The sequence below is a fragment of the Megascapheus bottae genome, chromosome 2 (genome assembly GCF_031878675.1).
Source record: "Megascapheus bottae isolate mThoBot1 chromosome 2, mThoBot2.hap1, whole genome shotgun sequence".
In the NCBI taxonomy this organism is placed as follows: Eukaryota; Metazoa; Chordata; class Mammalia; order Rodentia; family Geomyidae; genus Megascapheus; species Megascapheus bottae.
In genome coordinates this window covers 66,061,735-66,133,823 of record NC_143510.1, presented here as the reverse complement: position 1 = coordinate 66,133,823, position 72,089 = coordinate 66,061,735, and the positions used below count along the sequence as shown (strand labels likewise).

Below are 72,089 nucleotides of genomic sequence, written 5' to 3'. Positions count from 1 at the left end.
CAATTGAAACAGCTACAGCAATATTAAACAAAGTGGTAGAGTAGAAAGAAATAACATCTTTTCCCTTCCTCACTCATAGAAAACTCTCAGCTTTAAAGGAACACATAGCTAATCAGAATAATTTCTGGTTCCAATTCCCAGCATTCTTTGCAACAAGATAGTGACCAACGTCAGTAGAATAGATGACAACTTCTTTCAGGAGCAGTGTTTTGGTTTCTTGTTTTTGCTTTTCTTGTGTGAGATTGGTCCATGGGCTTGAATTCAGGGCCCCACACTTGCTTGGCACGCATTCTAGTATGTAGGAACGGTCTTTAAAAATCAGACGCTATCACACTGGCTTTCTGTTTGTCTTTGTGTATCTATGCTGTGTCTTAAGTATGGACATGACCTCTGGGACTTAAATTGTCATCTTGTAAAATGAGAATGAAGACCCAACTCTTTAAAAGTGATAGAATGCACTTCATCTCTAAACCTGAATCCCTGAGAGCTTGGATTAGATTCACTTCACCACCATGAACTAGCCTTTGTACTCTTTTTCTTTCTTTGCTTCTTTTCTTGAGAGAGAAACAAAACAGGTTTTTTTCCCCCTCGAGTGGGAAAAAAAGGTTTTTTTTTAAACAAAATCTAAACTTTATCTTCATGGGAAAAAATGGGATAGTAATGATTACCCTTTTTATTCAATATAATGGAATGTTACTAGGTTTTCACTACTTACTATATTTACTCTTGGTTTGATTGTAATTTTCAAAAATGTTTTCTACTACTTCTAATTGGTTAAAAGATTTTAATCCAGAATGACTATGCTTTTATCAAATGACTTTAGCAGTTATTTAAATCAAGTCTGGCTGTATCATAGTAACAATCTGCATATTTTGGTAGCTTACCATAATAAAGAATTATTTCTCCTTTGGTCTAGAACCTTCACAGAATACAGGTTCTGTCTTATATTGTCCTCACTCAGGGACATAAGCCATCAGTAAGTTATGCCTACAAAATAATTGTGGTATATCTATTAGCCAACAAAAGTGAAATTCAATTTTTTAAAAAAGAAGCCATCAATTTTGGTTTTGTTTGGGGGCTGATATTTGTGCTCCCCATTCTGGCTTATTTTCACTTTGCATGATGATGATCTCCATTTTTCCATCCATTTCCCAGAAAATGACATAATTTTGTGCTCCCTTATGGCTGAATAAAACCCCACTGTGCATATAAATACATATTCTTATACATTAAGCTGCTGATAGCTAGGCTGATTCCATAACTTGGTTATTATTAATAGTGCCAAAATAAACATGGGTGTGCAGATATCTCTAGTACATACTAATTGGAGTCATTCAGGAATATACCTGGTACAGCAGGAACACACAGTGGCTCTGTTTGAATTAGCAGGCATACCGGGTGAAGAGCTCCAAGGGTGCTATTCCCATACATGTACCTTGAACATACTCACCTACTCCATTCTGCTCATTCAGCCGCAATCCAGAACTTCTACCACAGATTATATAGTTACTAGAGAGAACTTGGATGAAGTTTATTGTGATTGCATGACTCCTCATGGATCAATGTATACAGGAATATATGTGAATATAATCAAACCCAAGTTTAATTCCTGTAGGCAGTAGTGCACTGTGAATTTCTGCTATAATAATATCAGATCATTATGGAATGGAAGGATTCTTCCCCAAAAGAAAGAGTTGTAATGATAGGAGAGAGATGAAAAGAGAGAAAGAAAGAGGGAGGCAGGGAGGCAGAGAGAGACAGACAAGGAGGGGGAGAGGAATCATTAGGTGAATAAAGATGATACTCAAAAAGTTGGCATAATTCTGGAAGGAAACAAATCTTTGCAACCTTTTACCATTTCCCCAGTGGCCATTGGTCTATCAAATTTTTCTTTTCTTTTCTTTTCTTTACTTTACTTTTTGTCAGTCATGGGGCTTGAACTCAGGGTCTAGGTGCTGTCCCTGAGCTCTAAAGCTCAAGGCTAGTACTCTACCACTTGAGCCACAGCACCACCTCCCAGACTTTTCTTTACTCCACTTGAGTCAAGTTTGTTCATTTATCCTGTTTTTAGAAAACTGTCTATCTAGATTTTCAGTTTTACTGGCAAAAAGTTGAACAGGCTTTTCCTCACATTCTCCATTAAAATGAAAGCCAATGGCATAATGCTGAGGGAAATTCTGTTAAAGCAATTCCCTGAGAAAGTAAAACAAAAATACTTTAGGCTGCAGTCTTTTCTGAGTTTAGCTTAAACAGGAATAAATGGGTATGTGTAGAGAAAGGATGGACTGGATATCCTGCAGGCTATTCTCCATATATATTACTTTTTACAATTGAGCTTTTGATAGATTCTAGGCAGGAGATTTCCAGGTTATAACCTCTGACAGGAAGTTGCTGCACAAGCTATTTTATAATACTCAACTGCATGTTTCATATGGTCAGTCTAAACATGGGGAGTTAACAGTTTGTTATGAAAGTTGAGACATCTAAATCGGATATAGGTTTGAAGAGAATACCTCAGTACCATACAAAGTCACTTCTTAAGGCAAGTGCTCACACACAAAACCATATCTTTCCGCAAATACTTAACCAACAGAACAAAGCACAAGGCAATGAGAGACAGAGTATGAAGAACAATGCAGAAAGATTTAGTGCATCGGATATACCACAGGTAAAAAAAATACTATAAAGGTATTATAAAGGTGGAAATTGAAATCAATGTTGTAACATGGGAATGGTTTTGATGGTCAGAGGAGGAACAGAGGGTCAAGTGGAAACATGGTGAAAATGCCTTGCCTTGTGAAACATATTTCTTTTTTTTTTGCCAGTCCTGGGGCTTGAACTCAGAGCCTGGGCACTGTCCTTGGGCTTTCTCAAAGCTACTATTCCACCCTTGAGCCATAACACTACTTTCAGCTTTTTCTGTGTATATGGTACCAAGGAATCGAACCCAAGACTTCATGCATGCTAAGTGAGCACTCCACCACTTGGCCATGCTTCTAGCCCTGAAACAAATTTCTTTAGTTTAAGGAATCAGCTGGAGGAGTAAATCATGAGTAGAAAAATGATCCAAATGCCCAGCTACCATGGTATAAGAATTACAGGCCAAATATTGGCTAGTGTGAAGAGTTATCCTGAAAAGTGAAGAGCCTTCTATGTTGCAGCAACTTCTGAGATCCTACTCAAATTCAGACTCAGAAATGATTCCAGATTTTATCTCACAAAGCCCAGAAAAATTATACTCTGACCCAGACTGAATTTAGACCAACACTGAGAAATAAAAGATGGGTGAAGTGAAGGCATAAAGCTTGGATGTGATTTTCTCTTTAGTGTATGCTCATGCCTGGAACTGCTTGCCCTGTGCTATGCTACCTATATTCTAATGGGAGCCATGCAGCAGTCTGTATTCTGTGTATTCTCCATCTTTTGTTAAGGAACCATGATCCTTTTCTTCTACGGGAAAGAAATAGACAAAGACATATGTATCCAAGAACAAAAATCCAAGAGCAGGGCTGGGAGAGTAGCCTAGTGGTAGAGTGCTCTCCTAGCATGCATGAAACGCTGGGTTCAAATTCAGAGTATGACATATGCAGAAAAAGCTAGAAGTTGGCCGGGAGTTTGGCCTAGTGGTTAAAGTGCTTATCTAGCATGCATGAAGACCCAGGTTCGATTCCCTGGTACCACATACATAGAAAAAAGCCGGAAGTAGTGCTGAGGTTCAAGTGGTAGAGCTCTAGCCTTGAGAAAGTCCAAGGATATTGCTCAGGCCCTGAGCTCAAGCCCAGGACTGGCCAAAAAAAAAAAAAAAAAGCTAGAAGTGATACTGTGTCAGGGCACTGGCCTTGAGGATAGTGCCCAGGCCCTGAGTTCAAGCTCCAGGATTGGGAAAAAAAAAGAAATCCAAGAGCAGAGCTGTCTATTAACATTTGCCATGTGAGTGGTTTCTTAATTTCTCCATTTACATGATCTCAATACTGCTTTAAATGCTGTCTGGATATTCTAAACCCACTTTTTCCTAGAAAGATACACACAGGATGAATATTTACATGAGACACACAAACATGGGCTTCTCTCAATGGCTTAAGTCTCACACCCTATCTATAAAATCTTGCCTCCATTCTTCACTGCCATCCATCTGAAATACACAGTGTGAGTATTCGTGAAAAGCTAGAATATAATTGGAAAATGTGGAAAGTTTGGTGATATAGCTGTGGCTGATTTGATATCCCTCAACAACAGAAGCACAAATGTTTTGATTCTTTGATTCATCAGTTGACTTCAGGATAAGAACTTGTCTTTCCTTCTCTTTTAACCTTTAAGTGATTTGAGATTTTTTTAGCCCCTCTTGTTCTCGACAGAAAGCAGAATCCATTGTTTTCTTTTCCAACTGGTTCTCTTCTATGTATTTCTTTGATGAGAACTGCATTTCATGAGATTACTTATGTGTCTCGCTATAAAGACACACAGGGCCATTCATGTAGAAAAGGTCTACTTATTCATTTCTTTACTCACCCAGAACCTGTATCAGTGCATAGAAAATAATAATCCTTTTTAGAGCTGAAATTAGATACAAAAATTTAAAAATATTACCTGCTTTACAAAATGAGAACAAACTTAACTGGAAAAAAATCTCCTGATTAATTTTGTCAAGGTCCTTTAAAAAGGAAATGATTTGTGAAGATTAGAACTAATTATAAATTAATTATGAAAGCAATTGTGGGAATGAAAGAAAAACTGAGATGAATAGTTCAGATAAAGTTAGTCAGAAGTAGGCCAGGAGTTTGGCCTAGTGGTAAAAGTGCTTGCCTAGCATGCATGAAGACCCGAGTTCGATTCCTCGGTACCACATACATAGAAAAAATGCTGGAACTGGTGCTGAGGTTCAAGTGGTAGAGCTTTAGCCTTGAGAAAGTCCAAGGACAGTTCTCAGGCCCTGAGCTCAAGCCCAGGACTGGCCAAAAAAAAGTTAGTCAGAAGTAAAGAAATTAACTGTAGAAAATTGGCATTTTCTTGTCAATATCCCCTATTCTTTCAGGGAACCAAAAATCTGGATTATAACTTGACCCTAATAACAACTGTCTATATTCCAATTCAGTGTATGCTCTAATACTATGTGGGGTCATTCTTATAATTAGTCTCGAGCCAAGGTCTTAAACAATAGGATACTGGAGGAAACAAAAAGAAGGACAAGGAGGAGAGGGGGAAAAGGAAAAAAGAAGAGGGGAAAGAAGGAAGAGGAAAACAGAGGAGAAGACCAGTTAGGGCTTTATTCATTCTATTTATCTTTATATCTACAGAGGAAATGTGAACAAATAAAACTTTTTAAAAATTACAGTGAGAATTTTTCCATTTAGAAGCTACTGTATCCATTGAAACAAAACTGCACCATAACAAACACTGCCATTTTTGTTAGGAAGTTGTTCCAGTAGTAACTTAAAACTCCAGATATTAGTAAATGTATTTTGAGTAGCTATATTTTGGGGAATCCAATATCCATTTATGGTGCAAAATAATAAATGTCTAAGCTGAATCTGACAATGATCTTTTTGTCATGCATGTTTTGTCAACCTTGCTAAAGTATAGCTTTAAGGACAATCCAGAGGAGAAATGAAAGGAAGCTTGGAATCAGGTGGTAAACCATATTTAGGTCCTGGATATGTATATATGGTAGTGACTATGACTTCTTGTCTGAAATTGAAGCATAAGTTATATTTATGTTTCTAGCTAGCTCAAGTCAGAGTCATCATAAGCAGAAATTGGATCCCAGCAGCTCATAAAGTGCTTGGTATGTTCCTATAGTGGACAGGTCTCTGCCAATGCATAATAGCATTATTGTTTCATTGAATTAATAATTAATGATTAAAATAATAAATGAAATGGGGGTTTTATGGATGATGTTGGAGATAACCAGCCTGTGAACTGGCTGCTCATTCAGCTTTAATGCTATCAATATACATTCTTCACCAGTGCCAATGAGATCACCATTGGACTTACCACCATTGCATAAAGCATTATTCTGAAGTCTATTAAACAGCCACATAGGAATATTCCCAAACAAATCAACAAAAAGATGCAACTACCTGCATTAGAGAATTGTCTAGAAAATAGAATCATGTGATATGTATGTAGAAAGACAGTAAGTTCATAGAGTTGGCCCATGATTGTGGGAGGCTTGGCAAGTCCAAAATCTAATGGGGGTAGTTGTCAGACTGAAAACTCAGGCAATAGTTCTCTTCCAGAGAAGCTGGAAGAGTTGCTGTTGAAATCCTTGAGAAAGATCTCCTTTCTGCTCTATTTAGGTCTTCCACTGATTGGACAAGACCCGTCTTCCTTATAGAAGCAATCGTTCTATCAGCCCAGCACTTGAAAGGCAGAGACAGAAGAATACAGGCCATCTCTAAATAGCAAGATCCTCTTTTTTAAAGCATAAAGAAAAGTAAGTAAGTAAATAAATAAATGCAATCTGCTTTACCCAACATCCATTTTAAATGTAAATTACATACACAGCACCTTCAAGGAAACATTTGAAATGTTTGATCAAATCTTTGAGTATGGTGACAGATATGCTGACATGTACAATTAACCAGTAGACCACCACTTTAAATAGGAAGACCTCACACTGCTTATTTTGTAACCATATTATTAATTCAGAGACACTTGATGCTCACTGACCTCCAGATTGCAGAGATTTCTTTTTCTTACTAATTGAATGTTTAACAAAAGTATCATTAGACAATGATGAGAGACCATTTATATTCTTACCATGCTGTTTAATTTATCTCTTGCATTTATTAGTTTAGCCCTAAAGTTACATATGTTATCTCAGGTTCTCAAAATTGCTTACTTTCCTTTCTTTACAATGTAGTTTGCTACTATGCTTGTTATTCCCTTGAAAGAGTCTCTGGGAAAAAGGCAAACTATGTAATCATAATCTCTTTGGTCTAGCAATTTTGCTTGATTAATATTGGCATTAACTAAAGAGAAATGTTTTTGAATTTTTTTTGCCAGTCCTAAGGTTTGAACTCTGGACCTGAGTGCTGTCCTTGAACTTTCTCAAGGCTAGAGAGCTCTATCACTTGGGCCACAGAACCATTTCCAGCTTTTCCTATGTATGTGGTACTAAGGAATCAAACCTGGGTCTTCATGCATCCTAGGCAAGTACTCTACCATTACTCCAAACTCTCAGCCCCTTGAAATCTTAATTATTAAAAGATACCTCAAGATTTTTGAAAAATTGACACAGAGTACAACCAATAATGATACTCCAAAATTACACACTAGGTTATATCACTATAATTTCAAACATCAATAAAATACTTAAGAACCACCAGAAAAGTAAATAAACTAGAAACATGGAAAAATTAAATCTTTGGGAAAATTTAAGGAGGCTCAAGAAAATTGTAGAATGATCACATGGGAACATTACCAAACAATAAGAACTCAGAGAAGCTGGATGCTGACTCCTTGAATCATAAAATTTAACTTCATCTATAGGAAAAAAAAAAGTTGGAAACTGGGTACTGGGGGCTCACACCTATAATTCCAGTTGGCCGAGATCTAAGAATCAAAGTTCAAAGCCAGCAGAAACGTTTATGAAATTTGTATCTCCTATTAGCCACCAAAAAGCTAGGCATGGAACTATGGTCAAGTAGTAAAGCACCAGCTCTGAGAACATACACATACACACACACACACACACACACACACACACACACACACGCACACAAATCCTGAACACACACACACAAAGTTAAAACAAAAACAAAAACAGAGAGTCAGATGGACACACAAAGGAGGATAGTAGGCCAGTTTATTAAACAGGCCTAAACAGAAAGGGATAATACATAAAGTATTAGATATTAGAAAGCGACTGGCCTGATACCACTTTGCTGGGCATAGAGGGAGAAGAAAGGCCAATTCCTGCTTTGTGCTCTCTGTGGAACTCTGAGAACTAGAAGTAGAAGCAGCAGATCCAAATTCACCTTCACCTGATGGCAGCAGCAGTAGCTGGCACTCATTACAGAATCTCCTGGGGCATCCATGACCTCCTGAGTAATGACAGAGCTTTATTGGTAAAGAAGGAATGATAGTATGTGGTAATGGAAAAAGTCCTGAATCACTTGTGGATAGAAAAAAAACACGGAGCCCCAAGTGTCCAAGGAAAACTAAAAAGACATGTTAGAAGTGTGTGAGACTACAGCCTCACCGGATTTATTTAAGTTCCTAACTTATGACAGCATAGTTCCCAATAGATGACACTTTGAGAAGGTTTTAGTACAATGTGCAAGCAATACATATTCAGGAGAAACGATACTTGGAATTCTGATCTTCACTGGGCTAGTACCATGTAGCCTGATGTTGGCATGAGTGGAATGGGAGCTATAGGAAATCACATGCTGAGCAAATGATTATATCCCACCGTGTCACCAGAATTTCAAGGATTCAGGTAATCAATCAATTACATGAGATATCCAAGAATTTTTCCTATATAAAATAAGGAGTGGATTAGGTAATTTTTAGGCTAAGCTACTGTGCTTAGTGAATTAGGTGTGTTAAAGGCATGTTTAGCCTACAGTATTTCCAGCTTATGGTGGGTTTATCTGGTTGTGACTTCATTACAAATTAAGCAGCATCACTATTTAATACAGGCATTACTGAAAAAAATGCCTTGCACTTAAGGTTAACTCCATTTTTTTCCTTCTCCCCAGACTCCGGGTATGGCTTAAGGAAAAACATAATAGACTACAAGAGTGACGTGGGTCCAACATAGACAATAGTTTAAACTTTATACATTATCACTTCCAGATTGCTTGGTGATGCCCATTGTTGTACTGCCATTTGGGTTTAATATCCAATTTCTCTAGTTCTCCTATGGTAGAAAACCCTTACATGTGAAGAGATGGCTTGGGATTAAGGAAAGGTAATATTTCTATTTCATTTTAGTTTTTGAGTTCTTAAGTCCTCAATCCTGAATTCTTCTCTCTATCACATCTCACCTGCCTAACTTCTCCTGAACAGATTTGTTACTTGGTCCGATAATAATTTTATTACAATAATGTTATGGGTAGATATAAAAGTTTCCATTTAATTCTAAAGTGGAAGAAATTGGTCACAAAGATTAATAATTGACTTCATGTTTTTGGAGGAGCAGTTCTGGGGTTTGAACTATACTCCAACATTTTTTGTTTTATTTTTCACAGTGCCTCTTCCATTTTTGCCTGAGGACAGCCTCACCATGATACTCCTACCTATGCCTCCCAAGTATCTGGGATTATATGCATGTAACACCACGCCTGGGCTTGGTTTTATTTGTATTATTAAATTATACATATATGTAGATGATGAATTTTTTTGCCAATCTTGGGGCTTAAACTAAGGGCCTAAGCACTATCTCTGAGCTGTCTCAAGGCTAGTTCTCTACCACTTGAACGATAGCACCATTTCCTGTTTTTCCTGTGTATGTGGTGCCAAGGAATTGAACTCAGGGCTTAGTGCACGCTAGGCAAGCACTCTACCACTAGGCCACCCTCCCATGCCCTCTATGACTAAGTTTTTTGTTTTGTTTTGTTGGTCATGGAGCTGGACCATGTTGGTCTAGGCATTGTCCCCAGGCACTTCAGCTCACAGTTAGTACTCTATCCCTAGAGCCACAGTGCTACTTCCAGTTTTCTAGTATTTAATTGGAGATAAAAGTCTCATGGACTTTAGTGCCCTGGCTGGCTTTGAACAGCAATCTTCAGATCTCTAGGATTACAGGCATGAGTCACCAGTGCCTGACTATATGGTGAAATTTAATGTATAAAGATGCATTCAGTTTCTCTAAATACAGAAATAAAAAGGATTTCAGGGTCAGGAGTTTGGCCTAGTGGTAGAGTGCTTGTCTACCATGCACAAAGACTCAGGTTCGATTCTTCCATACCACATACATACAAAAAGCCAGAAGTGGTGTTGTGGCCGAAGTGGTAGAGCTCTACCATTGAGAAAGCTGAAGGACAGTGTTAAGGCCCTGAGTTCAAACCCCAGGACTGGCAGTAGTATTCTAACATATCACACCCTAAGTAATTAGGAATGAATAGAAAACAGTTTTAAGAATCCAATAAATATTTAGATGAAAAGATTGTGCTTCCTCAGCAGCACATATACTAACACTTGGAATTAAAGAGATGAGCATCTCTCTTGCCCAGAGATGACATGCAAATTCATGAAGTGTTCCCTATTTTCCTGTTTCAAAAATTACAAGTTTACCCGCCAAGAATCTTCTAAATTTTCCCTTCCTTTTTCAGAGAAAATGTCGGTTTATACAGACAATACCTTTTGCTCTGCATTATCCAGCAATTATATAGTCAATTTGAGCCAAGGATCTATGTCCTCCTCAAGGTGAATTCCTTCTCTTCTTAATTAAACCCTAGAGATTCAGGGAAGCTTGTGTTGTCCATTTTCTCCAAATTCTCAGATCCAGAACAGTAGTCCGTTCATTATTACCACAACCATTGTGGTGCTAAAGGTTTGTCCCATGTAATGAAATACTGAACCATGTAATGGAAGTCTCCTATGTACTCTTCTCATACTAATCACTGAAGCACCCAACTCAAATGCACTCAGGCCGGCACCGTGGCTCATGCATGTGATCCTAACTACCCGGGAGGCTGAGATCTGAGGATCCTGGTTCAAAGCCAGACCAGACACTAAAATCTGTGAGACTCTTATCTCCAACTAACCACCAGAAAATGGGAAGTGACACTGTGGCTCAAGAGGTAGGGCAGTAGCCTTGAAGTAAAGAGCTTAGGAACAATGCTCTGGCCAAGAGTTCAAGTCCCATGACCGGCAAAAAAGAATGCATTCAATGTGTTGTTATCTATAATGATTTTTTGGTACTACTTCTTTTCTTCTGGCCCTGAGTTGAGGATGCATGCATCCATGTACACACACGTACACACACACACACACACACACACACACACACACACACACACCAAATAGCGAATCATTTAGTGAGACTGTAAGTCACACGACTGGTAAGAAAACTGACCTTGTTCCATTGGTGCAATGGATCACCAGAGACTTAAAACAAATAACAAATGAATTCCTGTCTCTTCTGTGATAGGTAGTCAAAGATGAAGGATAGTTGGACATCTGGATGTCATTTGACATGACAGACATAACTCTCTTGGTCTCTCTTTTGTTTTGATTGTTGCTAAGTGGCTGAGCAAGATGCCAAACATGGACTCATTCTCCTCACACTGCTGCAGTTAGTGAATGTTTTTTTTATTTTCTAATGTGGTCTCCTCTCTAGCGGTTAGATAAGCATACAAACCAAATTCTCAGATCCATGAATAGTAGAAGAAAAAGGCCACCTGCACACTAGCCTTTCGTTTAAGAACCACTCAAAGAGGCTTTAGAATTGCCAGGATGAACAGCCCAATTACCTGTGTGGTGAGATGGTCTATAATTACCTTAGGTTACTGCCATTTGAACACATATGTCACACCAAGATCACTCCCTTTCCAATGCTTGCTGAAGCAAAAGAAAATATTTGAGGAAGCCAATACACTAAAGTGGACAATCCAGCTTATCCTGCTCTAGAGTTGACTGATATGAATTCCATTTTACTATAGTGCATTGTGGTTTTTTTTTTTAATAAAAAGATCAACCTCTTGTTTCTGTAAATCCTGAGATATGGAGCACCAAGAGACAAAGACTGTTTGCAGGTTTGAAAAGTGGTGGCGCATGTTGGCTGCAAATGAGAATAGCAAGTGTCATGTGTGGATATTCTGCTCACAGCCTTTGTCACTCACTTTTCGGTCCTACCACCTCATTCATCATGGTTTTCATTTACAGCCTAGCTACTTCCAAACAGAATAGAACAAAACAAGACAAAACAAACTAGAGACATCCCAGCAATACCCAGCCTTCAAAACCTCTACACCTACTTCAGGCCTACCAACCTAACTTTTCCTTTGCTCATAGACAGACCCACCACTGAATCACAAACATACAAGACAAAAACTAACATAGTGCTAAGGCGTAAGACTTAAAGCATTTATGAATACCTAATACCCAAATTCCAGATCAAGTACAAAGTTCAAATATTAGAATTAAAAATAAATAATTCCCCTCAGGTAAATGTGAAGTATAGACAATGCTTTTGGCCTCAAGCTGAACATGACAAGCTGAATATAACCCTGGTGTTGACTTCCAAATAAGTAACACAAGGCTATCTTAAATCAATGGCTTTTCAGGCAGAAATCATGGAGGCAGAATTATAAGATATTGTACTTGGCACAAAACCAGGCAATTTCTAAATAGCTCCCCCACCCCAGCTCTTACCTACTTCTCCCATTGTGAGGTAGAATACCTGTCCTCTTATTTTCAATATGAGTATACTTTTAAGTATTTCATCCACAAAAAGTATTACAGAATGGATGCTAGGTCAGATCTTAGGATCTGTCACAAATTTTACTTTGTTAGCTGGGCCATTCATTTTGGCTCACAGGAGCCTAAGCTCCATTACTTAGACTTACCATACTGCAGATAATACAGACAATGCAGATAATACAGACAATACCCATGTAGGGACTGGCTCAGCCTATTTCCCAGCCCACATTAGTCACCAATTAAATATCTAAGAGCTCTTTGAACACTGGATCTTAAATGCATTGATTTTAATGCATATGTTAGAATAATGTATCTAATTTTGTACAGGAAACACTCCTTTTCCAGTCTCTCTTCAAAATAAAGACCATTCTCACTTTAACAATCAGTGTCTGAAGCTACCTATTACCTGAGTTGTTCTTGATTGGAGACTACACTAGAAAATTCTAAGAAAAGGCCTGTAACATACAACTTATCTGAAAGAAACAATCACAAGTATTTTGCAATAGCAGAGAAATCAATGGGATTTAATACTTTGACTGTTGTTCTACAGAACTTCACGGTGTTCCTCATAAAAGGTATATTCCTACCATCAGCTCTGAAACCTGCAAATATTACCTCACTTAGGAAAAGGGTCTTTGCAGGTATAAGTCAAGATTTTTTTAAATTAGGACAAGTTTAAATCTAATGACAAGTGTCCTTTTTATTTTTATTTGGTCCAGGTCCTCGGGTTTGATCTCAGAGACTGGGTGCTGTCTCTGAACCTTTTTGCTTAAGGCTAGCATTCAACTACTTGAGCCACAGTTCTACTTTAGACTTTTTGAGGTGTAATTGGAGGTAAAAGTCTCACAGACTTGCCTGTACTGATTTAGAATGGTACTCTTAGATCCCAGTCCTAAGGATTACAGGTTTGAACTGGGCAGATTCTGGCTAGACAAGTGTTCTCTTAAGATATACACCAGATAAATTTAATGAATTAAAGAGGTAATGTGGCCGTGGAGGCCAAGAAAGGAGTAAAGCCACCACAACCCAAAGACTGCTGACAGGCACTGGAGGCTAGAGGTTAAGGACAGATTTTCCCTTAGATCATTGCTCTGCCAGCATCCCGGTTTCTTTTGGATTTATGGCCTCTAGAACTGTGAGAGAAACTTCTGGTTTTCTAAACCAATCCGTTTATAGTCATTTGTTACAGTAACCACAGGAAATTAATAGTTAAAAACATTTCTTCATCTCAATTGCAATTTTACTCGTTATACTTCTCTATGTTTTTCCCAACGAGATGGATTTCAGCTATTATTTGTATTATAGAAATGTTTTGGGTTTTTTTTGTCAGTGGTGGGATACTTTTGTCTTTTTAATGCATGGCCTAGTGGTGGCTTTTTTTAGGCTGTATTTAGAATAAAAAGGTGAAGGAGTTGATTAAGCTTTCTAAATTCAGCTTACAGTCCTTTCGACATACTTGAGGTGTGTGAGTGAAATGTGGAGAATAACAACTTTAAAATTAGTAGGAAAAATGGTGTGGGCATGCTTTTTAAAGTACCTGTGTACCTGCCCAATACTCCTGAAAATTGTACAGATCATCCAAAATAAGGTAAGTGGGTGAAATTGTCACAGCCAAGAGAATCCTAAAGACACATGAAGGCCCAAAGTAATATATCCCAGGAGATTCCAGGTAGAGGGAGAGTCAGGTAAAAATTCACAAAAATGTGAAATAAATTCTGGAGCTGGAAGTGTGGCCAGCCTAGTGGTAGAGTGCTTACCTAGCATGCATAAAACACTGGGTTTGGTTTCTCAGTACCACACAGAAAAAGCCTGGATGTGGTCCTGTGGCTATAGGTAGAGTGCTAGCCTTGAGAAAGCTGGAAGACAGTGCTCAGGCCTGAATTTAAGCCCCAGTACTGGCAGATAGATAGATAGATAGATAGATAGATAGATAGATAGATAGATAGATAGATCCTGAATTTAAGCCCCAGTATTGGCAGATAGATAGATAGATAGATAGATAGATAGATAGATAGATAGATAGATACATACATACATACATACATAGATACATAGATAGATACATAGATAGATACATAGATAGATAGACAGATAGATCGATCCTGAATTTAAGCCCCAGTACTGGCAGATAGATAGATAGATGATAGATAGATAGATAGATAGATAGATAGATAGATAGATAGATACATAGATAGATAGATACATAGATACATAGATAGATCCTGAATTTAAGCCCCAGTGTTGGCAGATAGATAGATAGATAGATAGACAGACAAACAGACAGACAGATATATATATATATATACCAATTCCAACAAACGCTCAACACTTATGAACAGTGGCTGCAGGAACTTCTTGAAGTGTGTTTGCAGTGCTTCTGCAAATCTGAAACCAAAAACAATATAACATTTAAGCCCCCCCCCCAAAAAAAAAAACCCAAACCAAAAGGCACACCTCACGGCTGTGTCTCTCCACCTTCATATTAGAAATAAAGAACTGGAGGGAAGTGAAAAATTTTATACAAATCAGCAGCCGTTGAGGAAATTTTTCTTGATGGCACCTCAGAAAGTTGGTCCAGGCGGTGAGGAATGATTCACAAACCCCTCCCTGCATCGTTTGACCTGTGCTCTGTAAAGGGAACACCTAGAAACCCCTGGAGAATGGAAAAAGCGGCAGCAGAAGAGCGTGAAGGTGAAGGGAAAACCCTGCCGTCTGGATCTCCAGTCCAGTCCCGCTCCCTGGGCTAACCGGCGGCGCGCCATCTGCTCTGGCAGCCCCAGTGGTAACCGTGGCTCACGCGTCGCCCCCCCCCTTCCCCCCCACATCTCCGTCCCGCCCTCCCAGCGCTTTGGTGGTGGCAGGTTCGACCCCAGCAAGTCTGGGCAGCATCGCTTCGGTGCGGGAGGCCGAGGGGGGGTAGAGGAGGGGCGGCCACACCAGACCAAGTGTACGGATCGTCTTTCCAAACTCCATCTGCTTCCTGACCCCCAGTCCCGGGTCTGCGTGTGGGTGGGGGGGGGCGGGGGACACAGTCCGCAGCCACCGCCAGCCGCGGGGACCAGCGCGGGCCTTTTATGCATAACAAAAGAGTCCACCCCGGCTCCTCCCGCCGCCCCGCCTCGGTTTCCCGCGGTCCCGGGGCTGGCTTTCCCAGGCTGACTAGTTTCCAGGTACCCGGAAGGGGGAAGGGGCCGTGGCGGCAACAATTGGGCGGGTGCGAGGCAAACGCGCGACTCCGAGCGCCAAGACGGCCAGGGGTGGGGCCGGAGAGGGGCGGGGAGCCCGGACCGTACTGACACACGATTGGCCAGAGCCGCCCCGCCGGCTGCCGCTGATTGGCGGATGCTCAAATTCAGTCTCAAGGCGCCAGACGAGGTGTTTTAGCGGCGGGGTGGGGGGGTGGGAACGGAGCTCTGGGGTCCTAGTCGCGCTGGGCGGGTTGGCGGTGGGGGGTGGGGGGGGATAAAAACCGGTGCTAGCTAGACATCGCGGGGCCTCCACCGCCGCCAGGTACTCGGATCGTGGGGCGCCTCTGGGTGCGCCTCGCCTGGCCCTCCTGATGTCCCCGCCCGACTGCTGACACCCACTACCCGGGTCCCCCAACCCCGCTTCGGCGTGGTACTTGCTGCTGCGGAGATTCGAGCCCAGGCCGAGCGGCTGCCTTTGCACCGCGGGTGTAAGCGAGCGCGGGGGGCCCGGACGGGCGCCCGGGGTGGAGTGGGGTGGGGAGGCAGAACCGGGGTAAAGGGGTTCCCGCGTCCCCTCCCCCGACCACTGCCAGCCTGCCACCCCCTTTCTCCTTCCCGGATTGGGGTATCCCACTAGTGGGACCTCTGGGGCTGTGCGGGCTTTGGCCCCCCGCAATTTGGGGACGGGGCTGGTGTGTGTATGTGGGGGGGGGGGTAGGTGAGATTGTTGGAAGAGTTTATCACTGGGTGCCTGGGAAGGGGTCTGCGTCTAGCCCTAGCGGGCTTGATCTAGGGGTCGGGTTTCCTCCTCCCACCCCTTGATTCAATCCACCCCCCCCAGCCCAAATTCCTACCAGTTCTTTGCGCCAAAATTAACTGACCTGGGAGACCCCTGCACTTTCTGACAGATCTGCCCAGCTCCCTCCTGACTTTTAATTATTTTGCCCTATGGCGTTTCATTTAAAAAGAAGGTTGGATGGGGGGGAGGGTGGAGATACTGTTTTTATTCGGCTTCTTCCCAGATTTTCTGAAATTGAGTTATTTTAAATGTCGGTATTTGTTTCTGTGAGTTTTAAAGTGGACTGGAAAGTTGGGACATTCCTGGAAATTCCTAGGCCCATGGTTAGGGAAGGAGAAAGCTCGTGCTCATGAACATATGCTGTGATACAAGGAAATACCTAAGTATGAAATCGTTTTCTTAGTAGCCATACATTACAATATAAAACTTTTCTAATATGATTGCGCTTTACAGATGGAGGTAAATTGTTTAACACTAAAAGACCTGATCAACCCCAGGCCGACTAGACACGATTTTGCCACTGAAGATGGGGAACATGCACAAAAGGTAAGCACAGAAATTCCTTCATAGCTAACATGTCAAACGTGGTGATCTGTGTGTGGTCAGTGTTTCCGGCATGCAGCTTGTATTTGTCTTCAAAGCATCTTAACCTTAATGAAAATGATAGGAAAATGTTTTCTATTTTTCAAAAAAATGGAGCCATTATTGTTTCAATTCTACTCCCAGGCATGTAGTGGAAAGATCAGGTTAGATGTACTATTAGAACCAACTTTATAAAAACAAACATGCTGGACACAACCAGAAATTTGTATTAAATAGACCTGTTAAAGGTAGTATAGCTAATGCTTTGTAGGACTGTGAGCCTCAGTTTCTTGGGAAAATAGACCTGCAGTAATTAAATGCTGCATTATTAAAATGCCAGAAAGGGGTATCCTCATGTCAACCAACCAATCAGAAACAAACTGTCCTGTTCACTCAAGATTGTGTCTTTAACCTAACATATAGGGAGACAGTGCCTGGTTCCCACTATCCTCCCCTCTGAATATTTTACAGTGCCATTTCTGGTTTTTTCCTGAGCCATTCTCCTTTTGCATTGCTTGGGATTTGCAAGGCTGGTATCTTCAAGAAACATTACAAAGTAAACCTGTCATGGCAATATCTAAACTATCATGTTGCTCTCATTAGCACAGCTGGTGTACAAATCAGCAGATGCCCTATCAACAAGGTGTAACAGCTCATTAGCAGTGAACACCTGAGCATTTTCTAGGCAGTGGTAAATAGGTAAAACAAGGTTAGTTTCAGAAACTTTGGATATCAATCCGTGAATAGCAACTTCCTTGGTCATTGAATCTTTCCAGGCTTCTGATCTTTAAGGCTTAGCATCAACAGTGAATTTGCCTGGTTGTACCTGTCATTTAGGCCTTTAAAGGACACCTGGCAGGGGCTGGAGAGTTTGGCCCAGTGGTAAAGTGCTTGCTTAGCATGCCCAAAGACTCAGGTTCCATTCCTTGGTACCACATACATAGAAAAAGGCAGAAGTGGTATTGGGGCTTAGCCTTGAGAAAGTCCAAGTACAGTGCTCAGGCCTTTAGCTCAAGCCTATCTTGACAGTTACTATTTTTGGATAGGTGTAAAACTACATACCTTACCAGTACTTAACATTTATTTATTTATTTATTTAAGAATTTATTAAAATTGATTTTTACATCATATTTCAAATGACATGTTTAACAAACAAGTGTTCAAGAAGGGAATCTATATACAATCACTGGCACTTAGTTTTTAGAACATAATCAAAGTTAGGCTAAGGGTTTGTATATCATAGATTTTTTTTTTTTTTTTGCTAATTTAGTAGATTAGCAAATCTTTAAGAATAAGTCTATATTTCTGTCCTGGGTTAGTGACAGTTCCAAGTTACCTTCAGCAAAGGCCTCCTGTCCTACCCAAGCTTGCCTCAGTGAGTATTGTGTCCCGTCCAGGTTTTACATTTTCATGGTGTGCAAAAATGTTCGGAAGTTATTGGAAAAGTGGTTAGAATATTTGAGTAGCTTACATGAGCAGAGAGCCTTTCACCCTGGAGAGAGACAAGAGAGGGAAACAGTTCCTCTGCTGAAATACTAAGAGGGGCTTTGGTCTCTTTATTATAAAATTAAACAGATTTTTAGGGGTGGTAAGAGTTTGAATCCTGGGTTTGATTTACTGCCTTGCTGTTTCTTTTCTACTTGACCTCAAACAAATACATTTATAAGATCACTCAACAAATGTATATGTTTGAAATGTAGGTGATTCGGACATTTTTCCTCCTATAAATTGGAGCTAATACATTAGCACTTCTTCCATTGGATTTTTATAAACCATCAGCAGCACATACTTCTTCTCACTAAACTAGATTAGATTATCAACCCCAAGATGAGATGTAGGCCTTTCCCCTCAGTTATCTGAGATACTTTCAAGGATCCAGATGTAAAACTAGCCAACTGTACTATAATTTGATAATTGCTGTCACAGGAGAGGCAACAAAGTGCCTGGATAGAGTATACGTATTGAAATTCAGTATACAAGAAGAATGAGCAAGGTAAACATTTCAGGTGGAATAAATGTCATTCAAAAAAATGTTTTTTAAAAAAAAATCTAGAATGTCCAGAAGCCAATGACTTCTAAAAGAACCTAGAAATCTCTGGAGGTACCTGGAATGATCACTTATCATTTAGAGGAATTATTTTTTGGCTTTCAGAAGTACTATTCATGCAGGCATCTTCTCATTACTCATGGAGAAACATTTCTTGAAAATTGTGAGTTTTTAGCTTTATTATTCAAACGTACTACTCCCAGTATAGAGTTATAAAAAAGTTGTCTCATACATTAGGGATGTAAGATTTCTTAGTGTATTTCGAGATGACAAAAGTAGAAAATGGATAGTTGGGGAGAGAGAAGTAAATGCAAAGGTTGAGCTGTTGGGCAGGCTCTGTGAAGTTGCTAATAAGGCCTTGACATGAAATGAGGACAGGAACTAGAGAGCAAGTAAGTGTGAATCAAAAATGGTGCTCTGGGGGCCGGGAGTTTGGCCTAGTGGTAGAGTGCTTGCCTAGCATTCACGAAGACCCGGGTTCGATTCCTTGGTACCCCACGTACATAGCAAAAAGCTGGAAGTGGTGCTGAGATTCAAGTGGTAGAGTGCTAGCCTTGAGAAAGTCCAAGGACAGTGCTCAGGCCCTGAGCCCAAGCCCAGGACTGGCAAAAAAAAAAAAAAAAAAAAAAAATGATGCTCTGGGTTTCAGGCCTTTGGGAAATCAGGATTATAAGTTTGAAGCCCTCCTGGCATATACAACAAGTCTTTTTTGGGGGGGTTGTGGGGCTTGGTCTCTGGGCCTGGGCACTGCCCCTGAGCCACAGCGCCACTACTGGTTTTCTGATGGTTAATTAGAGATAAGAGTCTCACGGACATTAGTGCCCAGGCTGGCTTTGAACCAAGATCTTCAGATCTCAGCCTCCTGAGTAGCTAGGATTACAGGTGTGAGCCACTGTGCCCAGCCCTTCTTTTTTTTTTTTTTTTTTTTGGCCAGTCCTGGGGACTGAACTCAGGGCCTGGGCACTGTCCTTGGGCTTTCCTCAAGTTCAGTGCTCTACCACTTGAGCCGAAGCACCAGTTCTGGCTTTTCTATATATATGGTACCAAGAAATCGAACCCAGGTCTTTGGGCATGCTGGGCAAACACTCTACCACTAGGCCAAACTCCCGGCCCCGTTTTTTTTTTAAATAAAGTTTAAGAGAAGTAAAAGACAAAACCTGTAGAAAGAGCATGGAATATTGGGAGTCTTTGGGAAACAATGCACTTTTAGCAGGCATGAGTCTTCTTTAAAGGCCATTCATATCTTTTGGGAGTGATTGAGAGAGAAGGTGAATTCAGTTGACGATATAAATAAATGTGAATTTAGATTTTGGAATTCATGGAAGGTCCTAGCCTTAGAACTCAGTTTGGGAATTGACTTTAAATCCACAACTATGAGGTTAAGTAAACCATTCCAGTGACTGAAAAGAACTTGAAGACTGAGTATAGACTCATGCAGTTTATAAGAATCCAGGTATAGAATCACTTCAGGAACCTGAGAAGCACAGAAATATGAGGAAAAATAGGAGAGAAAGAGTGGTAACCTAAGGGTAAACCTGAGAGTTTTACGGAACAAAGATCTTCCAACAGTATTAACTGCAGTGAGGTCAAGTTGTGTTTGGTACCAATTTGATTTGGTAATAACTAAGGGATGACCTAAGTGAAAACCATAGGTCAAAACAGAGAGCAAAGGAGAAAGGTTGAAGGAACCCTCACTTCTAGAAAGTGTGCTCTAACAGGAAGGAGATTTGTTTTTCAGTAGCCAGGAGACACTGTTTAGCATGTAGGCTTTATTATGAACCTTTAACCACAGTAAGACTTCAATAGGCAAAGCTCCACAAATGGTGAGAAAAATATCATGAAGTATAAGGCAGGTTCAAAGGAAATTAAGTGGATTATTGGGGCAAAAGTGAGTTTCATATGAGAGAACTAGAAAAGAGGTTGTTCAGGTATTTTGCGGAGAATCCTGACAAGGCTAATGGCTAGATATATTATTTGAAGCTATAGTTCATCAAAGATGGAGGCATGGCTTAAGTGGTAAAGCCTTTGTCTACCAAGTACAAGGCCCTGAGTTCAAACCCCAATACCACACATAAAAGTAGTAGCTGTCTCAGGAGGGAACCCTGTGCTAGAACCAAGGTCTTTAGCTCCCAAACCTTTTCTATAGAAATGTATAGCCGCTTACCTATAGCCATAGCACAGATATTATATTATGAATAAAAATGAGCATTTGCATAGCACTTCACAGATTTCAGAGTTTTTCCCTGCATTATTTGACCTGATTCTCACAGCAACTCTGTGGCCAGCGAACCTTGGTTCGTTACCTTGTGTAGGTGTGAGAACTGGAGAACCACTCCTGTCGCTTCATTTCTCTAGGCATTCTAATCCAGGAAGTGATTTCTAGGTTGTGGCAGGTTAGACATGCTCTTTGGCCTGGAGAAAGGAAGAAAGAGGAAGGGATCAGAAGTGGACAGAGGGAGAAGTGCAGCAGCAATTCCATCATAATGCAAGTCTTGAGGTTATACTACGCTACAGGGGATTATGAAATGACCTCTGAGAGTAGGTTTGAGCTTGGGCCAAGAGGCCAGACCTTTCCATGCTGATGTTACTCTTACCAGACATCAGGTTCAGTCCAGACCTCCCAGGAAGTGGGTGTGGTCCTGCTCTCTTGGCCCCGGTAATCCAGCTAAGGAAGAATTTCTGGCAAGACTTCCCACAGCTAGCTGGGGAAATGAGTCATTCATCCCTGAAGAGATCTGAATGCACCCTATTATGTCCTCCATACAGCTATACATCCTGCCCAGTTAGGGAAGGGTGACAGGACAGAAGTCCAAACCATGTGACTAGATTAGCAGTTGACTTTCTGAATGCTCAGAACAAAATTTGCTTGGCATTTTAAATTTTTGAATGAAGGTGTAACACAATCCTTCCCACATGCCTAACTCCTCTCCCAACTTTAATTATTTAAACTCTAGTAAAAAATATACCAAAGTAAGTAAAGGTACCATCTATTCGAATTGACTCCTTGCTAGGCAGAAAGTAAGGACTTATTACTTCTGTGAGGACTAGTACCCTGGAAGCCATCCAGAAAGAGAGTAGATCTCTATCCATTCAGCAAGCCTGGGCTACCCCCCCTATACCTTTAGAGTAACTTTCGGCAAGGCACAGTGTTCTTTGAGCATATGTAATGGGTAAGGCACTGTGCCAAGAACTCTGAGCTGTGTGATCTCACTGAGGTAAAGACATATAAGACACACAGTCATAACTTCAACAGCAATATGATGTGCTGTATTACAATAGCTCTGAGTGCCGGAATAAATGGTGAGGAAGAAGGGGGAAGAGGGAGAAAGACAAGAGTTAAATTGGTGTTTGGGAACTATTCTCATAGTCCTCCAGTTTGGTATGTCTGTGCACTTCATTTTCAGTTGAAAGAAAGGATTGATGATGAGGTGAAGAGGTTTGCCCACCTTCCCACTGATTATAAGCCCCAGAGGTTACCAAGCTGGCCTTGGGTCCAGCACACATAACACCTTCCCCATAGCAGCATCCCCCAGAAATGCTAGCGTGGGTCCGTGGCTCCCTGGGTATTCTTTTAGAACTTTGGGAAAGATAACTTTCAGTTGCACTTAGAACCAGCTCAACTCTAGATTCAGAAGTTCAGAAACTGCTTTCAATTGTTTTTTTACATTCCTATGAGATTTACACAGGAGGTTGGATGTGACCTCAGGCAATTTCTTCATCTATAAAATAGGAAAACAACAGTACCTATGACGCAGGGCTGGGTCAGGAGTTATGTATGTGAAATACATAAGGCAGAGAATATAGCAATACACCCTTAGCATTTCCCCTGACAGTTCACTTGTTGAATACTTTATCCAAGTGCTACATCAGCAGAAGGAACTTGTCTGAAGAATCAAACAGATGCAAACCTTTAGGCCAGAGGCTTAATGTTGGTAGGCTTTGAGAAACTGTAGCCCCTTCTGACATATTAGATAATAAGGACAGAACTGTCACCATGAATAGGAGGGGGGGTAGCTTCCGATGACCCAAAGAACAAAGGTTGGCCTTGGAACACAAACTCCAACTTCTGTTACCACTTGAAAATGTTGCTCATTTTTAGGAAAGCACATTTAAAGTCTTTATCAGACAAAAATCCAAGTACCTGCAGTAATAATAGTTATAAATAAGAAAGGAATGACTCATCCCCCCCATTGGAATTATGTAAGTCACAGTTGATGGGGAAGAGAATTCTATCACATGAAAGAAGAATGCTTCTGGCTTTACGTGCTAACAATCTTCAGAGGAAGAAGTTGGTTTACAAGTACTTGGTAACTCTCAATGTGAGTTTTATGTGCAGTTCTTTTCATAATGGATGTATCTTTAATCTTGTAATTATCTAAAACAATGTGTGTAAAGTGTGTTTATACATGGGGGCATCTATATATCTCTATCTATCTATCTATCTATCTATCTATCTATCTATCTATCTATCTATATGGAGGAAGTGGTGCTATGACTTGCCTGGAGGGAAAAAGCACTTAGGGTTTGAGTTCAAGTCCCACAGCCAGCCAAAAAAAATGTATATGTGTGTGTGTGTGCACACATAAAAAGGAGTCACAGATGATAATTTCTTTTTTTACTGGAGCCCCATTCACTCCCCTTGAATTCATTCATCTGCTTTACGTCCATCCCCTCCTGATACTCTGCAGCCTTGAGCATGTATTTCCAAGTCTTAGTGAATGGTGCGTCTTCACTGTAGTATCATCTGCCCTTCCTTGCCCTTGCTTAAAGATCTCTTTTTTTTTTTAATGTAGGAAAACATATTTGTTGATCGATCAAGGATGGCTCCCAAGACCCCAATAAAAAATGAACCAATTGATCTATCAAAGCAAAAACTCTTCACCCCAGAAAGAAATCCCATTACTCCGGTTAAGCCTGTAGACCGGCAGCAGGGAGAGCCATGGACGCCCACTGCCAACCTGAAGATGCTCATCAGTGCCGCCAGCCCAGACATCAGGGACCGGGAGAAGAAAAAGGAACTGTTCAGGCCCATTGAAAACAAGGACGATGCATTTGCAGACTCGTTACAGGTAACAGGCTGTGCTCCCTAAAGCTTTTTTTTTTTTCCTAAGTAAAACTTACAAAGTTTTACTTGATTTTTAAAAAGTCACAGAATTGTGCCATTCGGTGCCTCATGAGATGAAAGCAATTTTCAGTGGATCTTTTTCTTAACAGCTGAATTTCTGCTTGTGCTCTTATTCTTCATGATGAACACTGTCTACTTTGCATGATACTCCCTTGACCAGACATGTTTAAAAACAATTTTTAATAATTTTGATTTAATGAAAGTTTTTTTTAATGTTGCTGTTTTAACTTTGTCCAGATTTTATAGGTTATATAAGTGGAAATACTTTTTTTTTTTGCTTGGGAAATTCCATTATTCATAAACATGCTCAGTTTAACTGGCTGTTTGGGAGCATTTTTCAAGTTAAGCTATCTTTAAGTTGGATGTCCTGTGAGGAACCCGAGTAATCTAAATATGTTGCATATTTACACCTGAAAAAAACCAGATCCTGGAATTGGTGTCTGATGCCTATAATCTAGCTATTTAGATGGCAGAGATCAGAGGATTACAATCTGCCTTTAGCCCCAGCAGAAAGGTCCATGAGATTCTTATCTCCAGAAAGCTGGAAGGAGAACTATGACTCAAGTGATAGAGCTCTAGCCTTGTGCAAAAAATATGAAGGAACAGCACTTAAGTGCCAGGATTACCATAAAAAATAAACAACTAAGGAACCTTATTCAAACCATAGGACTGCCACAAAAAGAAAGAAAGAGAGAGAGAGAGAGAAAGGCAGGCAGGCAGGCAGGCAAAGCTTCAGTCAGTCACTTTCATTTTCTCATCACATTTTTTTCTAGGCTTCCTTTCAAAAGTTACTTATAGCTGGATGCTAGTGACTCAGACCTGTAATCCTAGCTACTTATAGGAGGCTGAGATCAGAGGATCATGATTCAAAGCCAGCCTAGACAGGAATATCCATGAGACAGATTAAACATCCCTAAAATCTGGAATGTAGCTCAAGTGGTTGAGTGCTAGCCTTGAGCAAAAAAGTTCAGGGATAGTGCCCGGGCCCTGAATTCAAGACCAGTACACATAAAAGAATTACTTCCATATTTTACTATTCTTTGCTATTTATACTCCTTTTGGTGGATCTGTTAAAGGATAAAATTTACTAAAATGAAAAAAATAGGAAGGGGAGAAGAGAAAAAAGATGTCCTAAATTAGTACTTGACATTGATAGACCAAAATGACTTTAATCTCCTACACATGTCATTGCAGTGCTTCATGGAACAGATTCTTTTATTTAAGTAGATGCAAACCATAGCGTTTTGAGAGTAATTCAACGTGCTTTAACCCCAGAAAATGTTCATAATTCTTCTGAGCTGTCTTTAGCTTTCTTTTTATGCTGTATTTGATGTGAAAAACGTAAGGACTTTGATTCACAGATGATAAGGGTCACAGGACGTGCCCTGGTTTTGTTGGGGTTGGAAGAATTAAATAAAATCTTGTGTTTTTTCCTGTCAAAGTCAGAAATTCGATTTTCTTGTGTTTGAACATTTTCTGATAATATACAGCCAAGTGAAAACCACTCAAAAGGATTTGTCAATCATCTCTTTGACACAGTAACATAGCTTACTTTCATAAAAGTAAGCTATAAAAAAGTAAGTAGTTGTGTAACATGACCCTAGAACAAATTTCTAGAAATGTTGTGTTTTCATTCGGTTTGTGGGTTGGTTTTTGTTTTGAGGCATTGGGATTTGAATTCAGGGTCTTTCCCTTGCTCTACCACTTGAGCCAGGCCCCACCCATTTTTGGGTTTAGTAGTTTTTCAAATAGGATCTTGTAGTTTTGTCCAGAGGGCTCTGAACCATGATTCTCCTTCTATCCCTGCCATGTAGCTGGTGTTACTAGTATGAACTATCACGAGCAGCTAGCTTGTTAGTTGAGATGGCGGTGTCACTAATTTTTAACTCTGGTTTGCCTTAAACCATGATCCTAATACAGCCAATGCTAGGTCATTGTATGTGTTTACGAAGTAATGCCAATTTGCTTTCCAAAGTACTGTTTGTTTCCACCAGCAACAGATAAGCATTTGTTGACCCACATCCTCTCTGACACCTGAAATTGTCAAACATTAATTTCTCTCAAGCAAGTGGTCAAACAGTTTTTATCTTTCTGTGGTAGTCATTTGTTCATTCTCGATGACTGAAGAGGCTAAGTGTCTTTCTGCACTACTCCTGGATGGTTTCTTCCTCTTTTCTGCAGTACCTCTTTGTGTTGTTTCCTAATTTTTATGAGCTTGTTTTGCTTTTTCATATGAATTTATAGTTGTTGATGGTGTGGTTATTTGGGGTATTAAACCATTATCAAGTCAGTATATGCAATTATCAATTCAGTTATGGCTAGATCAACATTGTGCATTTCTTTTTTTTTTTTTTTTTTTGCCGGTCCTGGGGCTTGTACTCAGGGCCTGAGCACTGTCCCTGGGCCTTCTCAAGGCATTTGTTTAAAGCAATTGTTCCTTATCCAAAGGCCAGGAGAATATGGTCCCATATTTTCATTTACAATTTGTTTTTGTGATTAATAAACTTAATCTACATAGAATTGCTTTTTTATATATGACATGGAGTCAGTCATAGAACTTAATGTTTGTATATGTATAATCTGTTATCCCTGCACTATGAATTTGGAGTTCCTTCTACTACCTATGGAGTTCTAATACTACAGACATCAAATGTCAAAATTCCATTTACTGTGTGTGTTTATTTCTGGACACTTCTATTCTGCTGGTCAATGTGTCTGTTTCTCTGCGAATGCTATCGTATGGTAAGTCTCACTATCAAAAAAGGCAGGGCCGACATATTTTTCTTCAAGTATATAACATGGGTATTCTTAGCTTTTTGTTCTTCCAATTGTACTTTAGGTTGGGTTTTAATTCTGAAGTCTGTTAAGAAAATCACATTGCTTTTTTCCTTGAATCTGTATTGAAAAGCCTTTTTATGGTCTTGGTGCCTAAATGAAGCTACTTTTCAAACATGGGTTGATGAAACAAAGATGCCAATATACTTACAATAACAAAGAGACAAAAGAATATAGTGTGTGAAGCACAGGTGACTTATGTCCATAATCTTAGTTGCTCAGGAGACTGAGATCTGAGGACCATGATATCAAACTCAACCTCTAATTATCTCCAGTAAACCAGCTGGAAGTAGAGCTCTGACTCAAGTGGTAGAGCTCAAGCCTTGAGCCAAAAAGCTCAGGGACAGCACGCAGGCCCTGAGATCAAGCCCTAGAACTGCCTCCCCCCAATAAAAAGATTATAGCCTAATGGCCCTTGTTTAATTTCATGAGCCTTTAGTACAATCTGTTATAAAATGTACAGGTTAAACAATGTAGTGCAGGTCAGTGCATCTCAGACTTTCATGTCAAAATCAATCACATAGAATCTTACGGAAGGGAGGAAAAGAACCTTTCTACAAAACCTTTCTATCCATAAAGATAGTATAATTCTCTGTTTTAAATGTTCTCTAGTATCAGTTTTAGTTGTCTGGGCAAATAGATTTACTACATTTATTCCTAAATACCTCCTTATTCTTGATACTGTAAACGATGTCTTTCAGTTTATTTTCTATTGCTGTTGTATAGGAATGCAGTTTTAAAATATATATGTATATATATACACACACTGAAGTATTTTGCTAAAGCATCTTATGGCCAGTACTTTGAGATTCCTTGGAGAAATAGTTATATCAGGCAGACAGAGATTTTGCTTGTTCTTTCCAATCCCTGTTCTCAATTTTTTTTTCTCATGCACTGACTAGAAGCTCCAATATGATATAGAAGAGAAGCAATGATAATAATGTGTCCTTGTAAGTCTCCTGATTTTTCAAGAAATATTTCCAAGCTTGTCCTGCCAAGACAGATATTTGCTTTTGAGTTTTCATGACAGTTTTCACTGATGAAGCTCTCTCCTATTTCTAGTTCTAGGGTATTTTTGAAAACCATACATAAGTGTTAAAATTTATCAAATGCTTTTTCTGAATCTGTTGATCTTCCTTCTTGAATTAATTTTTTTTACTTTCTTGGAACTTGAGTAAAGCCTTTTTCAGATGTGGGCTGATAAGATGGAATGCTAGTAACAATAAGAAAGAGAAAGAAGGAATATGATTTACAGGCCCTCCTTCAGTTTCATCAACCTTTGGTCATTTGTAAAATATATAAATTAGCAAACACCCTGCAAGTCGGTGCATCTCAAATTGGCATATCAAGAACAATACACTACAATGTTACAGGCCTGAGATTCTGCATCTCAAACAAGCTTCTAGTATTGCTAATTCCACTGGTCTAACAACCACACTAGCAAGCATATAGCATCCTATACATGACATATTTTTAAATATTTTAACCAATAGAATGAGCATCATATAGAAAAAAAGAAACAAAGAAAACCTAGTCCAGAGAAACCAATAAATCATTAGGAACATCAAATCTGAATATGTATTTTAACCAGAATCTTGGATGATAGGATGATATGAATGGAATGTACCTCCACCCCACACTCCTTCCTAACTTGTCCTACCTACCATTGCAATTTCTTTCTTAGGTTCTCCATTAAATATTAACCATGACATGTCCCCCCTCCCTTCTGTCTGCCCTCTGTAGCTTGATGCTGTTGGGGACAGTGCTGTGGATGAATTTGAAAAGCAGAGGCCAAGCAGAAAACAGAAGAGTTTAGGACTGCTGTGCCAGAAGTTTCTAGCTCGCTATCCAAGTTACCCCTTGTCAACAGAGAAAACGACCATCTCCCTAGATGAAGTTGCTGTCAGTCTTGGTATGTACCACAGTCTTGCTATCTATTGCCACATTACCTGGAGGCCTGTCTCCAATGACAGTGGGAAACTGGTTTCCTGTGGCAGATGAAAGACTGCAAGTGGCCACTCCTTTAGAGTGGGACCTCCCACAAGGGAGAATGGGAAGCAGCCAGAGACAGAGAGACATCGGCATTGTCACCAAGTCTTCCCTCCTTGTGCGTAGAATTACAGAAAGCCTCCTAGATCTGGGACAACAGGGCTAGTCATTCCCACCCATACTCCTAGTTACTCAGGGGCTGAGACCTGAAGGATCCTGGTTGAAAGCCAACTGAATGATGGAAGAGGACTTGTATTCATAAATGGACATATTGAACTGATTCCTCTTTGTGCAACTACTTATAGACACTGAAAAAAAATACGGTGTCTGAGACTGTACCCAATTAGCTGGCAAAATGCTGGAATGGAGGTATGGCTCAAGTGGTAAATTGCTGAGCAAGAAAGCTAAGTGAGAATATAAGGTCTTGAGTTTGAGCTCCCAAACTAGCACAACATATGTGTTATATGCAGATAACATATGTGCATGTATTGTGTACATAGATACACGTATATTATGTATATAGATACATGTGTATATGTATATAGCTGTATATACATATATCTGAGTATATATTTGTAAGAGGAAATTTTTTGAGCTTTAGATTATAAAATATTGTCCCACGTTAAATTCATCTTCAACCTCACCATTGCTTTGGCAGGAAGATCACGAACTTGAGGCCAGTCTGGGCTACCTAATAAGACTGTCTCATTAAACATGAAACAGATATCCTGCTCTGAATTCTTTAGTGATGTTCCTAAGAGTTTAGAACCAATGTTATTTTATTTCAAAGCAAGATTTGGGAACAAGATTTGTTTGAAGCCCCGTACCATGATAGTCACAGAAAGCCTATCCAATGAGGGGAAAAAAGAATATCTGTACATTACTCATACAGCTTAGACCTCATAGCAAAGAAGGGCATTGTGCATTCATGTGGTAGGAGCATGTGTAATGTATGAGTGTACTGCTGTAAAAAAAAAATAGAAATATATAGACAGATTCAGCTTCTTCAGAATAGAGACCCCTAGTGGACATTGACTGCAGTTGGTTTCTGGACTTAATGTTGACCGTCATTAAGCAGAAACCATAGTAATTGGAAGATGTTACAATGTTCCTTAAATCATAGGAAGCTTTTACATGCGTGGGGGGAGGGGAAGAGACCAACTAAAGGAGTAGATGATAAATATGTTTTGTTTCTTACTTCTCTTCCTTTCAAAGACCGGAAACATATGCCCTGATCTGTCTGAATTATTCAAGCTTGTAACTAAGAAGATGATTTTGGTTCTTGGAAACTGAGATAATCAGGAGAGAGTGGGTTGTGAGAGGAAGGTCATAGGCTGCCTTGGAGTGAAATGAGGCTTTTCTTTTTTTAAATTTTTAAGTGTAACTCTTAAATTTATATACACATCTTCCAGAATGGTAATTGACCAGGGGGGGAAAAAAGCAATTAACCTGTTCTTGACTATAACAAAGGGACCATGTCTCTACTTTGTAGGGACATGGTCAAGTTGGATATAATAGGAGTCGCATGCCTATGTCCATTCCTGGCATGGATAGGCAGTGCGCTTTTCAGAGATGTGAGCTGACGTAACTGTAAACTACCTCTTCATACCCAGCATGGGTAATTACTTAGTTCTTACTAGATTCATTCCATCCAGGTGTCTTGCACCAATATCATTGCAGAAGACAGAAGCTTAGATGTTGGAAGGATATATATTGCAAACTCACATTTTCATCTGGGCTAGAGTTTTTACAGCTTCCTGGTGCCCCAGCCCTGCCATCTCTGCATGGGAGGTTGAAAAATGAAGTCCTTTCCTAGTGGCTTCATTGGTGACCATCTCCTGGGATGGAGTCTTATTAACTCCTTTCTCAAGGTTATAAACTGTCAAGCTCATACACATAGCTTCAAATTGCCTGATTTCTCAGACTGTGGTGTATATAGGCTTGGCCTGGGTATTATGGGTAAGAATTTTAAAGAATGGAGGACAACTCTTTAGTAAGTAGAAAACAGCACAACCCATGCAATTTTTTTTTTGAAGTTCCATAGGAAAACATGATAATGGGTAAATCCTTGACTGTACAATGAATTCTGTGTCTAGGTAATCCTAGGACTTACCTCAATACAAAAGAAAAAGAAGGCAAATGCCAGGGAAAACAGCATGAACCTCCAGAATGCTCTGCAAGCCTTGAAAGCTGTGCGATGAATTTTAGGAGCACTAGTTCCTAGACAATTACAACAATGCAAGGTGGAAGTTACTGGGGGGATAAAACCAGGCAAGTAGCTGCTACCTTGGATTTCACCAGAGCCACATACTAGGAACTATGGTGCATATTAAATATCATCTAACTCAAATGCCCAGAACCTGTCATTTCCCCTTCATGGGATATCTTGCCAATAGCTAGAGGCTTAATTGCTTGCCACCAAATAACAAAATGCTGGGGCATATGGCTGACCCTCGGGTGTCTCAGTTGCATTAGCATGACATTTCGAATGGGAAGGTCTTTAGAAAGTTACATTTTAACCAAGGCGTGGTAAGATGTTTAAACAGACTGAAATGAAGAGCCAGGCCTTTCTAGACTAGATGAGGGGATACTGATTGCCCGGGCCAGCCAGCACCTTCCAAAGGACAGCTGGTACTGAAGCCTGAGATTTAGGGGGCAGAGAGCCTGGGCAGCGAGTCTTTCAGAGATTTGAGCAGAAATGTTCTCACGAACCATGAAGTGCCTCTTCATGACTGTGATAAAAATGTCCTCACCACCCCAGGGTTTTCCTTGTAATTTGATGACTTTCTCATATTCAGTCTCTGAAAAGCCACATTCACCAAGTCTGCCCTCATTCTCTAGCAGCTCTTAGCTGTTACTAAAAAAGAAAGAGGACATCTTTGTAGCTGGGCATGTTTGCTGGAGACTTTTGTTATGGAGTCTTAGGCTAAATCAAAGGAATGTGTGGGCCTGAAGGTGTATTGCACTATAAAGTCTCAGACAGATGGGGGAGGGTGGTCCTGGGGTTTGAACTCCAGGCTTGGGCAAAAGTTTTGCTCAAAATTAGTGCTATACCATTTGAACCACAGCTTCACATCCAGCTTTTTGATAGTTAAAGAGTCCACAGACTTTTCTACTTTGGCTAGCAGTGAACTGTGATCCTCGAATCTCAGCATCCAGAGTGGCTGGTATTATAGGTATGAACCACCAACGTCCAACCAGACAGGTTTTTGTAACCATTTCTAGTCCCACTTTGTATGTTAACAGGGGTTTTAGGCATCTCTAATGCCATATAAAATACTTAAAATTAACACACTGGGGGACTTTTTACATGTATCCTCATGAGATAAGTAGTACTAAGGTACAAAAAGGCTAAGTAACTTCCCAGGATCAATCTAGAAAAGGGTAGGGTAGAGCAAGGATTCACAGCAGATAGTTTCCTTCAGATCTCTCCACACGTAAGCACCAAGCTCATGCTTCCTAGGTACTTGAAGAGTGATGGGGGAGTAGGGAGGGATCTGATAGGTGTCCCGGTCAGCCTGTGCCAGTTGTTGTACTTCATTGCTCAGCGGTTTGTTAGCACATAGGGAATGAGAGCGCAGAGACTGGAGTGAGGACCACCATGAGCAAAAGGAAACTGGAAGATATCCGGCCACACCCTGGTATCTTGAACTCCTAGCTCAAAATAGGAAACAATGATTAACAGAGCCTGATAAAATTATTTATGTCCCTCAAAGTCCCAAGAAAAGATGGTATTGCCCAACGATGACATGCCAATTATTAGACTTGACTTCTGTTTCATTTTGCAAAATTAAGCATACAGGTCACAATCAGCCATGCATCTTGTGTCCAACAGGCATATAATTATGCATATTGCTCAGTACTACCAGTTTGAATATGCGGAAATGTCAAACCGTGTTGGCCTAATAGATATCAAAAATAGATGCTATGCAGAGGAACTATGACCATCCCTGGGCTAGGTCTTCTTGAAAGTTGGATCCCAAGAGAAAAAGAAGAAAAATAATTTCCATTGTTTAACCTCTTACAGGTTGAATTCATTGAGCATTCACAAATTGCTTGGCATTATATCATCCTACAAAGTAGTTCATAGAAAATGTCCAGGCCTTCAAGGATACTCAGAAATATGCATCTGTGTATTGTCTGTTCGATTGTTTTTCGAACAGGTGTGGAGAGAAGACGCATCTATGACATTGTAAATGTGCTGGAGTCGCTACATCTGGTCAGCCGAGTAGCCAAGAATCAGTATGGTTGGCATGGTCGGCACAGCCTGCCCAGAACCCTGAAGACACTGCAGAGACTTGGAGAGGAACAGAAATATGAAGAGCAGATGGCCTACCTCCAACAGAAGGAGCTGGACCTGATGGATTTTAAATTTGGAGAACGTAGGAAAGATGGCTATTCAGATTCTCAAGATCAACAATTACTGGATTTCTCTGAGCCTGACTGTACTTCCTGTGAGTGTGAATAATGACCTTGTGAATAATAGCAAAGAGAGTGATGGTTTCTTCTGATGATCTTCACTACTACATCAGAATGTGCCAGACTCACAAGCCTAAAGGGAGATGTCCTCTCATTCTGTCTACTCAAGAAAGGAAGCCAGATGGCTGCACAACTGAGCTGCCCATTTGACCTTGCTTAAACGTTGTCTTGTGGCAATTCTCTTGGTGTATGGTCTGTTTGAAGTGCAGAGCACTAACAGCTCCCATTATAGATTGACCACTCAGTGCTTGCTCTCCCGCTCCCTCAGCCTGTATGCTGTCTCTTAGCATTTTGATTCAAGACAGGAGTTCAACCACTGGAGCCATAGCTCTGCTTCTGGCTTTTCAGTGGTTAATTGGAGGTTAAGAGTCTCCCAGGCAGAGCCTCAGATTTCTGCCTCCTGAGTAGCTAGAATTATAGGCATGAGTCACTGGCACCTGACAATGCTTTCTATGAGACTTTTTCTTTTTATGAGACTACACACTGATGAAATTATCTTCACAAGAATTATATTTATTATGCAGCAGATTAAGTAAAAATCCCTGGGAATAGAAAGTGTTGATGAAAAAAAAAACCTAACAGGATTTTTAAAACATTTATATCTGTGTTGTTCCTCCCCACAATTAATATTTTCCTCTTCCCATATTAGCCACTGATAATTAGCATCCTCACCCTTCTAGCTGTTGCTAAGATAACACAGTACAAGCATGGCTTACATTGTAATTGCAAATCTTAGAAGCACAAAGAAGGGTGGGCCTGAATTGCATTAGTCTCCAGGCTCCTGCCTTTTATTTCCTCCCCAAAAGGCCAGTAAGGCAGCCATCTGTTGTAAATGGTTTACCTACCATCCTTGGAAGATTACATCTAATCCTCTCCAGTTTATATAGAGCTTATTTGTACACCTAGTTTTGACACAAATTGGGAGACATGGGCATCTATTATGTTAGAGTATATTCTAGATATTGTGAGCACAGAGAACAAATATTGTATTTTTTACCTTTGGGAGATTTCATGTTCTGAAAAAAAATCCCTTATCCCTACCCTTTCCTCCTATCTGTCTACATTAATCTTTTCAAAAAGTTGCTTTAGGAAAGTTCTCGTGTGGCTTCTATTAAATGACATGTAAGGGTAGCACACAAGGAACAATTTAAAGTGAGCATGTAAGAGTAGGCTTACTGCAGAGTAATTTTGGGAGCCACAAGATTTGTTTAAATGAGCTGATTTTTGTGATGCGTGTCCAGTAGGTTTTTGCCTATATCAAGGGTGATTCTTTCAGATGTTGGTGGAGCCAGAAAGTTCTGGAAACTGTAAGGACAGTATTTCTTAGGATAAATCCCTTGGTTTGATTTTCTTGTTTCTTTCCCTTCTCAGCATCTGCTAACAGTAGAAAAGATAAGTCCCTGAGAATTATGAGCCAGAAGTTTGTCATGTTGTTCCTGGTCTCCAAAACTAGGATTGTTACTCTGGATGTAGCTGCCAAGATACTAATAGAAGAAAGCCAAGATACTCCAGATCACAGTAAATTTAAAAGTAAGAATCTTCGTTTATATCCCTCTATATCCCACAAAAGAGTGGGATTTCATGTGGTGATATTTTTTGGCCTCCTTAAGGGTATCAACAGACATGTCTATATTTATTTATTTTTGAGAAAAGTACTCTCCTCCCTGGGCTGATAAAGGTTCTTTAGTGCTGCTGAGAGCTCAGTCACTTGCTAGAAATCCCTTTAAACTGCTGCCAGAGGCCCTTTCTTGGACGATTCCAGTGAATAGGAAGTGGACAGTGAGAAGCAGAATGCCATGCTGAGAACTGCAAGCAGGGAGGGTGTGTATTTCTTTGCATTTCTCTTTAGTAATGGTGTATCCCATGCAGAGTATCTGAGTTCTCTTTCCCCTTTTCTCCCCCACCCCCTGCCTACTCACCTGAAGGGTGGAGATGAAAGTTGTCCATACAGGTAAGAGCCAGAGGATCGATGAGGAGGGGCTGGTGGGACATGGCAGCTGGACAGGGAGAATCTCCCCAAATGTTACCAGCGTGGGGCTAGGATCCTGTGCCAGTGCCCTGAGCTCCTGGTGGGAAGCCATGAGCTCATTCTTAAGCTGCTTTTTATTTCTACCTGGAATACTAGCTAGGTTGAAATGGCTCGATAAAGACTTAGCCTTGGCAGGGTCAGGAGGAAAAGCTTAACGTTTCTGGATAATTACCCAAATTCTTTGCTTCATCTGAGCCCTGAGGTCAAACATGTTTCCTATCTCAATTGTTTTTTATTTTGTGAAAAGAAAAATATATCATTGTCCAACCTGTTTTAATGTATTACCATCCCTCTTGGGTTTTCTCTCACATGTATGCAGTTTTTCAAAGGTCTTTCCCCAAATGGTTTAGGATTAGGGGATACCATCTCTTCTTCCCCTGCAGAATAGCCAAAAAGCCAGAATTTCAGATGTGGAGCTGATAGTATTAAGCACAAAAATTACCTCATGACCTTGAATCCCGGGCCATCCTATGTGTCCAGTGAGTGTGGCCTTTTGAGGGCCTTTGGGGAATCCTTGTCATTTTTACAGGCCAGCTGCCTACGAGGCAGGTGTCACAACCTGCCGAAAGCAGCTCAGGACAAGCTTTGGACGTGCCACACATCTGAATTACATTCATTAAGCTTTTAATGTCAGTCCCTTTTTTCCCCTTTGGCGTTTTTTTTTTTTTTTTTTTTTTTTGTGGTTTTTTTGTTTTGTTTTGCAATCACAGTACTCCCTGCTTATTCCCAGATGCTTCTTGTCAGAGGTGTGAAGTTCTGGAGAGGGAAGGACAAACTGACCTTCCATTCCTGTGTGTCTTCAGAAACATCAGATACGTAAATCTTGGGTGATTTTTGTGACAGAGCCGTTGGTCTCTTCCCACCCAATTGGAGGTTTATGTGGTAGCCAAGAAATGTTACCCGTCACATAAACTAAAACGTACTGGTGTCACCAGTGACACGACCATAATTGTGTTTTATATCTTCAAGCAAAGGTACGACGACTCTACGACATAGCTAATGTCCTGACCAGCTTGGCTCTAATAAAGAAAGTCCATGTAACAGAAGAACGAGGTCGTAAGCCAGCCTTCAAATGGATTGGGCCTGTGGATTTCAGCTCCAGTGGTAAGGAGGTGTGGTTTTGCTAGAGATTACTTTATTTATCAATGACTGACTAGATTATAAATTGACTGCATGATGAGATCTGTCTTCTTTTCCTGTAATCCATGTTACACACAAAATTAGACCAGCCACATCACTCCTGCAGAAATGATTATTCTAAATGCCATGTGCTAGTTGGGTCAGACATCATAAGAAAGGAAACATGAGACCCTTTTGACAAATTTTCTGCAACTATTGAATGATAACCACTTAGGAATTTGGACTGCATTTGGAGCTTCTGCCTAGAAGTTTGGGACTAAGGATTAAAAATGACACGTTTGGGGCTGGAAGTAGTGGTAGAGTGCTTGCCTAGCATGCATAAAGACCTGGGTTGGATTCCTTAGTACCACATACATAGAAAAACCAGAAGTGGTGCTGTGGCTCAAGTGGCAGAGCGCTAGCCTTGAGGAAAAAGCCCAAGGACAATGCTGAGGCCCCTGAGTTCAAGCACCAGGACTGGCAAAAAAAAAAAAATGACACGTTTGGATTCTGATTGTTTCTTTGTTAGTGGAATAAAACATTGTTTTCAGAGATGTCCCAAATAATGTAAAAATTACCTCTATTACTATCACAAAATGAGTACGTGGTTAGATTGCTTCTAAATATAGCATGGATGTAATGAACACTCATTTTGTCATTTATTTAAAAGGTTAGAAATACCATAATTTTACTGTACTGGAGTACTTATTTCCTAGGTAATGTCTGTGCCATCAGGCACTCAGCTCTACAGCAGGGGCTTCGTAGGTAGCTGTGCTGCCTGGGAGAAAGCCATTACGTTATTTTTAAATTACCCTTTCAATTTTGGTGTTAGTGGTCTAAATTCATGCCACATAATTCAGCCTTGGAAAAGATACCATTCTCTACCTCCTTTGTAACAATGGCTGAATGAGATCACTTAAAATCAAGGGTAATGAATTCGATGTGGCAAATATTTACTGAGTATGAACTGGTGTATGTGATGTCGCTCTTGCCTGCATGAAATGTTTGATTTTGCCGTTTTCTGCTTCGCTCTTTGGTTTCTGTGGTTCTTTTCACCCGGGAAAACTTTTTTTTTCTTTTCAACATTAAGAAAAAGAGGTTATGTTTCACTTAGCAACAGGCATACATTCTGAGAAATGTGTTATTACAATATTGGTGCAAATATCGTAAGGTTATCATTGTGAAAACATTAATTAAGTGAACTATACTACTACTCTGCCTTCAAGATCTGATCCAAATATCCACTCTTTCATAATTTCCCACCACCCAGAGCAAAATGTATCTCAGCTAAGCGATGGCAGCGTAGTACCATGTTGTTATACATGATGACAATGATAGTTATTAACCCTATGATCCCTGAAGGAGTGGCTTACTTGCTTTAGTTGGCCAATAAGTTTTGTTTTGTTTTGTTGTTGTTGTTGTTGTTTGTTTTTTGTTTTTCCTTTACCAGTCATGGGCTTTTTTAGCTCAGCACCTGAGCACCGTCCTTGGGCTTTCTCAAGGCTAGAGCCCTACCATTTGAGCCACTGCACCACTTCTGGCTTTTTCTATGTATCTGGTACTGAGGAATTGAATCTGGGTCTTTGTGCATACTAGGCAAGCACTCTACCACTAGGCCAAACTCCCAGCCAGCTAATAAGCTTTTGAAGGTACATAATTCACAGGGGTTTGAAAATGAAGAGAGGGCTTCAGTAGTAAAGTAGTAGTCAGGGCAGCACTGAGTATGTAGAAATTGAGAGAGGATACGGAACAAGTTCTGATAGACTGCCAAATACTAGGAAAATGAAGGATTGCATGTTTAAAAACAAATATGTCTGGGTTGGGTATGTGGCTTAGTGGTAGTGTGTGTGCCTAGTATGCATGAAACCCTGGGTTCTATTTCTCAGTACCACATATACAGAAATGACTGGAAATGGTGCTGTGGCTCAAGTAGTAGAATCTTAGCCTTGAAAAAGCTTAAGGACAATGTCCAGACCCTGAGTTTAAGCCCTAGGGCTGGCAATAACAACAACAACAACAACAACAACAAATAGGTCAAGCCAGGTGCTGGTAACTCACACTTACAATCCTAGCTACTCAGGAAGCTGAGATGTGAAGATCATGGTTAAAAGCCAGTAGTAGAACTTTGACTAAAGTGGTAGTTAGTTTTGAGCAAAAAAGCTAAGGTACAATGCCCAGAGCCGAGTTCAAGCCCTAGTAAAGGCACAGAACAAACAAGAAAGAACAAGTATGTCAATGGTAGCAATATCAGGCACTGTGATTCAAGTGGAAAGAATAGCTCAGAATAATGAGATCAAGTGTAATCAGCTTAAAGAGCAATCAGTTCTGGAAAGCCTCAGATGAGCCTTGAAATTTTTACTAGATAAAAGAGAAATGATGAGGAATCTTTGAATGTAGGAGATTAAAAAGACTTATGTGGAGATGCCATTGGGGAAAAAAATTAAGATCTCTGGAGAAATGAGTTTGGTGTTGAAAACTCAAGGAATTCATATATTTGCACGTGAATAGCAAACTGATACAGGAAAGAGGATTTGGAGCCATTCTGTGCATTATTTTCTCAACCATTCACAAACCAAGCTTCTTTTCCATATTCTCTTGTTCTGTTACTGATACTGTCATCAATGGAGCAAATAGATTTGGAACTTTAGGATGTGTTTGCTTCACTTTTACTCCTTCGGTAGTAATTTCCACAATTAAAAATGAATAAATGTCTCATCTCTCTTCTTCCTTCATACCAGCATGGTACAGTGTATTTGCTTTTTAACAGCTCTCATGGTGTCATTGTCCAAGATTTTAGTGTTACATATTTTATGTTCTACACGTGATTATTGATTTTGATTAGGGCAGTTTTAAAAGCGATTCTTTTTTTTTTACACTTTTTCTAATTTTATTTTTTATTATTCATATAAACATTTATTCAAACAGTTTCTTTTCTTCCCACCCCCAAATACCTACAGAAAATATTCCATGATTTAAGTACATATAAACTCTGAAGCAGTATAAACCTGAAATTACAAATACAATAAAGGCAACGAGTTGAAAAGTTGGGTATTGATTTTCCAGGTCTGTCTATTCCTTTACAAACAGTACAATATATTTTTTCTGATGAGAGTATAGAATTTCATTGTGTATATATTGATTCATTCATCCACCAAGGGGTATCTTGGTTGGTTGTATATCTTGGATAAGTAAACAATGCTTCAATGAAAATGGTGGCACTGGCCGTTGCAGTGGGGAAATGGTTGTAGTGGATTTTTATCAAATGACCTAGACTGGGAATGCTGGGTCACAGAGAATCTCTGTTCAGTCTTTTAAGGAATCTCCATAGCTTTCCAGAAATTTTACCAACAATATAGGAATGTCCCCTTCTGGCCACATCTCCACCAGCATCTGTGATTATCAGTTTTCTTTTTTTTAAATATTTTTTATTGTAATTAATAAAAGGGTTACATGATATTTGCCAGATAGAAGGTGCATTAATTCACATACATTGATACCCTTTCACATGTCTTGGTACCTATTACCCTTCCCCCCAACCCCCCCACCCGTCTTGGTTTTCCCCCCCTTCCCTATCAAATTTCAAATAACCAAATACAAATAAATTCAATATATCAGATAACAGAGTGAGATACTGTAACAATATGAGATACCCAAGGGACAGCAAAGGAGATGAGAGATAACATAGTACATTAAGGACAACAATCATTCGTTATATGGCTTTTGTTTCAATATCCTGGAGGTCCTTTCAGTTAGCTTCATACTATATGGCCTTATATATCAAGGTTTTGCTCTATTGCAGATCTCTTCTAGTAGAGCCCAAGGTTTCTATTGATTATGACAAGTGAGGGAAACCACTGAGCCTAAGTTCCTTTGAGTCTGGCTTACTTCACTTAATATGATTTTTTCTAAGTCTTTCCATTTCCTAACAAATGGAGCGATGTCGTTCTTTCTGACAGCAGCATAGTATTCCATTGTGTACAAATACCACAACTTGTTGATCCACTCATCAACTGAGGGACATCTAGGTTGGTTCCATATCTTTGCTATGGTGAATAGTGCTGCAATGAACATTGTGTTTAGTATTAAAAGAAATTCTTTAATAGAGGAAAATATTATCTAGCCACTTAGTTCATTTAGTTACTATTTCCAGTGAATACCTTCCCTTTCTGTAGGTCTGTTTCCATCCAACCTCATTTTTTTTCTTGCCTGAAAGATGTTCACATTTCTTTTAGTGAGGTCTGGCAATGGTGAATTCTTCTGACTATTCTGTGTCGGAAAACATTTTTTTAAAGAAATACTTTCACTGGGTCAGGGGGTCTAGGTTAGAAGGTTTTTTGTTCCTTTCTTCATTATTTTTATTTTTACATTTTAATTTTTTACTGCTAGGATGGAATCCAAAGCCTGATATTTCAGGTAAAAGTTCTGCCACTCAGCTATACCTCCAGCCCAATTTGTTTGATCGTTTTTCTCTCTGACAAGGAATCCACTGTTCTCTTCCTCTTCCTCTGTATGTAATATGTCTGTTTTCCCAGATACTTTTAAATATATCTCCTTGACTGCTTTTAAGCAACTTGATGTGTGACTTGATGTCATTTTTTTTCCTGTTTCTTATACTTGGGTCTTGAGCTTCTTAGGCTCTATGAACTTAAAGTTTTTATCTAAGTTATCAAAGCTATTTCTTCAGTTTTCTGTCTTCTCATTTTCTATCCTTTACAATTAAATTTGACCGCGTGCAGTTATCTCACAAAATCACTGATTTTTCTTTTTTTCAGTTTTTTTTCCCCTCTTACACTTGGTGTTCTACCATTTGAGCCGTACCTCCACTTCTAGCTTTTTGCTGGATAATAGGAGATAAGAACCAATCTGGTTTGTCTGCCTGAGCTTGCTTCAACCTGAAATTTCTCAGATCTCCCCCTGCGAATTTTAGGATTTTAATGTCAATTGGCCATTAATCCCATATATTTTACATCTCCAATCTTTTTGTTTTCCACCTCCAAGTATTTGATTTGGGCTTTTATATTTTTCATATCTCAATACTAACATGTTCTAGCTTCTTGAAATTATACAATTCTGTAACTTTTAAAGTGCTCATCTGTTGTCATTTTTGCCACATCTTAGTCAACTTCCATTGATTTTCTTTCCCCCTTATTGTAAGTTATACTGATCTAGTTCTTTATGTACCTGGTAATTGTTCCTTGTATGCTGAGCATTATTAAATGCTGGACATTTCTCTATTCCTAAAATTGTTCTTGAGCTTTTTTATGTATGGGGTGCAATGAGATTACTTAGAAACAGTGATCCTTTGAGGTCTTAATCATATGCTGTAAACAGTGAATCCTTAGTACATTTCCCTACAACCATGGCAATATCTTTTTCATACACATACACAAACAAACATTCCTCATGGACTAGGAGGCTTATCAACTCTAGCTCACACTAGCTCTGTACGAGCTGCTGATTCTCTCTCTCTTTCCTTTGAATGTTTGTTTTGGTGACCACTGGGTAGCTAACACTTGTATCAGTACAAAATGCACAAGGGGACCCTTTGTGGATTCCTACTTTTATCTGTCTCACTGTCCAGTAATCTGCTTGTCCTGGTTTTCCAGGTTCTTCAGCCCCATCCTCAACTTACTGTACCTCCAGGCTCCTGTACCACCCCCCCAACTCCAGCTAATAGATTAAGACAACCATGTCTTAAGAACCATTGTTTTATGTTCTTCACCAATGTCTGGTTGGGGAGGGAGAGCAAATACAGCTTGTGAAATTGGCTGGACCTGTTTTCTACTTTGGGGTTTTGTCATTTCTGATTTTCTAAAGGGGTCATTTATTGAACCTTTGATATATGAGAGAGAGAGAGAGACAGAGAGAGAGACAGACAGAGACACAGAGAGAGACAGAGAGAGACAGGGAGAGAGAGAGAGCGAGACAGAGAGACAGAGAGAGGTATTCAGGTTACATTATCCCTTAAAATATGCATGCTTTCAGTTAAAAAAAAATAGCACAAAACAAAGTGAGAATGACCATGTGGACTCCAGGGCTGGCTGCCTTCATCAGCGTGCAAGTTCTGGCTTGGCTTCACATAATCTTCAGTGATAGCTTCACCATTCTACATATTTCAGCTGTTCTGTCTGCTGACCTCATTCCTTTGGTCACTTTAGCAACTAGGCTTCCCACTACATCAGATAGAAATACTAAAGCATAATATTATATAGAGATTCTTCTGCTCGTTGCCCTAGCACTTAGGCATAAGAGGCTGGCCTCTGTCAATCTTGAAAGTGAATCTCAAAATATGCATGTTTGGCTGAGCCTGGTCAGGTTTTCTTTTGATACTTTGTGCCCCAGCCAAGCATTAAAATGTCATGCTGTTCTAATTCGGGTTGAAGAACATCTTGTTCTACTTTTGTGGTAGTTCAGATAATTTTGGAGTATATATATGTATGTATACATATATATGGATATATACATACATATATATGGATTCATTCTCACCTTTATAATCATCCACTAACTTAAAAATATGAGTACCTTGAAAGGAATTGGTGTTTGATATAAAGCTTATAAAGTCCTTTTAATTGCCTTAGGTTTTTGCATACAGGGTAACTATTCCATCTCCAGATTCAAAGCCAATGCTTATGAAGACAAAAAAAAAAAAAGTAGCCTGAATTCTAACCACATAACAACACTATCAATTCTCTCCTTTACTTAGATGAAGAACTTGCAGATGTTTCTGCATCTGTCTTACCAGAACTGAAAAGACAAACATTTAGTAAGCTTCAAGTCAATGCAAAGCAGAGGCTGGCTCGCTACGGCTCTTTTAACACAGTTCATACTTCTGAGAAGGTACAGAAGAAAGGGAACTTGAAACCCAGCAGCCCTTACAGAGAAAACCAAGGTACCTTCCCCTGTTTAATCTGCCAAATCCATCAGTCACTGTGGACTAAAAGCCCTGTCCATGTCCATAATAAAACATAGTTCAGCTGGTTGCTGGTGGCTTATACCAAAATCCTAACAACTGAAGAGGCAGAGATCTGAGGATCACAGTTAGAAGCCAAGCCAAGCAGAAAAGTCCATGAGAATCTTATTTGCAATTTAACCAGCAAAAAGCTGAGTTTAAACCCCAGTACTGGCACAAAAAAAATAAAACAAAAAACTAAACTAACTAAATAAATAGAACAGTCATTCCCTAGGCCCCACCTGTTTTCCCGAAAGCCTCCTTTTCACATGTCTGAAGTAAAGCAGTTATTGGCAGCTAAGGAAACGCTGACTTCGCAGTATGTGTACACAGCCCCATCCCTGAAATGGATCTAGTCAGTCTTGACCAACTGGCTTGCCATAGTTGACCTGTTGGATATATCAGAAACTCAACAGACTTACATGCAATATTTGCTTTATTTATTTAAGTGAGACCCGACTTTACCATTAATAGCTAGCCGCTGGGAATTTCTCTTTGAATCAAAATCAGAAGAGATTCGAGATAGCCTTAAGGATTCATCAGCTATGGGTTGTGAATTCTGCTATATATAACTGGCATGTACACGTCTCTTCCCTATATTTGTTAAACCTTCATTTTTGTTCTTTAGGGCCAGGTGGCTATTCCCTAGAAATTGGAAGTCTAGCAGCTATCTACAAACAGCAAATAGAAGGCAATTCACAGTAAGTAGCGTTTGACAACTCAGAATGTATTCCTTTCTGTTTGCTAGTGTTAATTTCTACTAAGTTGAAGTGCTACCAATCGAAAGGTGAAAGTTAAGTTGCTTTTGTTTTTTATCACGAATTGATAAATTCTCTCTGAGCCAGAAGGTAGCATGAGGGACACAAAAGCATAACAAGTTGTTCTTCCACATTATGATAGCTTATGGTATGCAGAGGTAGTATGAATCACCATTGAGAGAATCTTGAGAAATGAGGTATCTTAATGTCACAGATCACTTTGTCGTGCTCATGGCTAATTTTGCTTACCAGGTACTGTGTAGGTAGCTTTAAGCCGTCTGTTCTGAGGCTGGGGTAGGTGTCTTCAATTTATAGAGGAGGAAACTAAACGGGTAAAGTCATATTCAAGAAATGTGTGGAGAGAGTAGAGTTGAAGGTCCATGGTCTTCTTTGATCTCAGAAGAGAGTTGAAGAACATGAACTTGAGGGATACTACTAAGGAAGAAATCTATTTCTGACTGAAAACATTTTCAGAAACTTCATTGACAAGGGATGTCACTAATAAAATATATTCATGAGAGAGAAAGAGGTAAAGTTGGTTGCCCAAATTCACATTGCTTGTAAGTGACAGAACTTGGATGCAAACACCTCTAACTTAATTTGAGAACTAACTTTGAAAGAAAACAGAAAATGCAGAAGAAATACTCAACAGGGAATGAAATGAGATTTTGGAGGGAGGATAGTTTGGGTTTGTTTCGTTTCTTCAGCAGTACTGGGGTTTAAACTAAGTACCTTACCTTACGCTTGAGTTCTGTTTAGTATTCTTTGAATAGAATCTCATACTTTGACATGGGTCAGTCTAGACTGTGATTCTTCTGTTGATGCCTCCCACATAGCTGGAATCCAGGTACAATCACACCTTGTGGATTTTCCCTAACTTTTTATGTGGTCTGGCCTCAAACTACAATCTACCTGATCACTTTTCATGTAACTGGGACTAATGGTGGGAGCCCCTGTATGCTACCAGAAGGGCTTATAATGATCAATCCAGAAACCTAGGACATGGGGTCAGCGAGGAAAAAAAATACTGATTTATTTAGCAGCCATGATTTATCCAAATAAGATAGTAAAGGGAACTAGGCATAAGATGAGTTTGGATACCACATTTGGATTCATGACACAGTAAAGAACTATGACAGAGTCATTGAAGAAGATCTTGCTAGCTGTGAAACAGGATTGGAAGCAGAGAAGGGCTCCTGAGGGGCAGATCACAGATAAGGGCATTTGTGATGGTTCTTTCTACCCTGCTGCCACGCGGATCTAAGCCACATCAGCTGCAGGAAGAAAGAGAGCAAGGGAAATTGGAGTAAGAGAGTGAGTCAGCAAGAGCTTCTCCAGCAGACAGGAGCCAGAAAGAACATGGGGGTCAGGTGATGGTGATCCTCCTGGTGGAGGGGAGGAAACTGGAGAAGGATGGCTGAGGGTTGCCAGGTGAAGGATGCGCTCGTGGGGTCTACTGAGTCTTACATAGCTGAGTAATACGGATTCCTCATGGAGGGAAGCTGTGGTGATAGAGATGGACCCAACTCTGCAGCCCCTACATCAATATCTGGTCCAGGCTCGTCCCCAGTGACTGAGAACGCAGCTTTGGCATCTGACAAGAGACTGATAAAGCAGCTCCACTGCTTTATATAACCAGGTCACGTGACACGGGTATACTAACCTGAGCTATTGCTATAAAATTATTGTACAAAATTACTCTAGTATATTCTGTTCATCACAGAAGTATCTCTGTGCCTGGTAAGAGCATGAACACTTGATAATGAATTATTAGTTATTGAAGAAGGAAGGAGAGCCTTTGTTTTCTGTCATCTGAAATTCCTAACAGCTCTTCCCATACCACTACTTCTACCCTATCCTTAATCATCCAGCTAAGAAATACCTGCCCCAGATCTGGGGTTAACAAATTCCTGCTCAAGGAGGACATGTGAACTACATCCTGAGGGGCTATCCTAGGAAAGCAGAGTCAGGAGCTGGTAAAATGTGGTAACTCAATGGTACTCACTTCAGTTGGTTTTTATTACAGGGGAAAAGCCAATAAGAGAGTGGTGCCTTTGACAAACGGCGTGGACCCGGCCTTTCCTGGTGACTCAGAATATTGTGTTACTCCTTCAGCTCCTCAAGTATTGTCAGTTGCTCAAACAGACTTGCAGGCCTTCTCTGTGCAGAGTGGTCAGAATGGACAAGGAAGCATCCCTCTCATTTCCACAGCACCTGATGTGGAGAACCTGAAGCCAGCTCTGCTTGCTGGCCAGCCTTTAGTGTATGTGCCCTCCGCCTCACTGCTCATGCTGTGTGGGAGCCTCCAGGAAGGATCTGCCCCAGGACCAGTGTCAGAGAGAAATGTCAAGAGCCCTGAAGTTGTGTCCAGAGCAGAGTTCTCACTGACATCCTCCACTAAGAAGCGCCTCTGTGAGGAGCGGAAGTCCCAGGTAGAGGATGAGCCGGCCAGTAAAAGACAAAGTCAGGAATTTGAAGACAACCCCTTATCTCTTGTCATGCCCAAGGTAAGGGTGATAGTCCAATAATGGCCCTTAACTCCTGGGCTTCTTTTATGTTACTGTTGTTTGTGTTTTTGAGACCAATATGAATCTTGGAACCAAAACTTGCCGGGAATTCACTAGATAACCCACAGTGGCCATGGAACTTGCACTTCTTGCCTTAGCCACTCTCATGCTGGGATTATACATGTGTGCCACCTTGCCCAGCTCTGCCTTGAGCGTAATGAAGATACACAGATAGGAATAAATGACAGAAGCAAGTGTCCGTTATATGTCACTTTGGTTTTCCCAAAATTAGTGCCATCGATAGCATTTTATAAGTGTGATGTCTTCCAATCCTATCAGTATACAAAAAGAAGAAAGTATCTGTCAACTTAGTGTGTATGTCTTTTTTTCAGTTCTTTTTGTGGATTTTTGATGTTTTTGTTTTTTTCTTTTTTGTCACTCCGGGCCTGGGCTCTGTCCCTGAGCTCTTTCACTCAAAGCTAGCATTCTACCACCTTGAACCACACCACCACTTGCAGCTTTCTGATGGTTAATTGGAGATATGATTCTCATAGACTTCCTGCCCATGCTAGCTTCAAATGTTTATTCTTAGATCTCAGCCTCCTGGGTAACTAGGACTATAGGTGTGAGCCACAAGCAACTTCAGAGATGAAGATTTTTTTAAGATGTAGCTTTCCCCAAGGTTAAGGAAACCTTACTCAAAGGACCTTGTGAGGACAGAACCCTATACTAGTGTTTAAGTCTTACTCACTACTCACTCCTTTGTCTTTCCCCTGTGTAAGACATAACCTGCTGTGCTGAGTGGAGTTGTACTTATATTTCCTATATTCACTTTCTGTATGAAACAGAGAGAGTAAAGGCTAAGTGAAATGCAGAAGAGCTGTTTTAGGAAAATATTATTTGCATTCTTGTTTCTTCCAAACCTTGATTGAGGCATATCTTCCCAGCCTATGCTGTTGGTTTAAGAGTCACCATTATGAGAACTTACTACAATATCACTCAGCTTGTATATTCCTTCCTTAGAGAAAAGATAAATAAAACTTTAGCTGGGAATCTGCAATAATTACGACAGCCCAGAGTGCAGCTGAGTGGAGTCAGGAATGCAGCACTATTGGTTGGCAACCCCAGTTTCTTCCCTAGCACAAAGTAATTGGACAGAACAAAAGTACAAACCCTCTACCTCTTCTTTCGTGACCTTGCCAAGGTAAACAAGATCTGACCAGTAAGACCGGCAGAAAGAAGCAATGCTGTCTTTGCAGCTGTTTGCATAGATCATTGAGATGTCTCGGTAGCAGTTATTCCCGCAGTTAGGAACTTAGAGCTCAGGGCCTTCATCTTGCTACAGTGAGTTCTTTTAATTTCTAGATAGCCTGGGATTGCAGATCAGCAGTGAGAGATCAGCCAGCATATGTCCTAAACAATCAAGAGAATGTTGAACTCACCCACAGTTCTTAGAAGGCACCCCAAATACTTTATCAGTAGCACCCTTTGTATGTGACTGGTTCCAAAATTTAATTTTCATAGTCTCAACAGCATAGCCAAGTTTGCAGTTCCTATCATGTCTGTACTTGGTGATCATAAGCCTGAAGATATGCATGACCAGGCTTTCATCATCCATCATGCTATTGCTCCAAAAGAGGCTAGAAGCAACTGACATTTTCAAATTGGCATTGTGCAGGGCTAAGCTTTATCTTTTGGTGTGTGGTGAAGCATCTGGGTAAGGACTGTTCTGACATGGACTCCTGGGATTCACACTTGCGTCTCTGCTTTCTGGTTTGATTGTACTTAGAAACCCTTGAATACTCCAGACCTTGACTCTTCCAAGAGCAGAGAGAGCAAGGGATTCACACCCCTGGAAGACCTTCCTGTGATTGCTCAGCTCCCCGCTGTGGAAGGGATTTTGGGAAGGACTGAGGCAAACACCTTTCCTTCCTTTGAGTCTGAAATTTCTGTGAGAAACATAGATCCTGAAAACCTCTCAAAAGAAAATGGAAATGCCAAAGAGTCCCCGTCCCTGCAGTATGTCTACGTTCAGTCTCCAGCTGGTAAGTTGGTACCACCCTGTCTGAGTCTTAGATTGTAATTTTAATGTTTTTGTCTGTGACTTCTCCAAACAGAACCATGAATTGATAAACTGTTTCTCATGACCTCTGCTTCAGTTGATTCTTAGCCTGTTTTATACGCCCCCCTATAAAAAAAAAAATGAAAGCTATTCTCTTTTTACCAACTGCAAGAGAAATGGAGAAATCATTTTAAAATACATTCAATGGAGCCAAGCCCCAGTGGTTCAATAATCCTAGTTATTCAGGAGACTGAGATCTGAACATCGTGTTTCAAAGCCAGCCAGGGCAGGAAAGTCCATGAGACTCTTGTCTCCAATTAACTGGAAAAAAAAAAAAAAAAAAGCCAGAAGTAGAATTGTGGCTCAAGTGGTAGAGCCATGGGCAAAAATGCTGAGGGACAATCATCAATGCATGGCCAAAGCTCTAGCCCCAACACACACACACACACACACACACACACACACACACACACACACACACACACACACGAACCCCCCACAGGAATCAACCACATGGTCCTGCAGAGAAATACCAGGATACCATCTACCCCTCAGCGGGCAGGTACCTTGTGGGCTGAAAGCACAAAAAGAAGAGGTTTGATCTGGTTTGGTAGGAGAAGGTTCTCTCGCGCATTGCTGTGTGTGGTCTCCCATTTAAAAAAGTCCTGAGGAATGTGAGTGTGAATGAGATCTTTGTGTTGTACTCCCTCATGTTCACGGTCTTCCGCGTCTGTTTCAGGATTAAATGGTTTCAGTGTGCTCTTACCTGGCAGTCAAACCCCACATGTTGTGGGGCCACCATCAGGTCAGCTGCCACCCTTCAGTGTTCCATGCATGGTCCTTCCATCTCCAACCCTGGGCCCGTTTCCTGTTCTCTATTCTGCAATGCCTGGATCTGTTTCGTCCACTCCCGGCACTCTCCCGAACACAGCACCTGTGAATTTCAGCTTGCCCAGCCTTGGATCCACAGCTCACCTTCTCATTAGCCCTGCAGCTGTGGTTAATCAGAATTCACCCACACTCCCATCTGCAGACCCTCAGCTGCAAGGTCAGCCCTCACTGAGCCAGAGTCCAGTGGTGACCAGATCAAACCACCTCATCCAGCCCGAGTCCGCTGCTTACACAGGACATCCGGTCTCCGTAGTGAAACTAGAACAGGTGAGGCCAAGGTGCTGGTGCATGCTGGGAAGCACCTGCCTTCTACTCACTTACATTTTAGTCATGTGACTGTAGGAAAGAGGGATTTAATATTTAACATTTGACATAGAGGGTATTAGCAAATAAGCCTGAAGAAGCACAGATAGAAGACATTCTATTTTCTTTATGTGCTCTTCAAGTGCTTAATTCTTACAGCCCTAGAAATGTGCTATTTCTACCTCAAATTTGATATTTCTACCATTCTGTCACACAAATGAAGTAACTGAGGAATAGATGGGTTAATTGATTTGCCCAAGATCACATAGCTAATGATAAGAGAGCCCAGATCCTGGCCTGTAGACCATAGTCCTGTTTGTAACCTCATTTATAACTCCCTTTTTTCCCACAAAATCAACGTGAATTTAATGTCCTGTGTTAAGCATTTTAGGGATAGTGTAATAGGAAAGCGAAGTGAGGCATACACCTGCCCAGAATGACAGATCTGTCCCTGTTGTCCCGACACTGAGACAGGTCAATTTCACTTCTGGTTTTTGCTCTTTTTATTCAGTCCCCTGCTCCGGTGACACCCAAGAGCATCCGATGTATGCATCAGGAGACATTTTTCAAGACCCCTGGCAGCCTTGGAGACCCCATCCTGAAGAGAAGAGAAAAGAACCAGTCTCGTAACACCAGCTCAGCCCAGAGGAGATTAGAAATCCCCAGTAGTGGGCCTGATTAAGCTGATGCTCGGGTGGGTGGCGGTAGGATGCCACTGCCTGAGTTTTTCTATGTCCTAGGCAATCTCCTAAGTGGGACGTCAACCATACGATCCTCAGCTTGTATCCTTGCTCTCTACCAGTTCTACTATCTTCCCAACATCATGAAGCATCTGTGTTCCTGCAAATCGTGATTCTTAATTATGTATTGAATACCGGCTAGAGTTCAGATTCTGCAGGATGTCACACGGACAGCACAGGCTGACTGGTGTGATTTTGCTCCCAGAATCATCTGACTGTTGCCAGTAGATCTGAACAGGTTGCTGGAGCCTTGTGGTTTTGCTGAAGGAGAGGGTGCAGGGAGGATTCTGTCTAGCACTTAACCCCGGTAAGCATTTCTGATGTGAATTTCTTCTTGCCCTCAATTACATGTGATGAGAGCGGAATCTGCAGTTCAAAAACAAAATCAAGCTAGTGCGTCCTTAAGGCTTCACCAGGAAGCTACCTTCCGTGATGAATCCTATGGTATTATTTATTTTGTTCCTGAAATGGGAATGCGTGCAAAACAAAAAACAAAGCAAAAAAACTGAAGTTTACAACTACAGCCTAACACATAATTTTCTTTCAGGGTATGACGACTTGAATGTTGATAATTGTCTGTATAATTTGCCCTGCACTTAATCTACCACCGAGTAACAATGTGGAGACATGTGTGTACATGGTAAATAGCAAGACCAAAATAACTGTGAATGCCATACCTGGCTTTTGAGAAACTGTGTTAACCCTGGGAGCCTAGGGGCTCTGCCAATCACTGAAAACAGTGGGGTTTTACTTGTGTTTTTGAAAAACTCCTTCTGTGTTCAGTTCCCTTTATGACATGCCCTGTGTTCTTTATTTAAATGGTAACTGTAGCATACCAGGTATAAAATGCCTTCTAGTAATAGCTGTGTGTAAAATGAATCCGAATGGTGGAAACTGGGATAAGATCTTATTGGTGAAATTCTGAAGAATAACAGTGTAGAAATTAATAGAGAACATTAGATAATCTCTTGGTCTTTTCATCATGTTTACAGGGAAGAAGAATAATGGACACAGTACCTCCTATTTCCAAAAGTATTCAAATCATAGTTGTGAGGTACTCCCCCACCAAAATTTAAAACGGTATATGGGGTAGTTGATGATTGTACCACAATTAAAATTTCAGAAACTGTGTATGGCACATTACTTGAGGGCTTCATTAGGGAATTAGTTCTTTGTATTCCTCATTTATTCTTTTTTTGTGGGGTTTGACCTCAGGGCCTGGGCACTGTCACGGAGCTCTCTTGCTCAAGGCTTGTGCTCTGCCACTTTGAGGCAGAGGTCCACTTCTGATTTTTAAGTGGTTTATTAGACTCTTGGGGACTTTTCTGCCTGGGCTGGCTTTGAACTGTGATCCTCAGATTTCAGCTTCTTGATCATCTAGGATTATAGGCCTGAGCCACCAGTACCTGGATAATTATACTCATGTTTATCTGTCAGAGAAAACACTTGCCTTTCTTCCTTGCTTTTCTACTTTTTTTTCTCCTTTAAACTTATTTCTTAGATAGAATCTTAGTATAAGACTATTTTTTCCTATTTTTATACCCAATAAAATATTATGGGAAAGAATAAAAACTATTAATTTAAGAGACTCTGGGAGTCTGAGTAAAGTAGCTTTATATTAACCACAGGATATAACTAGCCTTACTCCCTTGGGAAGATTTTGTTTTTAAAACTTAAGATAGGTAGCCTGATGAAGTACATGTGCTATTTATATCGATTTTTTTTAATCAACACTAAACTTCTTAAGTTTACAAGATGGTATTTTTTTGCCTTAAAAAATATATATATATCTCTAGAGTTAGATTAAAAACATGCTTCTCACCACCATCAATTTCATGGAAATGATTACCCTGAACTAATATTGATGGGTTACTGATCAAAAATGAAAATATGCCCTTTTCAGATTGACCGAGGCTATGCAGCATATAAATAAATCTGGGCAGGGTATATGCATTTAAATCATGTTGAGGAACTTGCACAAAATTCTTCACTGAGAAATCTGCATTTAGATGGAAATATAAATTGATTTTTTTTTTCTTTCCCTGTTCCTGGGTGTTTATCCACCTACTTTTTTTTGTTAGTTGTGGTGGTTGTTGTTACGGTTGGTTTGTTTGTTGTTTGCTATTCCCCCTTGTAGTTGTAGTATTCTGTTTGTGATTTGACATGTTAGCCTTTGAGAATGCATAGTTCTTGAGAGGCGTGAAGAAGAAATCCTATAAAATAAGCATGGTATAAATTTACGACCACACTTAGGAACAAAAAACTAAGAAGATTTCCTTTTGTGGTCAGTTACCCTCTTCGATATGGTTTTACATGGAAAAGTAAAATCCTCAGTGGTCATTTCTGGGAGAAAAGCAAATCTTTTCTTACAGAACTCTCAGCAGTGGCTGAGCTAGGATGAGATATTCTTAAAGAAACAGTGGCAATCTGGAGTCTCACCGTTACATGATTATAGTGAAAGGAAAACAAGGAACTGTTGGAGGTACTGCTTAGAAGATGCAGTTATGAGTGGGCACTGCGGTGAGGGGGGAAGTGCGCCCTCTACTGTCTGGAGTTTGTGAAACTTTTCATTCTGGTACAACAGTTGGGTGTATAACTTTTATACTTGAATCTACCTTCCAAGTTTACATTACCCAGATTCCTTTTTGGTAAGGTGCTATTTCTGTATTTAAGTAACTTCAGTGTAAAGCTGCTTTCTGCTTATCCTGTTGCACTGCTAGATCTACGTAGGTATTAATTTTATTGCTGTTTACTGCTTTTGTTTGCGTATTTTTGCTCTGCTCTTTTTCTTAATGGCTATCTGCTTGTAACTCTACTACATGTAAACCAGTTTTCTCTCTTAGAAAAGTATTAAGCTTTATAAATTAGTAATAAAAATCATTTAATAAGAAATGTTCTATTTCTCATTTGGGGGGAGATGGTTCTGGGGCTGGGGCTTGAACTTAAAGCATTTCACTCTGACTTGCTCAAGGCTGGTATTCTTACCACTAGAGCCACACCTCCACTTCCACCTTTTTTTTTTTTTGCTGATTAATTAGAAATAAGAATTTGTGGGATTTGTTGGCTTTAAACCACAGTACTCAGATCTCATCTTCCTCAGTAGGTAAGATTACAAATATGAGCCCATGTGTATTTGGCTACTACTTACAGTAAAACCCATAACTAGCTGGCATAGTAGAAGCCAGACCCTCCAAGACCCACCAGACCATTTTTCTGAGACATTTGGTTCTCATATAGCAAAATGTATTGAATTGCAATGGGATAGGAGGTGGAGAGGTCAAGAAATGATGCCATTGGCTTTTCATTGTCTCCCATGTTCACTTGTGTACATACATTTGAAGCTTTCAAATGATACTGATGTGAGAATCCCATCTGAATGCAGTCCACCTGCACAGCTTCTGGTATCCATCACGTTAAGTGCTTCTCTGTCTAGCAAATACTGGTAATTCAAAGCCAAATTCTGTGTTTCATCAAGACTTGATCTGATTCTCCTCAGATCTTTCCTCATCCAGAGAGATCCATATTGCATGTGAGTTGGAACCAGCAGGCACTTGTGCTGGTTCCCATGGATAACTCCTCCAGATATCTCATCTGGGAACATATGCCTGAGATGCACCCAACACATGTCGCTCTAGCTGCTGTCCTCCTGTAACCACTGGATGTCTTATAGTCCACACCACTTGAGCAGGAAAACACCCCAGGTTGGTTCCTATTAGCCCACATCTGGTACCTTTTGCCCTGATTCTAAGAAAACCCAACCAAACGCACCAACCTTTGCTCCCCAAAGCAATCTACCTAACCCCTAGGCAAGTCGGTACACTTCCTGCTGCAGGGAAGTGGCTAAAGCAAGCAGTGCTTAAATACTTGCCCTTGTTCTGCAGTGGCAGAGGTAAGGAGTAAATGTGCTTCCAAAAAAGCCTCGCTAAATGCACTCATCTGTTTTACATCATGGCCACGTTGTGGGTGAGTGACAGTGTTCAATACTTGTGCAATTAGTTTTAGGAAACCTCTGTCCTACAAAATCCTACACACGTGGCCTACAGCATTTACTGTAGTGAGTACTACAGTCAAAGTCACCATTTTCTACCTGGTACAGTAGGTAGAAGTATCTGTCATCCAGGATTTCCAAATGCCTAAGTGACCTGTATGACCATTCAATTTCCTATCAGAGCTTGAGAGTTGTTTTGTAATATTACGATCAATTATGTTAATTCAATGTCCTTTCTGACCTGAGAATGTTTCCAGAGTTAAGAAATTGTGCTTGATGCTAGAACACCTTCTGCTCTCACACTAAAAGCCACTGTTGTGAATAGCCAAAAAAGAGATGGGATATACTTAAGTGGGAAGATACTGGCCTAGCCAGGCCTTAAATTCAGAATTGGGAAGAGGGAGAGTGAAAAGTGGGCAACATAATAAAATTTATACTACAGGATTAGACAGGTTCCTAAGAGAGACATATACATACTTTTTAAGCTAGTTTGACTAAGATAACTCCACAGCATTTTATGCTATTACATTTCAGCAGAACTTACTTTGAGAAACAATGAATGGATCCAACAAGCTTCTGAGTAAGAGTGTCATTGTATGGGCAGAATGATCTCCATACTGGGAGATTCTCTTAAGGTACAAATTAAATTTTTCTCATTGAAGGCTCAGGACTGTTCCGCAGACACAAGAACAAATGCCAACCTGAAGACACATAGTAAACAGGGCACCTGCGCTACAGGTGTCTGTGCTTTCATGCAATGGCAACATGGAGTTGTCAGTAAAATAAACAGCAGCATGTCACCAGTACTAACAGCCTTACCCCGGCCCTCTCCTATCAAAATCGTGCTAATCATTTACTCAGTAAATATTTACTGTTCTGATGCAAACAGAGGTGTCTTGAGGGGAAAGCCACGCTACTCTCCTTCCCTCTCTAATAATGGTAAAGAATTACACAATTTTAGTTCATTCCGAGAAATAGAAACGAGGTTATGTCCATTGCTTGGATTCTATGTAAATCAACTAAAAAGATGAAACCAGAATGAGCGCCTCCTACTTTCCCACACCACTGATCCATCAAAGACAAATCGTTTTCACAAAACATTGAAGGAGTGGCCCATACATGTTTATTCTGACACACACAACTTTCTACACGGGATTAATGTTCATGTCACAAATACAATTTGGGCATACAGAAGTAGAGTACCAGCTGGGTACCAGTGGCTCACACCTGTAATCCTAGCTACTCAGGAGGCTGACATCTGAGGATCATGGCTCACGAAAGGATCAGGCACGAAAGTTGGTAAAATTCTTATCTCCAATTAACCACCAGAAAACCAGAAGTGGTGCAGCACTAGCCTTGAGCTGAAGAGCTCAGGGGCAGCACCCAGAACCAGAGTTCAAGCCCCACAGCCAACAACAACAAAAAAGTAGAATACCTGTTTCCAGCCACAAACCATTTGATTATTTATAACACTATGGCAATATACAGATAGCTAGACCTCAGGCAGTCATGAGAACCATTATAGGTCAGTCTCATCGTACTGATGACTTCTCAGGACTTACACAGCTTGAGTACCAGTCATTTACCAACTAAGACAACATGCAAACTGAATGTATGCAAGCAGTCTTAACATCGGAACTTGGAAGATGAATGGAAGACCACCAGGTACAAGAAATGCAGGTGGCAGAGGACATTTTAGACCAAAAGAGTGAAACTGGCTTAAAGCCATAGATGTTATTCATTGCAACTTAAAGTGTTTATCCAAACACTTGAAAAGTCTCTTGCTACTGGCTTTAAATGTTTAGGGAAATGAAAAAATCAATAAAGCTAATATTTGGCATTTATACTACATAATTTTAAACCTTTCATCAAAGTGTTTTAATTGCTTTGTGAAAACTTACCAGAGGGCTGGGAGCATAGCCTAAGGGTAGAGTACTTGCCCAACATGCACAAAGCCCTGGGTTCAATTCCTGAGTACCACATATACAGGAAAGGCCAGAAATGGTTCTGTGCATCAAGTGGTAGAACACTAACCTTGAGGTAAAAAGCTCAAGGACAGTACCCAGGACCTGAGTTCAAGCCCCAGGACTGGCAAAACAAAAACAAAAAAACATCAAAGTAGGTTGGGCTGTGTGTTGATGGATCACACCTGAACCCCACTACATAGGAAGCTGAGACCTGAGGAGTGTGTTTCAAAGACAGCCCAGGCAGAAAAGTCCATGGGGCTCCAATTAACCACCAAAAAGCTGGAAGTGGAGCTGTGACTCAAGTGGTAGGAAATTAGCCTTGGGCACAAAAGTTCAGGGCAGCACCTAGGCCCTGAGATCCAGCCACGGGACCAGAACACCTGTACACATGGTAAATTAAGGAGCATTTACTTTCCTACCATATAACTTAAAAGAGTGTTTTGAGCATTTCAGTATTTCATGAATGATTGCCACACTTAAGTTTGAATCAGCTTCCAACATCCTATTCTTTGTATATTTGGTTCAATAAAAAACATCTCTAAGGGGCCAGGAGTTTGGCCTAGTGGTAAAGTATTTGCCTAGCATGCACAAAGACCTGGGTTTGATTCCTTGACACCACATACACAGAAAGCTGGAAGTGGTGCTGTGGCTCAAGTAGTAGAGCACTAGCCTTGAGGAAAGCCCAAGGACAGTGTTCAGGAACTGAGTTCAGTCCCCAGGACTGGTTAAAAACAAATCTCTTAAGTTTTTGTCTTTCTATCTTGTTTTTTCTAGTATGGGCTGTTGAACTCAGGGATCTAAAGCTTGCCCAGTTTGGCTGGCACTGTCACCTGAGCCATACCTTCAGCCCAGTTCTTGTGGTTAATTGGATATAGAATCTCCTAACCTTCTAGCCAGGCTGGCTTCATTCTTCTGTCAGCTCCTTGACTAGCTAGGATTACAGGCCCAAGTCATCCGTACAAAACTCCCGATTCTGTATCAGTGCATATTAAGTGTACACTGTCAAGTTTTCATTAAGAAACTTCCAGTAGTATGCTTTGATCGTATTCACCCTTCTTTAAGGGATAAAGCAGTGTGAAGTTCCGAAGACTTCCCTTCTCATATCCTTTTCATCGTGACCACTTTCCTAGCGTAGGTTAGTGTCACTCTTCAGAATCATAGTCCAATGGTGACAGAGAAAACATCCCCACACTGTTAGAAAGTTATTTGTGGTTTTGACTAAATCAGTATTGATGAAATGATCAACTCATCAATTCCCTCTCTGGCTCATTCATCCTTTCAAATTGAATGTGTGTTATGACCATGGGGAAGCAAAGAGGCAACATGACTCCATGCTTTTCTACCTGTGACTGACTATATTCTATCTGAACAGATTACGTGTGTGCACACCAAACTGGGAGAGAAATGAAGTGACTGGTCGCTGATCATGATGGATACCTGTTCTTTACAGAGTGCTTAGTGGGCTGAAGCAGTAAAATGTGTACTTTATGCAATGCCTTGGAGTTAATATAGTATACCATAGCAACTGAAATGTGAGCCATATGCTTGAACAAGTGCTTTTTTTAAAAATATTTTTCATTGTATTTAATAAAAGAGTTACATGATATTTGCCAGATAGAAGGTGCATTAATTCACATACATTGATACCCTTCCACATGTCTTGGTCCCCATTACCCTCCCCCCTAACCCCCCAGCAAGTGCTTTTGTTTGACTAAATTACACTGTCTGCCTGTATATAGCATGACGGATTGCAATTAATTTTAATTTTTGGCAGAAAGCAATCTCTGTCAATTCAGTCTATCAACCATTTCAGTCCCTATTCCTCACAAACTTTCCCGGCACTCTGTAAAAGTAGTTGGAACACTACTGCGAGCAGGCTTGCACAGTGCCCAGAGGCAGGACAGGGCGCCAGCTCCAGCCCCCATGCATTGCGTTGGCTCTGCTTGACTTGCTATGCCATTGTTATCCATGAAGGTCAACTGCAACAGCAATGAAAAGGACTCTGAAGGTCTGCTAGAAGAGCAAGAAATTTCTCCGAGGTCCCCAGAAAGTCTTTCCTTGATCTCCAGCAGCCAAAATTGCACACACATTTGCTATGACCTAAACATGGGTGGTATCTCCTACACTTTCTTTGCTCAAATCTTACTCTTCCTATGTCGTGAGTGTAGACAATAGTAAGGCCACTTTTTCCTTCCTTCCTTCCTTCCTTCCTTCCTTCCTTCCTTCCTTCCTGCCTTCCTGCCTTCCTGCCTTCCTGCCTTCCTTCCCTCCCTCCCTCCCTCCTTCTCTCTCTCTCTCTCTCTCTCTCTCTCTCTCTCTCTCTCTCTCTCTCTCTCTCTCTCTCTCTCTCTCTCTCTTTTCTCTTTCTTTCTCCCCTTGTTTCTTTTTCTTTTGCTAGCAGCCCTGGGCTTGAACTCCAGGCTTGGGTTCTGTCCCTCAGGAATTTTTTGTTCGAGTCTAGTGCTGTACCACTCAGGTCACAGCTCCACTTCTGGCTTGAGTGGTTAATTGGGAAGGGGAAGCACAGAATCCGGGGGACAATGGGTGAATTCATTCAGCAGTGATCCTTGATACTCACTAGACTATATATGTTGGAAATGAATTATACAATTTTGGAGGGGGGAGGTTGGTAGGGTAAAAGCTGGGAGAAAAATGAGGTGACACTGTTTAAAAAGAAATGTACTCATTACCTGACTTATGTAACTATAATTTCTTCATACATCACCTTTACAATGAAAAAAAATTTTTAAGAGATTTAAAATAAGACAAAAACATGGGTAGTGCCCCCCACGAAGTTTCATATGCTGAGAGCTTGGTCCCAGGGCAGCCCCAGCGGGAGGTGGGAGACCCTCTGGGGGTGTGGCCTAGTTGGATGGAGGTCTTTAGGTCTTTGGGGGAAGGGGCATGCCCTGGAACAGCCTGTGGGAAGTCCCTGTTTTTCCCATCTTTTGGCTCCAGTTGTGAGTCTTTATTCTGACACACTTCTCACCACTGATACCTGCTGCCCTCACCAGAACTGCACTCATGCCCGTGCTATGCCTTTAACCTCCAGAACTAGAGCTAAAGAAACCTTTCCTCTTGATAAGTTAGTCACCTTTGATATTTTGTTGGATTAATAGCTGACAGTCACAAGGCTTGTTTCTAGACCGGGAGGTCTAGATGAATTATCCTTTCCATTTAGAACTGTCCATGAAAATGAAGCACCTGGGTTTTGAGGGAAGAGGTAACCCCTGAACAATGTTCAGGCTCATGGGGGGGAAGCAAAGACTTCATGCTGGCTGGTAAATGTAAGTTCACACAGTCCTGATGTCAATATGTCCCTCAAGTAACAGGATAGCTCCCTACAGGCAAGTGAAATGAGTTCTTACCTCCACAAACTGCCATCAGATGAGATGTACATGTCCTTTTGTTCTTTAGTCTCTTTTTTGTTTTGGTTTGGTTTTCTGTGTGTAGATCTTGGGCTTGAATTCAGGGTGTGGGCACTATTCTTGAGAGGCTTTTTTGTTCAAGGCTAGTGCTTTTCTACTACCGTATCTATGGATACATAGGTAATACTAAATAGGTAAGACATCATGCATATGTTTCTCTGTAACAAAATATTTAAATTGAGATATATTATAATTTTTCTGCAATGAATACTTTATTTGGAGAGCTACATCTTAGAAAGCTGAGACATTAAAAATTAGTTTACATGTCCATGATGAATATTCATTATTATTTGTCTGTGACAGGGTTTCAGCTCAGTACACCCACATTTATCATTTTCTAGTGATAAGCCTCAAGAAATTGCAATCACAGAAAAAAAAGAGCCATGGGAATAGAAGGAATTTAATGCTAACTCAGTGTTTTGAATGATTTCTAAAAATGACATTATATACTGCTAGTAAATTTCTCTTTTTGTCGACACTATTTTTATTAGTTTTTTTTCCATAATTGGAAAGAAAAGATTCCAGGGAGATATTAAAAGAGGCTCTGAGAATGCAGTCATTAAAGCAGTCACAATATATTTGCATTCACAGAGGTGTGACATGGTGCTATCCTTTGTCTATAACATGAAAGTGCACTTAAAAAATTATCTGAGATGTAATTCTACTTTTCTACAGAGTGTGTGTATCTATAAAAGTTGGTAAAATCCAACTCTTCTAGGAAATGCACTTTCTTAGATAGGAATTCTCAATAGCAACATAATACTTGATCTATGTACTTTTTCTGTTCATAAGTACCAGATAACAAGAAATAATTAAAAAGCAGAAATAAACTCAAACCACAAAGGAAAACCCTACAATCACTGGATTCATACAAAGATGACTGACTAAAGGAAAGCAACTAACTAGTATTGTAACAAATTGGTCATGTTTGAATGGAGAGCACCTCTCCCACAGCCACCCCCCCAAAAGAAAGTAGAGGCCATGTAATATTTGAAAGCTTCAGACCACAATCAAGTCCCAGCATCACTTCTAACAGAGTTATAGCCAGATACTGTTCATTTGGATATGTTCAAGGATGCGGACACTGATATTTAGTTATCTGCTCACTCATCCAAGAAGAAAGGACATTGGATAATTGGATACTACTTTCCTTTTACTATATTCAACCTGAGCACTATGTTGCAAAAATAGCAAGCCACTGTAATTTAAAAAATAATAAGGGCTGGGAGTTTGGTTTAATGGTAGAGTGCTTGCCTAGCATGCATGAAGACCCGGATTCAATTCCTCGGTACCACATACATAGAGGGGGGAAAAAAGCCATAAGTGGTGCTGAGGCTCAAGTGGTAGAGCTCTTGCCTTGAGAAAGTCCAAGGACAGTGATCAGGCCCTGAGTTCAAGCCCAGGACTGGTTAAATAAATAAATAAATACATACATACATACATACCAATTCTCTTCAGTTCACTATCAAGTCTAAAAAACACTAATACTATATCCAAAGAACATAAGAGAACAAAGAAGCCACATCTGATAACTAACTGGGACCACCACATTGTATGAGTTGAGCTATTCCTCTGAAGTATTGTTCTTCTATTAGTAATCAGTGGATGACTGGATTAGGTTCTGTTTTGAGATCACTGATAGCAGAATAATTGGAAACCACTGGACTTATAAATGTATGTTATCCTTCCTACCTATAGGATAGCACAGATACCAGCATAGATACTAGCATGTGATGGAAATTTAGTGATTTTACACCCTGACTGAATACTCTGGGAACTTTTAGTTGTAGAGAAGGCACTCTATTCTTTGTGATGGAAAACATGGAAGTGGGTATAGAGAAGAGCATAACAGCTGATCAAAGGTTATCTAGACAAGTAGATTTTATCTATTTATTTTTGTTTGTTTAGTTAGTTATTATGCCAGTAGTAGGACTATAAACAGATCCCGGACTCTTAAGTACTTGTAAAATGATGTCATGCCTTGAACCTAGTATAAAACATATCAACTCTCATGTATAGATTATGACACAGGATGAACAATAGAATACTTTTCCACAGAGCTTTTTCTATGTCACAAGAGGCTGACTTTCCCAGTTCAGCTGCATATCCTGGTCATTGCTGACCCGGTGAAATTCTGCATCCTCCAGCTTGAGCAGTATCACAGGCCTCACAGGTCTTACATTTCATGCCTAAAATATGAAACTGGACTATGTATCACCTGTTGCAGTCATTGTAGAGAATACCAACAGTCAGGTTCTGATATACTGATGGGTTGGGAATCCATCTGTCTCTAGTCCTCATGATAACCAAGCAGAGTGCAGACACAACGGACATCGGTCTCTTTCTTTCAACATTTCTTCAAAACACATTCTGTGTCAAAGACGTCTGCATGATGGCATGCGCAACAACATGGGATGTGTGGATTTCCTCTGAACATATTGGATAAGTCTGCCAGGAAACATGTTCAGGGCACTTATGTTTTCCTTGATGATTCATAGCTAAGCATAAGTTATATTTCAAACAGTGGGTGGGGGGGAGGAAAGCTTTCTGACCAATCCTACCAACTCTACCGTTTTCAAACAGATGGCATGGATTTGCGATACTCTTCTTTCGGCAATGTGCTGCGTTCTTTAAAATTCTCCGGGGCATGCTGACTGTGCACGGTTGTTGCACTGAACTTCCATTACTTTCAGAAGACGAAGCTGAGGATCTTTGTTGTTGTCCTGACACAAACCAAGGGTCTTCAGGAAACATCCTTTTCGCAGTGCTCACAGCTCAGCTACCTTTGCTCCTGGGTAAGTACCCCATCTTTTCCATTTATCTGTATTACATATGAAACTATAAGCCTGTGGCATAGATGTCAAGTGTGGGTTCAAGGAAGAAAGGAATTACACAAAAGTTATTCATTTAAGAGCGCTCCTCAGGTGATTTTTAAAATTTTAATGTTGGGGTGAGGTATAGAGAGATTACAGTTACATTCTTCAGGTAGCGGGTATGTTACTTCTTGAACATTGATACCCCTTCCCATGTTTTTCTCCCACTTTTCCTCCCCTAAGCCCCTCCTAGTGATGTATATCAAACCCCTATGGCATGTACATTTATTTCATTGTTGCATTAAAGGAATATCGAAGTCCTTTTTATTTTACTTATGTATTTGTTTTGTGCTGGTATTGTGGATTGAACTCAGGGCCTTACGCTGTCACTTGGATTTTTCACTCAAGGCTGACATTCAGCCACTTGAGCCACACTCCCACTTCCTGTCCTTTGCTGGTTTGTCAGAGATAAAGAATCTCATGGATTTTTCTGCCCTGGCTGGCTTCAAACCATGATCCCCTCAGGTCTCAGCTTCCTGAGCAGCTAGGATTACAGAGGTGAGACACCAGTGCCTGGTTAGATTTGTCTTTAAATGTCACTATCCACAAACCACAGTGAGTTATATTCCTTCAACTATAAAAATCTATAATTCTTTCATTCCAGTTTAAAGGGTGGCAGAATTCTTCAAACTTCCTCTTGGGGCACATGAACAAAAGCATCAGGAAAGAAACACTAGAGTACATCTTTCCAATCGATGGAGTCTCTAAAGCCCATCTCATCAGCCTGCCCTCGCAAGTTCCAGCAATGTCCACATGGTGGCAGTAGTGTCTGTTTGGCATGATGGATGTCTAAAGCTGGAGGACTTTTCAACCATTTCCAGGTTTCCTTTGCAGTCAAGATTTAAAATTAAACAAACAAACAAACAAACAAAAAAACAAAAAAAACTCTTGTACCTGAACAATAAATGTTCACTTTTATTCCTTGCTGAAGCTTCATGCTTAATTTCAACACATTTCATTAAAATTTTCAGTCACATAACCAACAGACTACAACTATAAATACCACTGCAATATAAATGTCTTTTCACCCACTTGGGTATGATGCAGACATTAAATTCAGTTTTTATCTTCCTTTCTGTTCTCTTCCCAGGGCTTACACAGACTTGCCTACCTCTAGCTTTAGTTGCTAAGCAACAGTGAGAGCTTTGTTGTTCTTAAACACTAACCCTTAAATGCCCTCATTTTCTCTCTAATGAGAACATGGCTACACCCCAAATTACCTTCTCTTCCTAAAAAAAACCAAACCAAACAGCAGGATGCTTATGATTTATTGTAATAGTAAGTTAAATTGCATCCCAATGGTAAATGCAGGAAAAGCAAACCTAGTATACTTGATTGACTCTGGACATTCCCTTAGCAATGAATTATTTTGCCTTTTTAAAAAAGATCAAGTTTTTTGTGAAGCACCTATTATATGCTAGGCACTCTCCTAGGTGTTATTTATTATTTATTCTAATCTTCAAAATATTATTTCTGTTAACACTCTAGTTTTTCCAAAGCTTTTCTACCCTAGGAAAGAACTTTATGAAATTCAGAAAACTAAAATACTAGGGAAGTAGAATAATAAATAACTCACCAAGGCATTATTGGGAAAAACAGTTAAGTTTATTTTAGTTAGGTTTTTTGTGTTTTTTGCCAGTCCTGGAGTTTGAACTCAAGGCCTAGGCACTGGTCTTAGGCTTTCTGAAGGTTAGAGCTCTACCACTTGAGCATCACTTCCAGGTTTTTTTATGTATGTGGTACATACGTAGTCTGCATCTTTGTGAATGATAGGCAAGTACACTACCACTACGCTAAACTCCTGGCCCCTAAGTTTTTTGGTAACAATATCATGCTATAGAACCCAGGCTGGACTCAAACCCAAACTTTCCTCCTTCTCCCCCTCAAGGGTTGGGATTTCAAAAATGAGCTTCCATACCTGAGTACAAATCTGTTGCTTCTGTTGTTGTTGTTTAATTTTAACTTTCTCTTCCAGACTAGAAAGCAGATAGCCATAGCCATTAAAAGCACTGCACCTTATGAATGTATTCAGATTCTAACACAAGTATGGCCCATCACTTCTTCTCATACCAAGGTCAGAACATTGCACAAATTACGATCTTCTCACATCTTTGTCCACTGTGTAAAAGTAAGTTGAGAATTTCCACACTGTGTTAGGCTCACCTGATCACATGACAAGAACGTTTACAGCCTAGATCAGCAGACCTGCCTTAGAGATGACAACATGACTCTTGTTTGAAACCATGACACTTGGGGGTGCTGAGTTGGCCAGCCAGGACTGACTGGGACAAGGAAAGCTCATGTACAGCTAGACGGGGGATTAGAGTAGCTGAACGATCAATAAAGAGTCACACAGAAATCCTAGAACTCTACAAGAATCACTTGGTATTTCTAGAGGAATTGGTCCTAGGACTCTTTCCACATATCAAAATGGGTACACTCTAAAATCCCTAATAAAAATGGTATAATATGTGTACACAAGCCGTACAAAGCTATTTACTTTAAATCACCTCCATATTGCCTCTAATACCTAAAACAATCTGTATTTATATTGTGCTGTCTTGTTTAGGGAATGACGATAAAAGATCAGTATATGTTTTCTATAGATGCATGTCTGCCAAATATTGGTTGAATCCTCAGATATGGAACACAGGGATATGGAAGGATGGCATTACGTAGGTATTGGAAATATGTGCCATGTAGGTATTGGAAATATGTGCCAAACTGCCTCTAGTTTCCATGGTTTTCTTAAAATATATATTATTAATGCCAAAGTAAAAAAAAACATTCTTCAGTGAATAACATAAATTGCTCCTCTTAATTACAACCATACCCTCTTGAAATTAATGCTGAGCCAATACCCAAAACAGATTGAACCACAGGGCACCAAATAATTAGAATGGCCAAGGAACCCCAATGTTTGCATTCATTCACCTCTGTATACATATGGAAATGATTACTGTCCTCAATTCCTTAGAAGACCACAATAGCGGCGCTTTTCTAATGCTGAAAGAGGAGAGTTGCTAAGGCTCTGAGACAGCTAAGAGCAGGACAAAACATGACAACTGAAAAAGACGCCTCCTGCCTCTGGCCTCCAATCCCACATCTTCTTTTCTTCCTGAATGCTTGCCCTTTGTCACCAGCTGCCTTCAGAATATCAGTCCCAGACATCAGCTCATCTTCAGACTCTACTCACTCCAGAGTTTTAGAGAGTCAAGTTTCAGGAAAACCAGAAAAAGACATTTATGAGCTACGTGAGAGTAGAAATTCCATATGGTTTCTGACTTTTAAAAAGATCATATACATATATAGAGAGAGATATATTTCAATTTCTATCATAGTCTCTACTCAAACTTGTGTTTTCTTAAACTATAATGTCATCTTGTGGTTACTCTGAAGGGAAGTATTTTTCAGAGGTCTCCCTTGGAAATAAAAAAATGTTCTTTAAGCTCAGACTTTTGGCCTGTGTCACCAGGAATTTACGCGCATGATTTGCCAGCAGACTGTGGAGGCTGCATGAGAGGCTGGGAGCAGCCGCCTGTCTCCATACCCATCTCTGATGAAAAATGAAGTGCTTTTTGAAAGTTCCATTTTAGATCTGATTAGTAGTGATGAAATACAATAAATACAACTCAGTTCTCTTATACCAAATATTAAGCCAATTATCATGATTCTCATCATTATTATCTTAGGGAACACTTATTTCTCTGTAATGAGAATCTTGGGTTTGGGTGTCCGGTGCTAGCTCTTCATTCACTGGATGTGCAGCCTCAGTTTCCTCCTTTGTAAAAAGCTTATAATATTGGTCTCAGAGCAGTTTTTAGGGAAATGTGTAAGGTTCATAATAATAACTTACAACGATTGAGCTGAGCACTTGACTGAACATGTGACATCTTCCCATTGTGTCAACTTTGAGGATCTATTTGTTATAGAGTCTACCCTAATCAATATCATCAACAAGTATAGAACTAAAACCCAAGCGTGGGCATTGAAGATGTTACCTGAGATGGCCTCAGTAGATAAGTAGATTACAATTGATCTCCAGCTAGAAAACAAACCAGACACCACAGAACAGGTAGTTAAGAGCTTGGACTTCTATTTCAATAGAGAGTAAGTTATTCAACCTCCCTGAAAATTGGTACCCCCACCCCCATAGAAAGAGGGAATGGTAACAGTCATCTAAGGTTTTATCTGGATTCCAAGATGTTAGGACGGAGAGTATATCAGTACAACAGTAATGTAATGCCAGCATTTCAGGTGTGTTCTACCAGATTACCCTGGGAAGTAAGCTCAGTGGTGGCTCTTTAGGATCTCCTATGTCTTCTCATCCTTCTCATCTGGACAGCAGTTCTTCAGTGGTAACAGTAATAATTTGTAGAGAACCACTTCCTCTCGCATTCCATCTGAATCTGATTTGACTTCCAAGCGTATTCTTTCTTCCTTTAGATTTAGGACACTTCTGTGGGTTTGTTCTTTCCATTTTTGTGGTTGTTTTGTGTAAAGGTAATTGTATTGCTTTGCTGATTTAATCACACACTTGGAAGTTCTAATGCATGAGTAATGACTTCACTGTCAGCTCCCAGTACTACTCACACACACACTGAAGTCACAGCTTATGTGGCCAACTTATTTGTAGGAGGAAGCCTCGATCACGGATATTTCCACAGGTTAGGTATGGGTACTGTCTGGACTGGAGAGCCCTCAAATCCACTTACAGCTCAGAAGTGCTGTTTGTCACTGGACAATAGCCCCATGTACATTTTCTAAATGAGTCTTGGTGATAATATCATCTAGGTGGCTCACTGACACTCTAGAGTGAGAAACACAAAGGGCCACTGCCTGTTCTCTTTTTTTTCCAGCTGACAGGAAAGTGGTAGGACACCCTCCCAGCTCCTGTGTCTGCTCAGCAACACTGCCACTGCTGCGGCTCTGAGTCTTGAAGGCTTTCCTGATCCCAAATTCTACTTTTGCTAGATTCTTGGGCTCATTGTATAACCACTCCAGGCAAGAAGGGTTATAGTTTCTGCACCCCCTTCTATTGTTTCACCCACCCCACTTGCCAGATTCAGGGCACACTTTGTCATGTGGTAGTCTCTGAGGCAAAATCCCCTCTTTCTGGAAGTGCCACATTCAGTAAGTGCTTAGTGCCGCTTAAGTGTTTCTACTTTGACTTGCTTTAATTGCTCTCACAATGGAATGGATAGCACAATGAATTCACCAAGACACTCTTGCTCTTATTCCCTACTGTGTGTGTGTCCTGGGGCTTGAACTCAGGGCCTGAGCACTGTCTTTGGACACTTTTTGCTCAAGGCTAGCACTCTGCCACAGTGCTACTTGAGCCACAGTGCCACTTCTGGCTTTTTCTGTGTATGTGGCATGGACAATCGAACCCAGGGCTTCATGCATGCTAGGTAAGCACTCTATCAGTAGACTATGCCCCCCCACCCCTGCCCCAGCCTTTATTCCCTATTTTTTAAGTATCAAATAAAAACTCTTTAGAGCCCAGTCACGATGTTTATAACCAGGCCTCCAGGTTCATGAAAATCTTCCATAACACACTAAATTGCACTCCTGTGCACGGTTTTACTCATGTAAATTGGCACTACTTGGTCGCAGCTGTATGACTGTTACAGAATTTCTTGGAATCATTTCAACATGTATTTCATTGTAGAATGCTACAAACCACAGTGAGACCCAATATGTCTGATATAGCTAGCTACTGAATGTTCATCAGCGTCTGAGGTAGCAGGAAAGAGGGTGGTTCTAACTCTCTGCATGATGTTATTCATTTAATTTTCTTCAGAATCACAACTAACCCAAAGTTTTACTGGAATCGCTACCAAAGTTGAAGGAAGTGTGGATGTGCTTTTCTCTTTTATCTATTGTAAATGCTAAAGATGTGGAGTTGGAAAACAATAGCCCAAAGTCTAAGGTAGCCTGTCATTTTAAAACTTCCTTGTAAATATAATTTTATTGGAGTACAAATGTGTTTGTAGACTCTTTTCTTAGCTCTTATCCCAACACTCAACTGCTTACTTCATTATTTTCTCTAGGTATCTGCTCAAGTGATCCTTTATCAACTAAGGTATCTCTTGTCACTTTGTGTAATTAGCACACATACACACACCTCATACAAACATGTATCTAATATACAAAATAGGGATTCATATTTCTGACATGAGAAAATACATAGGAGTGGGCTTTCATGCAAATGTAATTGCCTGATGCTTCATTCAGAGCTCTAGTATATTCCTGTTCTTCCTGTATAACTAGATGTTATCATATGCATATATTATATATAATAACTAGATGCTATATATTTCATATGTATGATATATCACATTGTATATTATATATACTGTATAATTACTAGAGACCATATATCATATGTATACTATATACACATGACATATAATATCATATCACATATACTATATAGAATCACATATATCATATGTATAATAATATATTTTTCCCCATGGTTATAAAAATATCTGGTGCACTTTCAAGTAGCACACTACAATCCTAAGAGATTCTTAAGCTGAAAATAGCTAAGTGCTCTTTGTAACCTCCATCATGTATTTCTAAATACCATGAAGTGTATTATACTCAACATAAAAATGATGCACAAGCATTCAAATACAGCAAAAATACACACAAAAGAAAAATCTATTTTAGAAACTAAAACAGATCTTCAAATATCTCATGTCCTAAATATAAGAAAATGGACATTCTGACATAGATTATTTTTCAGTGCTCTGTCCTGAACTTCTCTATGCTATAATCAAATGTATATATAGATATATATATCTATATATACATAGATATAGATATAGGCATTTACTTATAGGCATTTTGTATTATGACATCACTTAACAGATAAAGAAATTAAGGCTTAGAGATCTTAAATGATTTGTAAAAGATGCCTCTGCTACATCCCTTAATAAGCTTAATTTCAAATTTCCCACAGTGCTCCTGGCCGTGAGGTTTATCTTTTGCTTTCCACCAATACTTCCCGTGCATAGGATTTTTGTTTTTAACACACACCGAGGAAAGAATGACAACTTAAGAATTTTTTTACTTTAGTGTCAACCTAAACATTGCCACATTAGACACAAGATACATCCACAACACCTAGTTACAGTAAGATAGGTTGTGGATCTATTTCCAGACTAGATTCCTGGGGCCTATATATTATAGCATCACATAATGCTATCTCCTTTTAAAAGCAAAATTTAAGAAAATTGAAAACAGAGAAAATAGAAAGGAGAGAAGGCAGGCTTATAAACCTGCAAAGGAGCTGCCATGTGCAGCTGTGTGACACAGCTCCAACGGACACTGACCCAAGCTAGCCACAGGGTGGTATTTTATCCTTAGTGTTTTTGCTTCCTGATCCATAGGGATTTCCTTCCCTTGTTTTATTTACAGAAGACCTCTAGTTCCCTTCGCTCCGTGCCTTATCAAAACAAGGAAAGATTCATGAAGTATGGACATGCATTTGCTCATGACAGTGAGCTGAAACACAGTCAAACTAAACATTACCTCATCTATACACTTAGATTTTGTGTTCTACACTGAACTGTAAACTGTAAAGAATAATCCCAGCGAAGGTAATTGGCACATGCAAGTAAGTTAGGACACATGGGGAAAGAGTGAGCTGAGGGACCCTTACCCTTAGGACAGACCTCATCTGTTATACCTAAATGAGGCAAATCTGACAGTACTTTTAAGGATTGGGGGATGAAAATGGAAGGAAATGGTCATGTTCCCAAGCCAGAGGACACCAGCGCATTGATCATGTCCACAATCTACCATAGTGTTGCTTTACATTGTCCTTGTGTGCCAGGTCCTTTAGGTGCAATATTATCACAGGTCTGATAGCTTTCCCTCCTCCCTGACTTACATCTGTCTCTGGACCATGGAAACAGATGAGAGCTGACACGGTGACCAGCCACCAGCTTAATGTTCCACAGACATGATCTCATCTCTCATAGGAGACACAATTCATTGTTTTTCCTTCCCTATGCTCCAGACAACTACCATTTTCCGCTCTGCTTCCACGGGTTTCACTGTATTTGACATCTCATACAAGTTGCATCAGAGTACTTTTGCTTCTCTCATTGGTTTGTTTCATTAAGAAGAAAGTCCTGGGTCCAGGAGTTTAGCCTACGGGTTGAATACTCAGCTAGAATGCATGAAGACCGGGGTTTGATTCCTCAGTATCACATATATAGAAAAAGTTGGAAGTGGTGCTGTAGCTCAAGTAGTAGAGCTCTAAGCTTGAGAAAGCCCAAGGTCAAAACAAGTGCCAAGCCTTGAGTTCAAGCCCTGAGATTGTTTAAAAAAAAATGTCCTCTCCACTCAGAAAAACATTGCTACTTACTGCAAGATTCCCTTCTTTTCTTTAAAGTTGAATACTTCACTTTATTTTGGTTATCCATTTATCATTAGTTCATGAACATTCTACTACTCTATGCTGGCTATGAAAAATAATATTATAATTATGGGAATACAAGTATTCCGTCAAGATTATTTCAGTTTCTAAGAGATTGTAAAGTTAAAAATCAGTAAGTGCTGATTGTTGGGTCATATGGAACTTCGGTTTTTTAATTAAATTTTATGTGCCAGCCCTAGGGCTTGAACTCAGGGCTCAGGTACTATCCCTGCGCTTTTGTGCTCAAGGCTAGTATTTTTTTCCTTGTATTTTTTAGTGTAATTAATGGAAGGGTTACATTATATTCACCAGATAGAAAGTGCATTACTTCACAAACATTGATACCCTTTCTCATGTCTTGGTCCCCATTTCCCTCCCCCACCCCTGCTCCTCATCTTGTTTTCCCCTTTCCCTATCCAATTTCAAATAACCAAATATGCATATATCCAATATATCAGATAACAAGGTGTAACAATATGAGATAACCAAGGGATAGCAAAAGAGATGAGAGATAACATAGTACATTAAGGACAACAATCACTCATTATATGGCTTTTGTCTCTATATCCTGGAAGTCCTTTCATTTAGCCTCATATTATATCGCCTTATGTATCTAGGTTTT

The 72,089-nt window shown here is 40.2% G+C and overlaps 1 protein-coding gene, 1 non-coding gene and 1 pseudogene across 2 annotated transcripts; 2 read left to right on the top strand and 1 right to left on the bottom strand.

Annotated features, from left to right (window-relative positions):
• Window positions 1-10,116: 10,116 nt before the first annotated feature.
• LOC150067279 (U6 spliceosomal RNA) lies at window positions 10,117-10,218 on the top strand. The gene has a single exon (XR_016534703.1). It is a non-coding gene; the product is annotated as a U6 spliceosomal RNA (small nuclear RNA).
• A 5,638-nt stretch (window positions 10,219-15,856) lies between these two features.
• On the top strand, window positions 15,857-53,552 carry E2f7 (E2F transcription factor 7). Its single transcript, XM_090328293.1, has 13 exons — window positions 15,857-16,048; window positions 16,813-16,905; window positions 23,782-24,057; window positions 28,692-28,860; window positions 33,101-33,391; window positions 34,788-34,946; window positions 36,415-36,549; window positions 43,271-43,456; window positions 44,145-44,217; window positions 46,301-46,781; window positions 48,571-48,826; window positions 49,583-50,001; window positions 50,549-53,552. The coding sequence occupies exons 2-13, from the start codon at window positions 16,813-16,815 to the stop codon at window positions 50,717-50,719; spliced, it is 2,709 nt and encodes a 902-aa protein (XP_090184419.1). The 5' UTR covers window positions 15,857-16,048; the 3' UTR covers window positions 50,720-53,552.
• Window positions 53,553-62,272: 8,720 nt separating this feature from the next.
• On the bottom strand, window positions 62,273-62,796 carry LOC150067277 (RING finger and CHY zinc finger domain-containing protein 1 pseudogene; annotated as a pseudogene).
• Window positions 62,797-72,089: the final 9,293 nt, after the last annotated feature.

Excerpts from the sequence above, each read along its gene's own strand:
- E2f7 (XM_090328293.1), top strand. The coding sequence starts at position 16,813 with ATGGAGGTAAATTGTTTAACACTAAAAGACCTGATCAACCCCAGGCCG. Across the intron at positions 46,782-48,570 it reads TATCTCTTGTCATGCCCAAG|AAACCCTTGAATACTCCAGA; the intron begins GTAAGGGTGATA and ends GATTGTACTTAG. Across the intron at positions 48,827-49,582 it reads CTACGTTCAGTCTCCAGCTG|GATTAAATGGTTTCAGTGTG; the intron begins GTAAGTTGGTAC and ends CGTCTGTTTCAG.